General features: G+C 38.1%; 2 protein-coding genes across 2 annotated transcripts; one reads left to right on the forward strand and one right to left on the reverse strand.

The window, feature by feature from the left end:
- The first annotated feature begins 32,542 nt into the window (after positions 1-32,542).
- On the forward strand, positions 32,543-38,181 carry LOC148040646 (uncharacterized). The gene is made up of 3 exons (XM_087664513.1): positions 32,543-33,468; positions 36,017-36,082; positions 38,139-38,181. The coding sequence occupies exons 1-3, from the start codon at positions 32,543-32,545 to the stop codon at positions 38,179-38,181; spliced, it is 1,035 nt and encodes a 344-aa protein (XP_087520639.1).
- LOC148040647 (uncharacterized) lies at positions 36,941-38,024 on the reverse strand. The gene has a single exon (XM_087701630.1). It carries the CDS (start codon positions 37,862-37,864, stop codon positions 37,142-37,144), a length of 723 nt encoding a protein of 240 aa, XP_087557756.1. The 5' UTR covers positions 37,865-38,024; the 3' UTR covers positions 36,941-37,141.
- Positions 38,182-66,917: the final 28,736 nt, after the last annotated feature.

A 66,917-nucleotide genomic window follows, 5' to 3' on the forward strand; every position in this document is an offset into this window, starting at 1 on the left:
TGATTTTAAAAAAACAAATGAGTGTATTGTCTATAGGATTGAGTGCAAGATGGCAAGCAACATCAAGCATTTTCAAGGTCTCACAAATTTATATTGGTAGCACTAGGACATGAAATGCAAGAGTTACACTTGAAGATTTCGCGACTTCAAGAAAAAGCCTAGAAAATAGAAAATATGTAGGATAAGCCTCGAGAGCTCTTGCACATGTTTCATGAGTTGTAGTGGAAGATTACATACCTTGAAGAAGAGGTTCAATTTGTAGATGGTATAGATACCTTACGTGATGAGTTACCTAGTACTATCCATGTGCTACTAGTAGATGATGTGACATAGTGTCAGACTAAAACATTAAAAAAAGAGTGATGTATTGCAAATGGATGGCCTAGATGTGTACCTCTACTAATGTAGGCATCTATTGCAACTTTGTTTAGAAAGGTGATTAATGGTGCAGATCTTGATGTGATGCAAGAGGGTATTGATGATGTAAAGATACTAACTAGGAATGCTATTGTGTTGTCTGATAAGTAGGATGGAGCTAATGATACACATGAATTGGTTGCATATGCACTATTAGCAATGGTGCATATGATACATGCTACAATTGATGATGTGGATCAATTAACGATTGAAAGGATCTATTGGATGATGTTTTGTTCAATGCATATATTTGATACGGAAGGGAATGTATATAGTGATGCAAGTTACTAAATCACTTAATTCTGTGAGAGATGTGGTTGTGTTGGCAAAGTGCAAGCGAGGGCCGCTTCCAATGTATTGGGTACAACATAAAGAATGATGTTTTTATATTTATTCATTTGGTTATATTCAATGTATGCATATGGAGGTTACTGGACAGAATTAAATATCTTAAAAGCTATTCTGATTTAGTAAGGATTTGTGCTAGCTAAAACTTTTAGGATGGGATTTTATACATAGGAAAGAGGCATACCAAGTTTAATTGTCATTGAGGCTACTATGCAAAAGTTATAGGGACTCTTGAATGTCAATGTTTGGTGAGCACTACAAGAAATAAAAGATAGTTGTAGATTGCCCATAAAATTGTAGGGGGCTGAAATATTTGGAATTTGGTTATGCATTCTTCAGAAGACTTGTAGACCTGAAGCAACATTACAACCTTTCAAGAGAAGTGCTTGGTGATCCAGGTTATGGATTGAAAGATCTGGGTCAATTTCTACAAGGTGGTCGTATAGGATAATTTTTCAAGTAGTGAGAAATTGAATCTAAAGGATGTAAAGTATTATATGTGACTAAAGGATGTAAAGTATTGTATGTGACATATGCTTCAATAAAGGTAGATAGGACTCACTTGTGAATACCAGGTCACAGAATAGGTCCATGATATTCAAGGAAAGAGATCATGATGCATAAATTGTGAGAGATGAAAAGTAGGATGACATGGTAGATGAAGAAGGCATTGCAAAATAAGAAGGAGAAATTGAAGTTGAGGATGATGAATTTGAGTAAAATTTTAATCTTTGGGATGAGGATGGGTAGTTCTCATCCATTTAGAGCATGAGCATGTTTGGAGGGCTAGATGTCATGATGCATTATATCCATCCAAAAACTTATAGGCTATATAAAAATACTATGATTTCATTCATGTGTCATGACTAGTGTTGGGCAAGAAAAATGAGAGGTGACTATGATTTGAAGAACTATATGGGAGTATGGAAGACAATTGGAGATATATCAAAGGCTTTCCAAGTGTAAGATGAAGCTTACATATGTAAGAGGGAAGTTGTTATATCTATCAAGTTAGTGACCATGTAGTTTGCAAGGATTATAGGTGGTTCAAATGAAGGGTTACAAGAGTAAGTGAGTACCAAAGATGATGTCCAATGCTCATGGGACTCAAAGTGGTGAAAAGTAGGGCTAATGCAATAAATAATAGAGAGAAAAGTGGCACGTCGGGTACGGGAAAAACTGGACAAAAAAGGGCCTAAATTTTGTGTTATTTTTATTAAATTTTGATGCATGTTGAACATTTCTCTCTCTCTCAAGGGGCAAGATCTCCAATAAAATTCTCTATTGAAGGGAGACTAATGGGGGAGAAAGCACTGAAGAGGAGGAGGTGCAAAGCAAGAGAAAAGAGGAAGTTTTGTGGGGTGAAACAAAGCCTCTTTATTAAAACATAGAATTTTAGCATTAGAACTTCTTCTTCATATCTTTTATCATGATTCATGAAACTTTGGGCTTGAAGATACTCCTAGATATATTCCTATTCATAGCAAGTAGTTGAGGCTTGAGGGGAATTTCTTCATAGATGTTTTTGGGTTGGAGTTGACTATCAAAATAGGTTATGTAGCATGATATATAGTTCTATAATTTTAAAAAATAGTCTACAACTTATAGATGGTTGCAATAGGGGAAGTCTAATGCTTTTTTATAGGAGACAATGGGATTATTTATATGAAGGTTTTGCTTTATATGCACTTGGGCAACAAGAATTGAGTCTCTAGTGTCATTTATGGGTTAAATTTGACAAGGAATAACATTTAAAAAAAAGGTAGCATATTGTTCATGATTATTAAGAGCTTCAAACTTGCTTATGAATATATTTGTTTATGGAATCTCACTCTACATTAGAAAATATTTGAATACCATAAAAGCTCAAGTTTAGAAAGAATTTGGAGTAGTGAAGAGGTTTTTCTATGCTGTTGTAATAAACTATCATAACAAGGCCAAAATGATATTTAGTGGCCCACATAGGGTTTTGTGATGATTTTATGCTTGCTATCCCTTGGTACTATGCCAAGATGTTGATGCTACCTTCTACCATATAGTTACATGATCAAAACATGGATTTTGGAGCCTATCTACAATAGTGGATTGAAAAATGTTAGGTTGTCCATTGAGCTATCGAATTAAAATGTTTTACTAGGGAAAAAAACACTTTAGAAAATGCACTTTTGTTAATCACAAGATTGAGATAAAGGTCAACGAGAGTTTGCCATGTGTACAAGAATATGGTATACTTGCCTCCTCTTTTTTGGAGATAGTAGAGTTCATTTTGTGATTCTCTCCTTCTTTTACTTTACAAGATCTCAAAATAGATATGACAAAAATAGTATAAAGTTAATAATAACTTTTTTGAACATCAAGAGATCTTTCAATATTCTTTTTGGCATCTAATATATTTTCATTAGTCTTTTTTATGTTCCTTTTTGGTTTATCAACCTTTCTCCTTAAGCTTCTTTCTTTCTGCATTCATTCCTTTCATGGCATCCACAAGCTACCTTTCTTATTTAGTAAGCCTTTGCACCATGTCTATAGCCAAGGAGCATATGAAAATTGAGAGCCCAAAACCTTTAGCATAAACAAATGGGTTACCATGCTACCGTCTGACAAGGGCTCTCACAAGGTGAAAAAAAGGCAATAAGAAGATATGAAATATCATTGTGATGAGGGCTCTCACAAGGTGAAAAGAAGAAAATAACAAAATAACTAGATATGAAATATCACTGGAAGGGATATATCACTGCCTTCAAAATTATTCTTGAAGGGTGGTTTGTCAAAGGGTGACATTTTTACATAGCCACGAATATACACTTACCTCCAAATGAATGTGTTTCCCAAAAAATGCATGATTCTAAGTCTTTAGTTGAATAACATACATAATATTTTTTTCATTTAAGTAAGTACCAATAATAGATTCTTGGTTATGGATGTATTTCTTTCAACCAGTATTAAGTGGTAACCTATGGAAAGCATAAGTAAAACTTTCCATACCATTTATAAGGTATTCATAAACATTATCTATATTGATAAAAAAATGGAGTTTTTTAGTGAAGATAGGGTTTTTTATATATTTTACATAGTATATGGTTCCCTTTAAAGCAAGTACATATGGACATATCAAATATTTGCTATTGCCAATTCTTTCATCCCTAAATTGGGAGATTTTTGACAAGCCAATCATGCAAAGTTTTAAATTCAAAATATCTTAGGATATTCAAAAATCCATTGCAGGTTAAAGGATCTCAAGAAGAATATGCCTATTATGGTTTATACACTTACATATCTTTGTGGCTTGCTTTAGAATATCACATTTACAAAGCACAGAGGTATCTTGGCACAAGCAAAAAATTTTGAAAGAGGATTTGGACAATATTATATGAACTCTTTGAAAATCTAGAGAATGCGACCATAAGGGTGATACCAAGAGGTGTAGTGGCTGCCCCTAATCCTTGGCTTTATCTTACAACATCTATTGAGAAAATATTGCTCTGGGCTTTGATTATGGAGATACATACTTAGATTGGGTGTTTGGGTTCCCTTGGATTTGATATAGATTACATGCCTTTTAAACTTAAGGTGCAAGTTATACCACATGAAGAAGCAAAGGAGGTAAATGTTACTTCCAATTGGAGTCCAAAGGATGTAAGGGATACCTTAGAGTTTCTAGACAATACATCCCTTGGATATAAGTTCAAAGCCAATGGTACAAAAATTGAAAAATAAGCCAAATGCTCTTTCTCTTGTATGAGTTGTTTACCTCCCACAATTGTAAGTTTCGAGTCATCAATATGAAAACTTTGCATACAAACTTATAAGCCATTGTGAAGCAAGTTACCTTTAGAATGTATAGAAAAGACTTTATTTCATTTCAAAGAGGATAGAAATCATTTCATTACATCATGAGTTACAAAATTGTAGTACAAATGTATAAAGAGAAAAAATAATAAGGCATCCTCAAGAAATCTTCAAATTCCTTAATCTTTCGCTTCTCCCACTAATATGTGCTAATCTCCTCTTAATCTTGTAGAAAATTCCTCTCACTACACTCAAGAATGCTAACCAAGAATGGTATGAGAATGAAAGAGATGGAAGAGAGGATCAAAATGCAACGAAATGATGCTGATTTCATGGCCAAAGTCTGTAGCAATATCTCACAAACACTCAAGAATGATGGCATTTGTTTTCTTGTTGTCTTCATCTGTTCCTTCAACTCTCCTTCACATGACATGCCCCCCTTGCCCTCAATTTGTTGGTTAACCCCTTTTTAAAATTGAGAGTTTTCCCACTTGAACCGGTTTCCCTGACACTGTTCCACATCTCTGGACCTACTTTTGTCCCCGCCCATGGCTTCTTGACCCGAATTCTATGTATGCATACTAAATTATATCAGTCTCTAAAATGTCTACGCCTTTCATTAAAAATTTTCCCAGACAAAATTTTTAGTACTATTATTTTTTCCACTCCCTAAATTCTTCGTCTAAAATATCTTAACTCTCTACTTCTAATTCCACCTTAGCACAACCCCAATACGCCTTTATGATCTTATTTTTATTAAATTTTTACGAAAAAAAGTGCATAATACAAAGCCAAAGCTCTTCAATTTGCATAAAAAATAGTGTAAAAATGGTTCAAAATAAGCAGTTATTAGGATCGCCTAGCTAGATATATTCGCTCATCTACACTTAGCACACTGGTGATCATTATGATCCTCACATTGCCATTGACTTATCACTTACTATATTTAGTTTATTGCACCTACCTACAACTAGCATACTTATAGTGCTACTCAATTAGTATGGTCAGTTATACACTGTTTGACTTATAGTAAGCCACTTTCCTTTATGTTGTATAAGTTATATATACTTTGTGTGCATTGTATTGTGTGTGGAAGAAGAAGAAAAAAACCAACAAGAAAACGTTTTGACCACCATCTCTCTTCTTGTGTTCTTGAGTGAGCTTTCTCTTGTGTATATGGTGTGTGTTTGGCATAGTAGCTCAAGCAAGTCCCCTCACCACACAATTCTTGATATATGTAATTCTTCCTTAGTTTTTGAGCAATTGAGTGAGAGGAGATGTTATCAAGGAGTAATCATTGATAAAAGTCATGTATAATCTAGTCAAGCCTAGAAATCCTTGGATTTCCTTAGCACTCTAGGGTGATGTCCAATCTTGGATATCTTTGACCTTAGTAAGATTCACTAATATGTCTTCCTTTGAGATGATGAATCCTAGACATCTAATATTTCTCTTTAAAAATGTACACTTTTTGCAAATAGCTTATCCTTGCAAATAAATTTTGGGAAAATTTGTAGATGGCTTAGATGCTCTTCATTTTCCTTGGATTAGGTAAGAATATCATTAAAAAATGTGAAGAAAAATTCATTAAGATATAGTTTGAAGATAACTTGAACTAGCTTGTTGGAAGTAAGAGGGGCATTAGTAAGCCCAAAAGACATCAAAATGAATTTGTAAAGGCCATACCTAGTATGAAAACTGATCTTTGGGGTACCCTCTTCCTTTATTTAGATTCGATAATATCTGGACCTTAGATCGATCCTTGAAAAGATAAAAGATTCTTGTAATCAATCTAGCAACTCGTCAATTTAGGGATTGTAATACTTATTCTTGATAGTCATTTAATCCCCTCTAATCAATACAAAGAGTGAGGGTTGCAACCTTCTTCTTTTGGAATAGAATAAGAGCACCCCAAGGAGAGTTGGTAGGATGTATGAATCCTTGATCTAGGAATTGTTTTAACTACTTCTTAAGTTTGATTGTCCTTCTATGAAGACATTTGCATATTCACTCAGCCATGAAGGCTCATCCTCATCCTTATTTTCTTCTACCTTATTAAGTAATCAAATAAATTGGTAGTCATTTTCTCATTCCCTTTGCCGGTTTTGAGCTAACTAGATCCTTGATTTGTCTAACTTTTATTGTAATTGGAACATTTTTCCAATTTTTTTTCATTTTCTCATTCCCTTTGCCGGTTTTGAGCTAACTAGATCCTTGATTTGTCTAACTTTTATTGTAATTGGAACATTTTTCCATTTTTTTAAAAAATATGACCCATCCTTCCCCACAGTGTATATTTACATGATTGGGCAACTAACATGTCTATTCTTAACAAGCAATCATAAATTCCTAAAGGCATGACTTGAATATTACCAAGTTGAAATTGTTTATTATGTATTGCCTATGTTGACATGGTTTTATTTCCATTTGCTAGTTCTACCAAGAGTTTCTTATAGGGTTCTGTGTTTAACTTTAGTTTTCTTGCATGCTTAGGGAAAATAGATGAATGTGTAGCTCCATAATTGATGAGGATCTAGAAAGGAATACCTTGGTGTTCTATTGCAATTTGGATGATAGAGAACTATCACCCAATACCATGGATGTTTACTGATGCATGAATAAGTATCTGGCAACCTCCTCTTCTAGGAAAGGATCCACTTCATAAATTGTAACAACACATGCACATGATCTAGCTCCATGTCCTACTCCATGTCTAGCTCCACATCTTGCCTTATGCCCTCATCCTCTGTTATTGAAGTTTTCTTCTCTCGTAGGATTATGAGGAGCATTAGCATTGATATTTATTCCCCACTTGTGACATTGAACTTGAAAATGGCTTGGTTGATTGCACTTAAAATAACATGGTTCAATGATATTATTCTTATTGTTATTGTGAATTTATGGAGTATTAGCAAGATTTGTACGTCTTAGATTATTCTTTCTTTGCTGATAATTTACTCGAGCCCTTTTGGGATAGGGAAATTAGTTGAACATGTTATATTGCTAGGTAAGGGTGGTCCATCAATGGCTGTGCTCTCATCAAGGTGTCTTCAAAACGAGTGGGCATCACTGCCTCTAGTTGACCATTGAGAGGGTGGATTTAAACCCTAATAGAAGTGTGCCACTTGGGTTCATGGAAATGTGGGGAGCGTACTTCTGTAGCATCATAAAACAAGAATAGTAATTTTCCAAGGTAAATCCAAGCTGCTTCAAGCTAAAGAACTCATTTATCTTTAGGGTTTGATATGCAGGTGACAAATACTAGCTTTAAATTGCTTCCTTGATCCGACTCCAAGTAATTAAGGCTTCGGTAATCGCCTTATCACAATACCATAGCTTTGACTATACCTGTGCTTCACTTGTCAACCTTAGGCATGTTATCATTGCTTGATCTTCCATTCGAGTACCTAGTGCAGAGAAATAGTATTCTATCTTCTCAATACAAATTTTGACATTAACTTTGACTTGTGTCCCTTCTTCATTAAATTCTAGTTGCTTGACTTGTTTGAGAAGAAAATTTCTCTGCTCAATTGGGTCAATAGCAATAGGAGATGAAGGCACACTTGTTGAGGGGGCTTGAAAGATGTTTATTTCTTATCATTAGACCAATAAAGTTCACAAACTTTTTCCATTTTTTAAAACCCTTCAAATCACTTAACTCGATTTGGTAATTACTTTAACAAGGTTGTACACCTAAGGTGTTCCCATATCATTTTAGGATTTACCAATACTATCATAAGTTTGTTTCTAGATAACACATTGGGTTAAAAAACAACATCACACTAATCTCCTTGACAAGATCTATACTAAAAATTAGAGCTATATGATTATATTACTGAATGATGAGCCATAGGTTGTGCAAAAACTTTTTCATAAGGCTCTTCATACAAGTCCAAAGGTTTCATATATAGAGGGTGTAATATCTCCATAGTCTTTCTTCCCCACCCATGCAACTCGGGGATTGGGAAGGGGGTGATGCTTAAAGGTTAATAAACATTTAGATTTAAAAAAAAACAATTCATTGCAATCTTCCCAACCATTGATTGGGGCATTGGGTCGTTGCCATCCTTGCCACCATCACACTTGGACTCATCACCAACTGCCTCAAATACATCCAAATGAGAGAGAGAGAGAGTGAGAGTGAGTGAGAGAGAGAGAGAGTGAGTGAAGGAGAGAATGGAAGAAGAAGAAAAAGCCGAGAGAGGAGGGAGAATAGGATTCAATCAAAGGAATCATGGAATGAAGCTTGGTCATTCACAAAGATTGTAGAGGAACCTAAAGCTTAAAGCCTCACATGAGTGCACATTGTAGCACAAAAGAGGAGTAGGTCTTGAATAGGACATAAAGTTACACGAACAAAAGGAAATCTTCTTCTTTCAAGCAATCACAATAGCACAATAGAAGCATAATGAGCCCATAACCCACATATGCCATGATGCAAATTCTCTTGGAAACAAAAACCCCTAAGTTTTTATCAAGATGAGAACATCTCAAGTCCTATAAGGGGGAGAGTGTGTAAAATCTCCACAATCTTACCCCTCTACCTATGTTACTTGGGGCTTGGGAAAGGGGGGAAGCTTAAAGGTTTATAAACCTTTCTAAAGTCTTTTCTAAAAAACAAAAGAAAACAATTAGTCACTCAATGTCAATCATCGCTCGATTGACATTGGGTTGCTATCATCCTTTGCCACCATCAACCTTTGGCTCATCACCAATTGCTTGGAATCCATCCACATGATTATTGATCATTTGCCTCAAATGCATGATTTAGAGGGAGAGAGATCTCCACTAGACGGTGAAATTGAGAGAAATAGAAGGCCAATAGCCTTTACTAAGCTATTTAACACACAGTAATCAACCTTAATAAGCTATCCACAGTACATTTTTAAATAGATGGGATGCTACTAAGAGAAAGAGAAGAAGTAAGAGATCGAGAGTTAGAGAGAGAGATACAAGAGAGAGGAGAATATAGAAGAAAGGGAGAGAGTAGCGGAACATGAGGAGAAGAAGGAAAGAATACTGGGAAAAATAGGAGGAGAAGAAGGGAAGAGGAGGAGGAGAAAAAGGGATAAGGAATGGGAGAAGATGTAAAGAATAAGAGAAGAGAAGGAGAGAAGCTAGTGGGGGAGAGGCAAAAAAATAAGAGGAGATAGTGGGAAAGAGGAGAAAGAAGGATATAGATGGAAGGAGAAGAGGGAGAGAGGGAGAGAGGGAGAGAGGGAGAGAGAGAAGAGAGACAAAGAGAAGAATATAGGCTGATCGAGAGAGGTAGAGGGATAGCGAGATAGCTAAAGGGAGAGAAAGGTAGAAAGAAAGTGAGGGAGGGAAAGAGGATAGAATAGAGAGAGAATAGGCTAATAGAGAGAGAGAGAGAGAGAGAGAGAGGGAGAGAGATAAAAAGAGGAGGTAGAGAGAGGAGAGATTAAAGGAGAAGAAGAAAATAAGAGAGGAGGGAGATGAGGATTCCATTGAAGGATTAAATGAATAAAGCTTGGTCATCACAAAGATTGCATAAGAACTTGAATCTTGAAGCCTTGGAGGAGTGGATATCATAGCACCAAAGAGGACTACATCTAGAATAGGAAATGAAGTTACATGACCAAAATGAAATCTTTAATGTTCAAGCAATAATGAGGTGCCCTTGTATTACGTTGAGTAAGATAATATATGAGTAAGGGATATAGCTTAAAATTTATCATTTCCTAAAAATGTTTATCACTCATTATAAACTAAGTCAATATATCCTTGCATAGAAATGTTGGGGGAGGGGGAACAAGCTTAGAAGTAGAGCCTCAATAAAGCACACCACATCAGGCACATCGTCCTGTAGATGATTCTACTCCACTTGAACCACAACAGTCATAATCTTTACATTATCAAGAAGGCAACTCAACAACCTCTCATGTTGATCCTCTAAACTATATATCCACATCATATGCTTAGAAAGGAGGGCTTCAAAGGCAGTTAATCTCCCAAGAACTTGCTCTAATTGAGAGTGATTCTTGATATTGGTTTTGTCCTAAGGGCTCTTTTGCAAAACCCCATCCTTCTATTCATATTTAGACATAACATATTACTACCAAGTGTCCTTTTATCCTTGTTGAGCTTTCCCAAACTCCTTTCAGGAAGTTTTAACCTAGTAAATAACTCGATCTTTGATCGTAAGTGTTGGCATTAGGCTAGACAAATCCAACGTAGGAAGGGCCAATGGAGCTTGCTACATTTGAGTCGCTTACTTTTCCTAGACCCACTTCAATTTTTGAGAAGATATTCCATTAAAAAATATGAAGATTGTTTGTGTTGACTCAATAGCTTATAATGTTTCTATGGTATAGAAACTTGTGGTGTGTTAGAGCATCAAAGTAACCATGTGATTTCTAAAAGAACCATAAAATACATCTTTATAATAGGTTGTTAACAACACACACACACACACACACACACACACACACACACACACAGAGCACGTTGTTAGATGTCTATGATCTTTGACATTGTGGCAATCTCATAGTTTAAGGCTAATGGGCTACACGAAGGAGAAAGACTACAACTTGTAAAAGGTAGAAAATTTTGAGGATACCCTTTCTAGAACAATAAGTTGTTGAATTTGTGGAGTGGATGGCATGAAGTCCATACAAATTATATAAACTATGAAAACTTCAAGTGTAGTTTTAGAAGGAATTTTAATCAAGATTTTTTTCTTAAAGGTGGAGTCATTACCTTTCTAGCTTATCCAAAGTTATTATCACAAGGAACTAAGGCCCTAAGTGTAGCTTTAGAAGGAATTTTAATTAAGAATTTTTTAAAAAGGTGGAGTCATTACCTTTCTAGCTTATCCAAAGTCATTATCACAAGGAACAAAGGCCCTAAGTATAAATGAGAAGCATGTTTGTGGACTGACAAGTAAATTCATAGTATCTTTTATTATCAAATAGATTTTAATGTTTTCTTACCTTTTTATATCCCATATAACTAAAGATTCTTTGCTTTTGTTTGTGTGTGTAACATTTTTCCTTCAAAACTCGAAACATATAGAACTATTTAAAAAATAATAAATTATATTGAGTCTAATAATTAAAGTTAAAAATGTATTAAAGTATACATTTTAAGTTATAAAATGAAGAAATATTTCAAATAAAACATAATTTGATCAAAATATTTTTAAAATACATAAATAAATAAAGTATAATTTATACTTTGATAGTGTATACTAATCAAGTTTTCATGAAATATATAAAAAAGACGAGATAAAAGAAAGTTGATTTTGTTGAAAGTAGTTTGTGGGCATTGTCTTCCAAGATTGACTAAGAAAAGTATTTAAGTATTATCTACATTTGTACAAAAGTATATGGTCAATGCCATCCATGCTAATATATATTACAAGTGTACCATCCATGCTAATGTGTTTTATAAGTATCATCATGGGACCTAATTGTTATTTTGCTTGCACCAACAAAGTCACTAGAAAAGATCAAACCCTAAAGACTTATATAAATACAATTGGTTTACCGAATCAAAAAACTTTTAGGAAGATATAAAACTAAGAGGTGTTAGTAGCTTATAATAGTGGACAAGCAAGGCAAGACACTTATACTTTCTCATAGGGAGAAAAAATAGCTATTTCAATGGAGGATGTAATCGGGTCTGAGCATCACCACCACAATGCAGAGCGTGGTCATACTCAGAGTGAACACAGGTGGACACCAACATCCTAACCTACAAATCAACATTCGAGGTGAGAAGATAGGCATAGCCAAAATAACAGAGACAAAGATGATATACGTAGACAAAACTTCCAAATGCATTGATATCCATTTCCAATAAAACAGTATCATCAGAGATAGGAATCACAGTATGCAAATACACAGAGGCCAACTTTGGAGAAGTAAAATAGTCCTTTGCTTGGAAGGGCCTCGTCCTTCTTTAGCTTACTACTAGCTATAATACTATCTTTGACCATGTGCCATGCCAATGGCCATAACTACCACTATAGCTATTTGTTCATCAATGCGCCACTAGCTATCTTGCTTTTAACGCTACTAATTGACAACACCCTTAACACTAGCACGTATGGTGGACTAAAACCCACAAGTTATTCACCGATGTTGCCTTCATCCTTAGTGGAGGATGCATCGTCTTGTTGGATTTTGACTTGGTGCTAATACAAGGCAATGGGAGCCTAACATAGAAGAGGGACAAGAGGAAGTAAGGGGTGAGGTGAGTTGGGTTTTGATGGAGGCCAGAGGTGGGGTACTAGACCAAGTGGTTGGGGTTTCATCACATGAGTGAGTTTCATAGGTGAAGGTCATGTCACTTTGACTCATGACTACTAGATCCAACTCAATTTGAAGGCATGAATCTAGTGGGGTGAAATGTCTAGAATCCGATAGTAAAGGAGTAGTGAAGACAATAGGAAAACCAGTTTAATGGGGAATGAGTACAAGAAGCCATTGGCATGATAATGGTGTAGTCAGAATTCATTTACAAGCTTTGGTGACTAAAATTTTATATAAGTTAGTCATGTAGAAAGAGTTAGTATCAAAATCATGGAACACCCAAAAGGGATTGCTCCATTGAAATTTTAGCTTGGCTAGAAGCTTGCCCATTTGAGTCTTGAAGACCAACCAGGATGCATTGGATCTTCTAGAAGAGTTGTTTCTTGGAAAGACGGTCAACTTAATGCTTATTCCAGGCTTGGACTTCGGATAAGATATAAGCACTACGAATTTGATCTTCTTCCAACTTTCTTAGGGCTTCCATTCGAAAGGGAAGAGATTCCTCCGGACCTTGTAACATGACCTATATATAACTATATACTCCAAAGGTGTGATGGCTTCTAAGTCAAATGCCAATTTGTAAGTTGTGATTGTGGTAGCTCTCATCCGTAGTTGTCTTGAAGAAAGTGTAGTAGGCCCATAGTACTACCAAAAGTTTGGTATCCCAATATTTTTAGTTTTGATCTATGAATTTGTTTAAAATTTTACAAAGCACTTTGTTTGTGAATTTTTCTGAGCCATTGGCTTGTAGATAATATGTTGATGACTTCTTATGCACAATGAGGAAGAATGAAGTAAGTTTCTTGATGGTCTTGTTAATAAAATGCGTACCTCGGTGAATGACCAATTCTATGGGAGTACCATACTAGGTGATGATATCTTTGACCAAGCATTTAGCAACATGTTTGGTAGTTTTGTTCGGGAGAGTCCATGCTTCCACCCATTTTATACAGTAGTCAATTGCTATCAAGATGCACTTGTTTTTAGTGTATTCTACTATTGATAATATTGGACCAATAAATTCTGGACCCCATTTTTGAAAGGACTCCAAGGGTAAGATTGGCTAAAGTAACAAGCCATCTCGGCACAAAGTTGACCCATCAACCTTTGGCAAGAATTGCATTGCTAGATCCACTTATGCACATTGCATGTATGGTTGGCCACTACAATCTAGTATGCTAGATTTTTTTGATGGTCACACTAGCAGTAAAATGGCTATCAAAAACTTTGTGGTGAGCCTTCTCCAGAATTGCAAACTGATCCATTGATAAAACCACTCTTTGTGCAATTCTGATAGGGTGTGATCATATAATTGGCCCATGATGGCCTCAAAATGCCAACTCTGAAACTCCAAGAAGGTCAACATTTTCTCATATTAAGTCTATAGTGGATTAGGCAGTTCAACTCTCGTCATTCACTTCTATTAGAAATAAAAGGGCATTTGAGAAATCATCATTGACACCTGTTGGTGCTTCTCCAAAATCTAGTCGAGAAAGAAAGTCAGCAATCACATGTTGAGCTTCTGGTCGATGTATCACTTTGTGTTTAATAAATTCTTGTAGCAATAGAATCCAACTTCTTGATGTTCCTATCACATCTGTTGCTTAACCAAGTAAACTAAGATTGAGTGATCCACATGGAAAATAAAAGCATGCCCTAGAAAATTATACCAAAATTTCTTTATGGAATAAATCAGTCCAAGGCACTCCCTTTTAGTGATAGAGTAATTCTTCTTTGCATTGGATAATCTCCAGCTTACATAGAAGACTTCGAAACTACCCATTAGAATCCTCCTATATAAGAACACTCTCAATAGCCACATTAGATGCATCAAGAAAGACATGAAACATTTTTTTCCAATCTAGTGGGATTAGGATTAGGGATCGAGACAATAATAGCCTAAGGCACTGGAATGCTAGGTCTACCTCCTCATTCTACTTTAAAAAATATTTTTCCACATGTGCCAAAAGATTCAAGGGAACAAGTGAATGCACTAAGAGTCACAAGTGACACCCATGCCATTGGATTTCCCCTAAGAATAAGAGAACTTTGGACGATAAATCTAGCACTATGGCTTGCATTATGAATATAACCTTCATGGGTTTGATAGCAACGCCATCTTTGGAAATAATAAGGCCAAGAAAAATACCTCCTTGAACAAAAAATATACTTTTTAAAGGATTCAGATTCAAACTTACCTCTTGACATCATGTTAGACATAACCAGAGGTGCATTAGGTGGAGCAATACTTTCTCAAACATATTGAAGTCATCTTAAAAAAATATCATGAAATTGGTTAGATATGGGCCAACTATATCTTCTATATCCCTTTGAAAAGAAGCCAAAGAATTCTTAAGAGCAACCCAAACTGATCCACTGGAGAAAGCCAAACATGGTTCCATTGAATCCATCCAAAAAAGAATGCATCTCATGACTAGCCACTACATCTAGAATATTATCTAGCTAAGGAATAGTGAATGGATCTGGAATGGTGGTGGCATTAAGCTTCCTGTAGTCAACACAAATCCTCAACTTCTTGTTCCTCATGTGGGGACAATGACAATTGGTGAGATCTAGTAAGCTTAACTTGCTTAACCTACTGGGTCTATGAAGCCAATTCGCAGTAGTTAGCCCACTTCTTCTTTGACTTGTTTGGCTATATGCAGATTCATTTGGTATCTCTACATCCATACTAGAACAACATCCAGCTTCAAGGGAATTCGATGTTGATAGAATTGCAGATTCAATCATTTCATTTTTGAATAATCCCAAGTAAACACATCCTTGAACTCTTTCAATAAATATATCAATTTCTCCCAGAATCTTGGCTTAAGGTGAGCACTACTTTTTACCGGTTTGGTCTCCTCTGAGGATCAAGAACTACTATAGCTAATTCATCCTCTTTTATTCTTGTGACTTTCTATATCAGAGTTTCAAACTCTCTCTTTTGTCTCAATACTTCTATTATCTCAACTTTTGCAATGTCTTCAGTGTCTTCATCTTCTGTTTTAAATTCTGAGTTCTGGATTCTGGAAATCTTCAAAGTCAAGCCTTCCTTCTTCTTTGAGGATTTATTTGCAAACTCTGCAACTGCACATATTGTTCAATGATTTGTAAAACATCAATTGGGTACCATGGCTGTAAATCTACATTAAAACTGCTCTTCCTCACTCATCATTTTTCAATCCTTCCACCATGTTGACTATTTTTGTCATGGCCAATCTACATTGTGGTGTGGGAGGGAATTTTTTTTGCATTAAAACAATAAATTTGTGTTGATTTTGACAAATAGTGAGTTTTCTTGATCCCAAGTGTGAGTTATGTTTAGTAGAGCCAAGGCCTTCCGAACAAGAGTCAGTAATCCTCACTTGCACGTTTCATATTCAAAACAACTAAAGAAACCAAGAAGGGAATGGTAGCAATTTTCAGAAGCATAGAGTTGTAGTGCTAAATGGTCTCACCCTTTTTTGATTTTCCATTCTTACATGAAATGAGGTTGGTTTCCAATTAGTCAATCCAATTTTCTTTTAGGTTACCAAGATGATGCTATTGATATCAGATTCGCTATATCAAGTAGGATGTTTTGGATGATTCTATCCTTGCAATAGATAAGGAGTGCTAGAAATATTGTATCAGACAATGGGACGGGTGGTACTGGCTCTTCCTTGACCCTTTGGATTGTCTCCTAAGAGTTGTCACAATCATAGTTGTTACTTGGGGCTCTAGTAACATTGGTCGATTTGGCAGAATTTAATAGGTGGTCCTTGAAAGTCGGTATAAGATTTAAAAGATCTCCTAATAAATCTCTATTAGGGAATTTGGGAATTTTCATACACTTTGGGAATTTTCAATATAATTAATATTTAACCACATGGTCAGATCTTGTTCACTTTCTTGTAGGTGGAGTCTACCCCAAGTACTATATAGGTTGCCTTCCCAAGTCCCAATTTCAAACAAGGGTTTAGATTTAACAACATGGTCAAATCTTTACCCCTTATTTGAAAGTGGGACTTGGAAATTTTTCAAATATACTAATATGGTGTTTAATGGAAGAGTGATATTAATTGGTCACCATCTGATTGATTCTTAGAATGAATTCGGAATAGCCACAACTCATGGCCTATCCCCTTTCACTTTTGCACAATCAAAATTGGACTTTTGGCTCTTACTTCCTTTGGGATTAGCTTCGGGGTATTACCCTACTTTTGTCTAGGATGATCTTCTAAATTTTGTCATTACTCTTTATCGGAGATAAACTTATGGTGTATTACTCTTTTGTTTACCAGGATAAACCTCTGGATGCTTAGCTTTCTCAATTTGAGGATAAACATCTAGATGCTTGTTCAGTGCTATTCTAGGAGAGACTTTTAGATTTTTAAAGTGCGGACTAATCCTCGCAGTGTGTGGGGTTTCTACCTTCGGGGATAGAACTTCGTAGATCTCACTAGATTATGGATCCACCTTCATAACTTGCTTGGTTTTATCTTGCTTTGGGATTGGTACTTCTTGGACATTATCCTATTGTGACTTAGACATTGCAAACTTCGATCCCAACGCCATTCTTTAGGTTTGCTAATCCCATCCTAAACTCGAGTACACATTTATCTTCACACTTGGTTTTTTTCCTTGAATGAGTAGGATTTGTGTATCTTATTGCTAACTATACTATGAATAGTTAATCATTGTTTGAATTTCATTCATAGCTCTTTGGATTTTATCATCCTAACCATCATTGGAGGATTCTTTGCTGCCCATGAATTTCCAGGCCATCTTTTGGGTTAAACATTTGGATCAAAACTTAGAGTGGGATATTTCATTGCTATCAATTTTTCTGGTGAGAGTTGGTTTTAAAGCCAAAATTCAAGTGCAAAAGATGCCCGAGATGACTTAAAAAAGAGGCCGTTTTGGTGCAAAATGAAACAGTTTTACAAATAAAGGAACTAGAGTTTTCCTAGATGCATTTCGATGCCAGGAATCCAAAACAAGTGTGCATTTGTCGATTGAAGTCTATTTGACCCCTATTTAATGGCTACAAGGTTTGGCATTATGAAGTAGCTACTAGATTTGAAAGACAAAAAGAATGTGACAAAGGCCAAGGTGATAGATTTCAATGCCACAAAGATGTCTGCCCAGTCGAAAAGTGATTGTGAGACTGTTTGCCCTTCCAACCGAGTCAAAACCACTTATGAGCAAGTGTGAATATAAAAAATGGGAACTATTTACTTTTGGTGGTTATGTACTAACCATGATTAAGGCCAACAAACTCAAAATTACTCACAAGATGGGGGGTGTGTTTTTTTGCGCCCCTTTCTCCCATTAAGAAATCCATTTTTTTGTGACTATCATGATTTCCCTCACTCTCTTGGGCATTGGATCCACCATTTTTTTGCTCTCTCTATCACTCTGATTCTCGTGTAAAATGATAGAGTAATTGAGGAGATTAAAATTCAGTATTTCTCTCTCCTCTTTGTTCCTTGTTCATATGGCTATTTATGGGGGAGAGAGTGTGAGTTGATTCGCGAATGGGAGATGGACAATGACTCAAAAGTGTAATGGCAAGTAGATCAAGTGATTTGGATGCATTAGCAAACTGGAAAATAGTGTCAACATCTCCACTTTCTCGAAATACAATATGCACGTATGTGGATTTTAGAGTAAGTGACTTTTATTTAGTATTTACGATGAATCTTTTCTACATATGATGGAAAGATGATTGAAAATGGTTGAAATATGTTTCTTGATGTCTCCAATTACAGAAAATCATTTATTTTCTTTCTTGTATATTAAAAATAATAAAATGGTAAAATTCAAAACATAAGATTTAATGAAAAATGGTAGTTTTCTTAGGATTTGGGAAACAAATGATGTTCACATGACATGAAAATGAGTATGTTCATGGATCACACTTCATTTAAATCATAAAAATAAAAAAAATCAGAGAAATTGATAATTTATATTGAAATAAATGGGAAAATTCACAAAAATAAGTCAAATAAAGATAAAAAATAAAAAATAGGTTTTGTGCATTAACAATTAAGAGAAATTGGGAGAATGTTTGTGATATAATGAAGATCAAGCATGAGGTTCCCTCAATTTTTATTTGTTTATATATTAAAGTGCATATTTAGAACTGGTTTCTATGGAAAATTATCACAAAATATCCCTACATTTGTGCAAGGAATCTAAATGTAAATGGTAGAAGGTGTGAGATTGAAATGAAAGATATTTGATTAAGTTGCTATTTTCTTTGCATATCTTAGTATATAGATCATTGTTTATATAAGTTTTAAGAGGTTTAGTAGCAAGGGTTAGCTCGGTGCTATTTCATAGCAACGGATCATGATACTAGTAGAAAGAAATTATGAAAAGATTGTTTGTGCACTTCATGTTGGCTTGTTTTTAGTTAAGTTGTTTGAGCACGAAGTGCCATATACTTTGCATATGCAATCTAAATATGATATCAGAATATAAATTCCTAAATGCATTGTAATTGTATGTCTAGATGATGGCATTGAGAGTGTGAGACTCCCTTTGCTATAGAATAGTGCGATACCTTGGGAAAACCAATTAAGTGAGGAATACATAAAGTCTCTTGGATTGTTGCGTTTAATTGTGAGAGGACTTTTTTACGCTTGTGTTGTGTGTGTAAGATGGGGCATCTTGGGGCCAATCCCTGGGTGTAGGAGAGTTGTGAAAGAGCCACAACATTCTATTGGGGGGGAGCTCTTTATTTATGTGAATCGAGGTGCTAGTGGCCACTTGTATGTCTGGATACTTCCTCTATTGGAGTTGGGATGGGAAAATCATTGGACTAAAAATTGATACAAATGCGTGATTTATTTAAACTAGTGTATGACCTCCAAATGCTCCTAGCCACAAGGCCGTGAGAGTGGTTTGTGAGCATAAGAGGCTCGTTTAGAGCCCTATAGCTAATGTCGGACCTGTTTTATGTCTTGAAAGGTTGTGCATTTGTCGAGAGTCTCTAATAAGTGGTAGCTTTTGAATCTTTTTTAATAGGGACCAATCGGTTAGTTTTTGCAAAAGAGCATTGAAATAGATTCCTTATTTCTTGATAAACAATGCCAAGCTGAGATTCAATGGCATGAAAGAGCTGAAAGGGCTAGACAATGAGTTGAGATCTTTAGGAGATTTTGTGCTAAGCATAATAGTTTTCTATCCTTGAGAAAGAGAGGTCTTGTTGATCCAATTAATATCCTAGTCAGTCCATTAGGGGGAGGAGGAAGCTCTAGCATTCCCCTTTCCTTGAAAAGTCAATCTACTTCAAGTGGAAGTGTAACCCCTTTGGTACAACCCCCTAAAGAAAACCCGATCGTCATGATGGCATAACCTATTGAATACCTACAGGAACACCAAATTTTCCTCTACCTATTATAGGAGCACTAGACTATGCTCGAGAGACTATACTAGATGCAAGATTTGTTATAAGAATTGTGATTACAAGATAATCCTATGTAGGGTCATAAGTTACAATGCTAACTTAACAAGATATAGAAAATCCATAACTCAGCACCATAGATAGAGACAACACGAATCGATAAGATATGAAGGATCCCACAACCCAGGGCCATAGGTATGGATACAAGATATCAGAATTATAAGATCTTCCTTGACAAGGATGAACAAGATATAAGATAGTACTAGATAAGATCTCGTACTATGAGATTACAAGGTGACAAGACAACGAGAGTATAATGGAAGACAAGACAAGACTAGATGCCATGACTAGACATGAATTAGAATTGGGACTCGAAGTTACTTACTTGGAGGTCTCGACTTGATTGGAGATGCACATCCATCCTTGGATATTGGCCATAGTTTGCAAAGAAAGGAGTTTTCTTGGTAGATGCATGGATACTATTATTATAAGCAAACTCTACAAAGGGAAAGAGCTCAAACCAATCATTATGATAGTAGTTGATGGTGCAACAACGATATTGTTCCAAGGCTTGATTTACCCATTCCATTTGACCATTAGTCTCTATGGATGATTGGATGTGGATAACTTAGCTTAGACTCCAAGGAGGTTGCAAAGGCTCTTCCAAAAACTAGATATGAATTGGGGACCTCGATCATGGCTGATGATGTCATTTGGGAGTCCATATAATTTGAAAATGTATATGAGGAAAAGTCTAGTAGTAGCTACACCTATGATGGTCTTGGTGGTAGGGATGAAATGTGCCATTTTTGTGAGCCTATCTACCATAACAAAAATAGAGTCATATTTGTCTAATTTGGAAAATCTGTTATGAAATCCATAGATAGAGAAAACCATGGTCATGCTGGAATGGGCAAGGGTTGTAAGAGGCCATGTGATTTGTGATGAGGTACCTTGGTCTTGTTTCAAGTATCATATGATTTTATATATTCATTAATTTCTTTCCATATCTGGGGACACTAAAAATCTCTTGAAATAAGCTCTAAGGTCCTATTAACTCCAAAGTGTCATGCTGTTGGGTATCATAGCATTGTTGGAGTACCTAGAGTCTCGACTTTCTTGGAGGGATGTAAAGTGGATCATTATAGTATAACAATCCATTAGTTTCTTGAAAGTCACAAACTTCATTTCCTTTTCCATCTTGATTTTTTCTCTTGACATTGTTGGCCAAATCATCATGCAGCAAGGCTTCATGGATTAATCAAATCAAGGTAGGGTTGTATTGGTGACAAACGAGAGATTCTTACTAGTTGTTGGAGGTGCTTTGGCTTGAGTAGTATTGCTCGTTGTTGATCAAAAGCTTATTCTCCCTTCTTAGGTACCAAGTAGGATCTTCTTGATAAAGTATCTGATTAGCATTGTTGGTGTCATGGGCACTAGGTGATGACAAAGTTAAACCTAGATAAGAAGTTACTCTAGCAAGATTGTCTTCGATTGAGGATGCAGGTTGTCATAAAGTATTCTAGATTTTTGTGATCTGTGTAGACGATAACTTTATAGGCTGCACCCTCTAGATGATGATGCCAAGTATCAAAGGCATCTAGAATGGCAATGAGTTCTTTGCCATGGATCTCATAGTTAATCTCTAGAGGGGAGAACTTCTTTAAATGGAATGCCACTGGATGCATATGACCATCATCCCTATGGTGGGGCAAGATGGCTCCTAAGGTATAGTTTGATGCATCGATGTCCAAGAGAAATGGCTTGGTAGGATTTGGGTGGACTAGGATTGGGATAGTGAGATGGAAGTGATCCTCAGGGTTTGGAAGGCCTTCTCGACTCTCTAGGATCCATGAGAACTTTGAGTTTCTTGTGAGTTTGGTGAGTGATGTGACTATCTTTGAGTAATCCTTGATAAATATCCTATAGAAGCTGGCAAAGCCAAGGAAACATTAGACATCGTGGACACATGTGGGTGTCTACCAGTTAAAAATAGTATCGATCTTCTTGGGGTCCATGAAGATTCCTCTCTAGGAGACATTGTACCCCAAGAATTCCACTTCAGTTTGATGGAAGAAAGACTTCTCAAGCTTTGCATATAGTCATTTTTCTCTGAGCTTTTCCAAAACTAATTTTACATGGTGTTTATTCTCCTTTGGATCTTTTGCAAATATCTTTTGAGAATATCAAGATATTATCCAAGTGTATAACTACAAAATCATCTAGGTGTTCTTAGAAGATATCATTTATCATATGTTGAAAGATTGTTGCAGGAGCATTGGTGAGACCAAATGGCATAACAACATACTCGAAGTGACCATACCTTGTGCATAAGGTTGTCTTCCATTCGTCTTCTTCTCTGATCCGTACAAGATTGTAAGACCCTCATAGATCAATCTTTGTGAAGATCTTGGCTTTTCCAAGGCGTTCCAAGAGCTCTAGTATCAATGGCGAAGGGTATATTGATTCATTCTTAACTGTTATCCTGTTGAGTCCTCAATAATCCACACACATTTGAAGTGACCTATCTTTCTTCTTCACAAACACAATCGGGGCTAATAAACCCCTTGGCTAAGTTCTCATCAATGTTCTTGCATAACTCAACTACTTCATCACATGATAGCTTGTAGATGGGTCCAAAAGGTGGTTGAACCCCCTCATGGAGTTCTATAGCACAATTATCTGGTTTGTGTTTGGGCAAGAGATCTGTATTATTTTTTCCAAATACATCTTGGAATTCCTAATAATGACTTAGTAGCTTGATTGACTCATCCTTACTAGATTCTTGAGCTAGTATATGATATATCATGTAGGTCGGTTCTTGCCTTGTTGTGTGCATAAAGGCTTTGGCTCCCCAACCTTCCCTGATTTTCATGACGTGTAATCTTTTTCTTAACCAATCAATTTTTGGGTTGTGTTTTTTTAGCCAAGACATCCCAAGGATGAATGGATTTGTGGGTCTGGATATGAGATTAACACATACACAAGATTTGTGATTGCGAAGAGTTACCACCATGAGTGGTCAGATTTCCTTAGTAAAATCTCTAAATGTTAGAGGTCTTACATCCACAACTTCAGCTATTGCAAGTTTGGTATTTTGGTGTACTGGAATCTAGAATGTATTCACAAAGCATCATCAAGGAAACATGAAAAGACCCTAGAGTTGAACATGGCTTTGAGAGAAAGGGTCTTTCTCAGAAGGATCGTCTAGACTATGACAATGAAAGTTTCCATGGGTGCGGTTAGGATCAAGAGGTCCTTTCTTATATCAAGGTCCGATTGTACGGTCTCATTTACAACTGGACATCCTTATTTTCTTGCTCAAGGATGGTTGCGGTGACTCTTGGGGTTCTTGTCCTCTTATTTGGAAAATTTAGGGTGATGTGTCTTGGGTTTCCACAATATAGGAATAGATGATTCTCTCTTCGTCTTTGATTTTCTTGTGGGATCAAGGATTGGAATTTGATATTATCGATTTGCATTAGTTTGGGATTGGTTTCTTCTTCGATTGGGTCTTTGATTGGAGATGGGTTCCATTGGTGAGGCCTTAGTTCTTCTCACTTTTCTTGCTTCCTTTGGAAAAATCTATTACCACACTAGATGGCTTGCATGATATAATTGTTGAGTGTTTTTTCATAAGGCATAGTGAGCGTGAGACCCATGATGTCATCTCGAAGACCCTATCTGAATTGGCTGATAGAATACTCCTCATGCCAAGTGAGGTCATAGATTAATTGTCTAAATTCAGATGCATAAGCAAAGGTGGGCTGGTTACTTTGTCATAGCTTTCAAAGTTTTATTTTTGCTACACTCAACTAGCATCTACATCTCCAAATATGGAAGTGAGCTTGCAAAGAAATGCCTCATAGTTATGAAGTACTGGCATATTGTCTTCTAAGATTGGGGTGAACCATGATAAATCTTGACCACAAAGCAAAGATCATGGATCCCACATTGGAAACATCATCTGGATACCTATCTGGTTGCATATATAGATACCGAGATTTACTCGTTCCAAGAATCCCATGAACTTTGAATAGTCACCATTAAACTTCTCTAGCATGTTGATCTTGGGTTCTCTTGTTGGGGATTGATAAGCACAGAGAATCGTTTGATCACTTTCTCTATTGTTCTGCAAGTCTCAGATCTAGTCTTGAATCTCTTGTAGCATGGGCCCAAATGCATAGAGTTTTCTATTTGAAGTTGCACTTGTCATTCATTCAAGTCTTGAATTTGTTGTTGGAGGTTTTGAAGGCAGGCTCTTTCAAGGGTTTGCCTCCATGGTGCTCAGTAGGGCTAGAAAGTAGTCTTGCCAAATTGTTATGGGAGCACTAGACTGTGCTCGAGAGACTAGACTAGAAGCAAGATTTGTTACAAGAATTATGATTACAAGATAATCCCATGTAGGGGCACAAGGTACAATGATAACTTAACAAGATACGGAAAATTCCACAACTCGGGACCACCATAGGTATAGATAACATGGCTTGATAGGATATGAAGGATCCCATAATCTGAGATTGTAGGTATGGATAGAAGATGTGAGAATTATAAGATCTCCCTTGACGGGGATGAACAAGATACAAGACACTATTAGACAAGATCTCGTACTATGAGATTACAAGCGGATAAGATAACAAGAGTATAATGAAAGACAAGACAAGACTAGATACCATGACTAGACAAAAACTAGAACTGGGACTCGAAGTTACTTACTTGGAGGTCTCGACTCCTTGAGCTCCCAAGACTGGCATTGGCAAGACTAAGGAGCTCTAAGGCGAGCCCCTCATTTTATATGTGTTACATAAGTGAGTTCTAGAAATTAATATTGAATTGCCAAGTTCAAGACAAAGGATATCTCATGATGTTTTTCAACATGACTTTGAAAGGACAAACTACAATGGGGTATCATGGCTTGAAAGCTAGAATCATAACTATGATCGATTTATTCTTTGTAGTCTTTCAAAGAGAGTTTTCCCTTGAGAGAGGTGGTTAGTATTGGCTATACCTGCATCGTGTTAAGGGTCCACACACTCCTCTATATCCTTCTCATCTACCAGCTCATCTAGCAAAAAAGAAGCTAAACTTGGCTTCCTCCAATTATTGTTCATAAACTTTTATAGGTTATTCAACAAGAGTATACACAACAAATGTAGTAAACTTTGACATAAGCCTACATTTCCTGGAATGAGTAGAAAAAAACATACCTCTCGCATAAAACCTATCAGGAGAATGAGTTCCATACTTCCTTGTGAATAGGGACTTCTCTATAGGTGAGGTCCCAATAGGTATATGAACATATTCCTTTACAACTACAAGTAATGCTAGACTTTCAAACTCAGCAAAGTCCTCTAGACAAAAGTTTTTGCAAAATTTAACACATGATGGAGATCCCAATAAATATTGAAAATATCCTTTACAATTCCATAATAAGACAACTCCATGCCATTCTGAAGAAGAAATTCCAAGAGCCTTTTTGAGAAAGTACTCTCTGTGGTTTGAGACAAACTAAAAATCCTCAATGGGGTGACTTGCCTTTGCTAGAGGTTTCTTAGGTATTCCAACACTTGTTGTTGAGCATGGAGAAGAAGCAGAAGGAATTTCAATAGCCAAAGATGCTAGAGCACTAATTGAACCCCTTGACCCAATAGAAGACCTTCTTCTTTTCCTCTTCTATGTTTGCACATTTAGGAAACCTTGAAATCTTATGGAATTTGATATCCCGAGAGTGGAGATTATGCATAGTGAATAGATAAGTCAAGACTAGACTAGAAATCCCTCCTTGCTTTGTATCTTGAGAGCATAGATATGGCAAATGGAAGATACTATGGCAAATAGAGATATGGTGAGAAAAGATATAGTGTAAAAAGACGAATCTGCACTAGACCGAGGTCCCTAGACAGTGGTCCCTAGATCGAGGTTCCCTCCTTACTTCATATCTTGAGAGGAAGAGAAATGGCAAGCATGAGATATGGTACAAAATTAGGAGAAAAGGCCCCAAAGTGACACCCAAAGGGAAGGACAAACAAGGTACAAAATCAAGAAAAAAATTGTGTGATGGGCTGCCCATGCATTTTTTGTTAGGCCAATGGCAAGGACAAAGCAAATAAAAAGGAATGTTTATATAGATAGGAAAAACAATGGAGATGGCCTAGAGCCTATGGACCATTAGAGGTTCTAGACAATGTTGCCCTTGAGATCCCTCTTACACGTAGTTTTTCTCAATCTGGAGCTATGTAGTCTAAGCAATCTAGTGCAAATATTGTGTCTTCTACTATTGGTCAAGGGCATATCACACAATAATCTCCTTTAGCTGATGATCAACTAGCGAGCCTTCCAAGGTAGCAAAGAGAAAGAGGAGATCGAGGAACTATTATACACAATAGAAGTATTTCAGTGAGATAGGAAGGCTGAGAGAGCTACATAGCATGTAATTCCAAAGGTAGCTTTCATTATAATTGTGAAAGATATTTTTGATAGATTGTCAAGAGTATACACTAAGTCTGGCCTCCTTCATAAAAGAAATGGTAGCTTACAACAAGGATTCTTTGTCTATAGGAGGCAACTGAAGATTTTGTCATTCACTTTATGAATTGTGCTTAAATTTCCACTACTCTTGTTCATATGATTTGAGTATGGTTAGTAAAATCAAGTACACGTTTTGACAAGCTATTGAGTCTCTTGCCTAATATTGATTAGAAATCCTTTGAGATCCTTAACATTCCCTTAAAATTGTTGAGTAAAGTCAAAGATCCAAAGGTCAAGGATGTGACTAATTTATACTCTACAAGGGGTGTAGCTCATCATCAAGAAGAAAAAAATGCAAAAGTGATAGAAACTGAGGATGAGATTTACAAGAAAAAAATTTCTTTCCTTGGCCTTGTCAATTATGAGAGGATGGGTAAAGTGTATGTCCAAATAGTTGTCAATGTCTGTTGCACTTGTGAAAAAGAGGAGTACCTTAGTATATCTCCTGAGGGTAAATCCATGTGCTAGAGACAAAAGATATTTAATTGTCTCTAACTTTGTAGCTTATTCTCGCATAAGGTAACACATTTTGATTCTCAAAATTTTAAAATATTGAGTTTGTAATGATTGTGTTGTTGATTTCAAATAACTTTTTTTTTTGCTATTGGCTATAGGGTATTCATTGCTTCTCTTAGCCAAGATATCTCTTAAAGTATCTTTTTTATTGATCCACTAATATCAATGGATTTTTTTTCAAGATCTTATTTAATTATAGTAAAGCTTTTAAAGTCTTTTGATTTCATCACAAACAACCATATCTTTTGTCCTTATGTCAAAAGATATGCAATTTTCTAGAAGGGTTAACTTACACTCATTTGTTATCACATTATTTTCATACTATTGTTTGCTTTGTAGAGGGCATTGGGGGAGTCATACATATCAATGCCCTTTCTAGAGAAATTATCCTTAGTAACTCTCCAAGTGGTATCTATGGGGCCAAGCAAAAATGTACATTGAATGGAAAGCTGCTTGCTTTCTATTAATGGTTTATTTTGGTTGCTTTTCTTTTTTAGTTATAAGTTCTCATTTGCATTACTAGTAGGCTTGTGACTACCTTCTTGGACACCACATATGAGGATGTTACCAATTTTGGAAAACCCTACAACTTTTTACTACAAGAAGTATCATTGCAAAGTGATGTATATACTTGCAGATGGAGAGTGATTTCAAATGTCTACAAGATAATAGATTCAAAGTTACTGAAGATAGATGGACTCAATGTAAGTCTCCTTGATATTATTTGTTTTTTTAGGGACCCTTATCAATCCACTAACTTATTACATTTATTTCTACATTTCCAAGATTACCCTCATTCATATGTGTGGTGGATAAGGGAGCGATGCACTGAGTTGATTTTTGATAGGACAATCACACCAATGAATCCCCACTCCCCTCTTCTACAAAAACCTTCAAAGGCTAAGGTAGTGGAAACAAACAAGGGTAAGGGTACATGCAAGGGAAATGGCAATGTAAAGTCAACCACAAAGACCACTTCACAAATTCCAAAAAGAAAGGAATACCAATGCTTTCTCACATGAAGTTTGATCCATCTCCTCTTAATCTTGAAGATAAGACAGTACATACTATCAAAGTCGAATTCATCTAGTTGCCAAAGAAAAAAGCGCATGTGAGAAGACTAAATATATTTGATAAAACTAACGAAGAAGCTACAATATCAAAGAATGAGACAATATTTGAGATAGAAGAAATAGAGAAGCAAATAGAAACTTAGGAGGTAGAGAAATGATCGAAAATAGACTAAATTTTGTATTTTTAGACCATAATTAATAGAAATTAAGAGTTCTTGATAATATTAATAAAAAATAAATCCAAAAAAGTTAGAATACATGAAAATGAATCTAGAAATAAAGTTTATAACTTGGAGATGAGTTTAGTAAAATATTTATGCATTTTAATACAAAAATGATAGTTTTGATTGTAATTAGTGAAAATTAATGGCATTAATGAAATATTAAGGTTGAGACCTAAAAATAGAGTTGAATTAAGTTAAGATTGATTTAGTTATCAAATTTTAGCTCAAATGAACCTCTGGAGTTAAAGTTATTAAATGTTCAAGGGTAAAAATAGTAGATTTTAAGTGTTTTTAAAGAATAATTAGTGAATATTAAGAATAAATGAAAGCATTTATGAACACAAACTTGTATATAAACTACATTCATCATGATTAATGTCTGATTAATAAGGTTTGATGCGTTATGATTTGATGTAATTATTATAAATATTTTTATTTTTCTAAGTAGTAATAAAAAATTAATAACTTTTGATAATGAAGGAATTAGATGGAAAATTGAAAAGTGACTATAGTTTATTTTTTGTTTAGAATATACTTCTAAATTTTAATGGATAATTATTTTCATTTACATATACTTTCTTTGTAAAACACCATTTAAGACTAAAATAGTAATTAGTGAGTATTAGTGATTGTATTAAAATATTAATAAAAGTTAAGAATAAATTTAAAAAATTTAAGTGACTTCTTTCTCTGATGAAAGTTTTGAGAACATTGAAGTTTGTATACTATGGGTTGTAGTTCAAATTGGGAAGGCTAAATAATAATGTTTAAGGAATTGTAAGTAAAAAATGTTATTAAATAGTTTATGGTTGGACTAGTGAGAGAAATGATAATGTGACTTTTATGTTGATAATTTAAGGATAAAGAAGATATAAATATCCACCCCAAATCCTTAATTAATACAATGGATTTACATATAGTCATTTTGTCCACTTATCTGGGGACTTCCTAGGGAGCCGTCATTTTTTTGTACGTTTGTGGAGAGAGACAAGCATGTTAATTGAGAAAAAGAGAGGGTGGTTCTCGCTATTTTACTGATTTAAGCATTAACTAAAAAATAAATAAATTTTAAGCTGGAGATGACACACTTAAAAAGGAATTAAACATGAAGAAAAGATTTGTAAGATCTTTCAATTACTTGAAACCAAACTCTTCCAAAGTTCAATATCTCGAAAAGAGGTTACATAATAAACCACTATAAGTATGGTAGGAGAAACATATAAAGAGTCTTCCCTGAGAGATGGGGAGAAGCTATAGAGCTTAGGTCTAGAACTTTACACCTATTTGACCAAGTCGAATGACTTAATTAGTCATTTTGAGATTAAGCAACAGAATTATCAACCTAAGTAAATGAGACTCTGATGAGTCCTTACAACACAGTTTTCTTATGAGCCTTCTTCCCTAAATTGCCACAAGATATTTAACATATAACCATAGATAAGGCAAGGGATACTAAGTTAGTGGATGGAGGCAAACACTTTGGTCCCCAACTGTGGGTTTTTGTCGAGCAATTATGCACTTGCAATTGGATGTTTCAGGATGAAGCAAAGGGAATGTCTTGTAAGCATCACATTTTAAGCTAGTCAATGAAATTCAACTTAATACTATTAGTGTGAACCACCATTATACAATTGGTTTTCTAGAGAGTCGTATAAGACTTTTAGGAAAATAGACTAGGCTCAAGTGTCTTAGTGGGTAGTAATAACGAAGGGAGTCAATGTAAGATTTGATAAAGTGGATGAAATTTTAGGTTTAGCTAAAAAGCTTAGTGCTAATATACCCTATGGAACTGAGGATAAGGAACTACCTGACATTCTTCGAAAGTTGAGTTTACACAAACAATGTCTCTTACAATAAAGAGTGATAGGAGGATATGCATAATAGAGAAAGCTATCATGCATCATAGTGAATGAGTGAAAGCCAAAAGTTAGCACGGGAAGAGAGAGCCAAAAGAAGATTGGAAAAGAAAATTGAGCGAATAGTCCAGTAGCTAGAACAATTGAATGCCAATCTACAAAATACCCTACAAGGTGGGCTGGATTTGTCATTAGAAATTGGAAAAGTCACTGTAGAAACGTCTTCTGTTGGAACTGAGTCAAATTACAATTGGGAGAGCCAAGCAAGAAGCTCTAAGGGAACGAGTGGTACCCAAAAGGATAGCTTTTGAAGAAGGGGTCAACTACTAGTGAGAAGAAAGAAAAAGATACAAAAGAACAGGTCAAAACAATGATGATTTTGTGGTCATAAGCCTGACATTTCACACTTTAAGGTATCTGGCAGCATTGCATATGTGCACCGTAGCAAAATGGTGTAGCAGAAAGGAAAAATAGGGTACTAATGGAATCGACAAGAGCTATACTGAATGAGAAGAGTTTGCCAAATGGTTATTGGGCTAAAGCAGTAGTGACTATTGTCTATGTGTTGAATAGAACCCCTACAGCAGGGATTCATGATGTAACTCCATATAAGAGATTGTATGGTCATAAGCCTGACATTTCACACTTGAAGGTATTTGGCAGCATTGCATATATGCATGTTCCTGATGAAAAGAGGAAGAAATTAGATCCTAAAGTTGTCAAGAGTGTGTTCCTTAATTATGCACAATACCGGAAAGCTTACAAGTGTTATGCACCATCTACAGATGAAACATTGATTAGCAAAGATATTGTTTTTTATGAGCTGGCATCGTGGTATAGTAATCCTATTGCAGTGGCTACTAATGGATCAACCAGCACTAGTAATGTTGAAAATACACCTACAATGAGTACATCTATGAGTGGTCCTACAGGTGATGGGTCACCTACAGTAAGTCCTTGGTCAAGACGCTTACGGAGTCGTACTCCTACGTCCACTGACACGGATGTCAGTGACTGAAATGATAGGACATAGAACAAACGACACTCCCATCGATCATACGATAGAAGACCATAGTATATATAATCTTTCAAAATATCGGAGTCTTAGTAGGTTATTTGCTAACCCAAAAGAACAAGTTCCAATCTCTTCGAGGATCTAGAAGAAATGCTAAGAGTGTTATATACAGCTGTTAGAGCGCTTGTGTGACTTTCAGATTTCACATGATATTCTAGTCCTTGGGATGACAATCTTGACATGCAAAAATGTTAAAATGATGTGGAAAACAGCCGAATAAGGTTTTAAAGGAGGGCCTGATTGTAGTAATCAACATGACGACCCACTTTTGGCGACATGGGAGATCTCGTGAGAGCTGTTATATGCATACAGAAATGGTGGAACAGACACCGAGTTCTCGTCAAAAGCAAAAGCCAAAAGATCTCTATGGAGCAGACTTCAATTGCTGCAAGAGGGAAATCTCAGCCATTAGAAAGAAACAGTATATGGCACCGATCAAATTTAGGCCTACTAGTAGAGCTACTTCCCACATCTGAAAGTCCCCGACTCCCCAGTCTCAGCAACACTAAATATAAAGAAGGCCAATCTCAGACGCGTCAAAAAGAAGCCTCTGCCTGGTACCAAACAAAAAGGACTGTGAAAGGGTCATGCCTATGAGACTAGATCTCCTCCATACTCTGATAGAGCAATTCGTCCAAGCCATGGGCTCCGCATTTGAGAAACCGTGAATGTTTCTGGTTGTGTCCTAACTTTTTAGCGAGTAAGATGGACGTCCATCCTATTGGTGTATTAAACAAATACGTACTTTTATGTACTTATGTAATAACCAATGATTAAAAAGAAATAACTGAACAGATGCGATGGCCGAAAGGTCATCACCTTCTATAACCGAATCAATGCAATGAAAAAACATAACTGTTCATTCCTGTTGTTTGTGCTCCTGCGTACCATCTCTCTCTCTCTATATATATATACACAGTTCTGTATGTAGTTGTCTACATGGTATCACTCGCTGACGACTACTAATTCTTTGGTGTTTTAGTGCTCTCACGCTTCCTGCTGCAGGCGCTGCTTCCTGATCTAATATGGACTCTTCAAGAAGCCATGGCTGCAACATCATCATCTTCATCCCTATCAAAGTTTTATCAAATCGAAAAGCTGCAAGGTAGCAATTACCTTCCATGGAGCCTGCGTATAAAGATGCTCCTTGAAAAAGCTGGTAATTGGGGCGTTACTGATGGTTCTGAACCTGATCCCGCCAAGCAACCTGTTGCGCCTGGTGCCCAAGCGCCCACTGATGCTGAGAAAGCTACTTGGAAGAAGAAAGATTTGGAAGCCCGAACTGAAATCATCTTGCATCTTGGTGATCGTCAACCACAGCTCGTTCGAACGTTAGAAACCGCTCAAGAAATGTGGGACCTCTTAAAAACTAAGTATCAACTAACCAATGTTGTTTCACGTGTCCTCCTTCACAAGCAACTAAACGAGATTCAGATGATGAATTACCCTACAACTGAAGCATTCCTGGAAGCTTGGCAATCTGCAAACGAGAACCAACTAATTGCAGGCCTACACCTCCCCGAGGAGGTTCAAGTAAACATACTTCTTGCAGCTTTACGTGATGCATGGCAATCATTTGTCTCACAACATTCTAACACACCTAATTTAAAACTCACAACTTTGTTGGCTAACATAAGACAGGAAGATCAAATCCGCAATCGAGGAAGAACTCCACCCGCCTCCTCAACCACCTCTCCCACTATACCTTTAGCCATGCTTGCTAGTGGTTCTCGTCCACTCTCTCGATTTTGCCCTAGACAATTTAACTCCCGCCAATCTCAATTGCTTTCCCAACCTAGTTCACCTTTACGACCCTTCTCCTCTAAACAATCACGCCAGCCATTCATGCACTTCTCTTCAACTTCTCGCTTTCGTAATAATCAAGGTGCTTCTGCCTCCACTCACACTGTCCCTATCTGTAACTTCTGTCATCGTAGAGGTCATACTGAGCACCAATGCCGCACAAAGAGGCGTCAACTTCGCCCTTCCAACTCTCGAATGAATGCAAACCTAGCCTATGGGGTTGATGACTTGAGTGATGAAGTAACCACTATGCATCTTTATGCTGCCATTGCTACCTCCAACTCTCATGTTGATGATTGGTATCTTGATACTGGAGCTACGCATCATATGACGGGAACCCAATCTTGGCTCCATGATTGCCACCCTGTATCCTCTTCATTTGAGGTTCGATTTGGTGATGACTCTCTCTATAAGGCTGCTAATAAAGGATCTCTACACTTGCAGCTACCCAATGGCACCACTACTATAGTCCCTGACATTTATTATGTCCCTGTCCTAACAAAGAACCTTCTCTCGGTTGATGAGCTAACCAAACATGGCACTAGTGTGGAATTCCAACACAATTACTGTGTCATCAAGACGCCTGGTACTTCTGGTGTTCCTACCCACTTAATCTGTTCTAAACAAGGCAAGTTGTACCCTCTTGGACTTGAGGTGACACACCTCAGCATGGAGCTTTATTCTGCCCATGGCTCAAATGACGAGGAGACCTTATTGTGGCATTACCGCTTGGGACATCCTCATGTCCAAGCGATGCGTACTATCCAGACTCATAGGATGGCTACAGGATTTACACCTAACTTAAGCCGCATTTCCTTATGCGAAGCGTGTATCTTTGGCAAGATAACACGCACCAAATTCCCTAGGTCCAAGAGCAAAACCAAAGATCTCTTAGAGTTGATCCACTCAAACCTTTGTGGCCCAATGCCTACTGTCTCTCTTACAGGTTCCTCTTACATACTCACCTTTATTGATGATTGGTCCAAGTACACAGTGTTGTACTTTCTCAAGCACAAATCTGAGGTGCTTACTCATTTTCAGCACTAGAAGACATTTGTGGAGCGCCAATTGAACAAGCCCCTTCGTTGCCTCCGCACGGATAATGGTGGTGAGTATATTTCCAATGCCTTCAAGGTATATTGCAATCACGAGGGCATTTTACATCAGCTCACAGTTCCCTACTCTCCCCAACAAAATGGGGTGGCTGAAAGAAAAAATCACACCCTATTGAATGATGTGCGTGCCATGCTCCTTACTGCTAGTGTCTCCCAATCCTTTTGGGAAGAAGCTGCTGCTACAGCTTGCTATGTACAAAATCGACTCCCTACACGCACTCTTCCAAATAAAACTCCCTATGAACTATGGACTGGTGAGAAACCAAACATCTATCATTTACGCATCTTTGGGTCACCTTGCTACACTCTTATTCCAGCAAATAAGCGCGACAAACTCTCATCTCATGCTGAGTGCGGCATTCTCGTTGGTTATGGTGATCAATTTGGTATCAAAGGATATCGAGTCTACCATCCTACAACTCATACCTTCTCCTTTAGTCGTGACCTCTTCTTTCAAGAGCATTTGCTAATTGTGACCCCTTCCACTACTGACCCTTCATCAAGCTCCACTCCTCTAATCTTTCCGCCATCATCCACCACTACCATGGATCCTGGTCCTTCTTTAGGAGTCCTTGAGATGTCCACTATATCTGTACCAGATGTACTTGCTCTTCCTCCACCTCCTCCACCACCTGTGATTCCTCCTCTTAGTCCTCAACCTATAACACCAACTCCTCGAGAAGTGATTTCCCCTATTCTCTTGTCCCCCACAGCAAGCCTCTCCACACCAAATATTCCTTTGCATCATAACTCTAGTCCTATTGAACACACCACTACCTCAAGAGTTCCTCGCAACCCACCTTCATTATGAGAGCCCTGTGTTCCAACCTTCTAATCAACCAAGCTCTTCACGAGCTCCTAACTCTACTCGAGGAGGTTCTTCTTCTTTTCGACCTACACGTGTACCTCCAAACTCGCAATCTACTTCTCCCACCTCAACCGAGTCTCCTCCAACAAAGACTCGAAGTCTAGCTGATATACTTGGTCGCCTTAATCATTGCTTTGGCACAGACCTCTCATGCCTCTATAGCACTTGATGATTATGCTCTTTCTCCTGATGGCACTATTAGTGTTGCTGCTGCTCTTGGCTCACCTGAGGCTCACCTTTGGTGTGCTGCAATGGAGGCTGAAATGGCCTCTTTAATTCATAATAACACATGGGTTCTAGTACCTCTTCCCTCACATAGCAAACCCATTACATGTAAATCAAGGCATTCTATTGGTGGTTTTGCCTTCACTCTTTCAGGAGGCGCCATGTCATGGAGGAGTAAACGTCAAGAAACTGTCTCTCTCTCAAGCACTGAATCAGAGTATAAGGCAGCATCTGAAGCTACAAAAGAAGCTTTATGGATCAACAACCTTCTAACTGAACTCGGTTTTCATATTCATCTTCCTATTGTTTTATACTCAGATTCTATGTATGCTATAGAGTCATCTCAAAAGGCAAGACAATCAGACCAAACTTAAACACATTGCCATAGCTAACCATTTTGTGAGAGAACAGGTTGAAGCTCGAAAGATAGTGCTACTTTACAAGCCTTCCAAAGACAATGCTGCTAATGTGTTTACAAAAAGCTTGAGCTCTGCACCACACTTCAAGTGTGCAGAGACAATTGGAATGGAGTTTCCAAATTGTTAACATATTTGTTTATGGGGGGGTATTGGTGTATTAAACAAATACGTACTTTTATGTACTTACGTAATAACCAATGATTAAAAAGAAATAACTGAACAGACGCGATGGCCGAGAGGTCATCGCCTTGTATAACCGAATCAAGGCAATGAAAAAACATAACTGTTCATTCCTGCTGTTCGTGCTCCTGCGTACCATCTCTCTCTCTCTCTCTATTATACACAGTTCTGTATGTAGTTGTCTACACATCCTGTATTCAAAATACTCATTCGATTCCACATGTCGATGAAGGACTCACCAGAACATCCTTTCAACATTTGGTAATCAGGAGTATGCAACCCTTCCCTTTCCCAAGAGCACTGTCAGCCCTCGACCTTGAAAAGCAATTCGGCCAATAGCTGCTGCGTTCACATCATAGACCATGCATCTATTCTGCTGAATAACATCACCCCTGCCCACCCATGGTCTTTTCCGACCACTTGCTCTGAGAAATAGTCCGACAGCGTCTAAAGCTGCTTAGAACTGATAGCAACTCCACAGGACAGCCCAGCCCACGTAGTAGACTAAAGGGATAGTCATCATTCCCATGTCCTGCCTCAGCGCCGGTGGTGGATCCTTCCCTAGAGAACATAAGTACCCCAGCTCTCTCTTCAGACGTTTTCAACAAACTGCAGTTGGCACAGAAGAGACAGAGCCTCTTCTCGATCAACGCGAGAGCAAACATTATCTAGATAGGCAATGAATCCTTGTTTGTATGGAAGAGGAAGGAGCTGAGTATCAACGCATACCTTCACTTCCCCCCTTTAAGAAAACCAGCCACAGGGGTTTTTAGTTGGTCAAGCTACGAGAACCTACAAATTGAGATTGGTAATTTCGTTCATTAAACCAATGTACATACTCATAAAAATAGCGCTAATTCAGTATTGTATCTTTACAGTTACCCTAGGCCACAGGAATATTCAGTGATAACGAAGGTTACAAGCTGCACCAGGAGGGAAGCAGTTATAATGACTCAGTGAGATAAATATCCCTAGCAACGGTGGCATGGAGATTATGTACATGGGCTTCCAATTAGGCCTCCTTTAGGGGACCCTACTGGTCCTTGGAAGCCTTCTGGTCCTCGAAGTAGGACTTGAAGCAAATGGGGATAAACATGGGGACGAGGAAGCCGAAGAGGTTGTAGGTCCACAGAATGAGGTTAGTGACGGCAAGGGAGCGGCCAAGGAACAGCGGCCAAGTCGCGGTACTGGAAACAGTCGAACAATAGAAAACAGCCTCGATCCACTCCCAGATGGAGACGAGGCGGATGCTGTTGTAGAGGACGGGGACGAGGGCACGGACGGGGAGGGAGATAGAGTCCGATTGAAAGGTGAGGCGCTCTGTGACAACCTGGCAGCAGAGCAGGAAGATATGGGGGACGGCAGCGATGGCCAGCTCCTTCTCTTCAATAAGCTCCTGCAGCAGCCCCGAGGCGGCGACTGCAGTACCCTTTAGCCTCGATAACACTATTGGAGCTGCCGCGTACGCGAGGGGTAGGTAGATGCCCACCCAGGCAGCCACCGTGACATAGACCTTGAGCAGCTTGCTGCCTGCGAAGGCGCTCCTCGGGGCGGACGCGGTGACGGGCGGGAACACGAACCTCGCCATGAGCGCGATGTAGAGGCTCGCCAGCCCCGCGCACACCATGTTCTCCCGCGCCACCGTGCCGCTCCATATCAGCAGCACTGCCATGGCCGCGAACTGCACTAGCGGGAGCGTGATACGGAAGCGCTGCTTCTTGCCCGCTACAGCACCTGCCTCGTCTTGGCCTGCCATCGCCACCACCTCCGACCGCACCGCGCCACCTACTGATGTCTGTGCTCTGTGCGCGCGCGCGCGCGAGAGGGATATAGAAAGGGATGAGGTTTCCTTTCGCTCTCTGTGTGAATCAAATGGCTCTCTTTTTAATCTTCAATAAGCTTTAACAATCCCCACACACTTCGCTCTCCTTGTTTTCCAATGTGTCCACACGCTTTCCATCACACTTGATTCACAAGAAAATTTTGCCTAAACCTTCACCTAACGCGCACATCAAGTACGGCCTTCGAAGAAATAAAATACATATACTATGTGCTATTTTTTATTGTCGCTAAGGTGATCCTCGGGACGTCCATCTTTCTTCCAAACGTCCTGTGGTCTCCCGAAGCTCTCTTTTCTCTTCTTCTAAAAAGTTGTTATCCAACTAATCATGGGAGGGAAAAATAAATGTTTGTTAATATACATCAATACTCTGCACTAGGACCTGGAACAGTCATTAGGGTGCATGTAAAGCAATGGTGTTTACCCCCTCCCCTACCCCTCTCACTATCTCTCTTATTCTATCTTTTTGTCCCTTCTCTCTCTAAATGTGTGCCATATTAAGCACACCCTAGACCTTGAATGAACTTCTCACTTCCTTCTTGTAATATACTAGCATCTCACTTCCTTCTAGTAATATACTAGCATTCCGCGCATGCTTTGCGCGCAGGGAACACTTCGAAGCGAAAAGTGAAGTAGCTCTGCTATTGCACAGCAACTTCGCTCAACAATCTATTTCTCATCTTTCTCTTTCCTCTTTTTCCTCTCTCTCTCTCTCTCCCCCTCCAAATTCCCTATGTCTAATTCTCTCTCTCTCTCTCTCTCTACCTTCTATTTTAATTTATTTTTTCTCCTCTCCTGGTTCTCTCTCTCTCCCTTTTTTCTCTCCCCGCTTTTCTTCTCTCTCTCTCTCTCCTCTCTTTTCCTTCTCTCTCCCTCTCCTCTTTTTTCATTTTTTTTGTCTTCTTCTCTCTCTCTATCTCTTCATTCTCTTTTTAAATTTTTTCTTTTCTCTCTCTCTCTCCTTTTCTTCTCTTTGCGCTTTACTTCACTCTCTCTCCTCTCTTTCTCCTCTATTTTATATTTTCTCTCTCTATAATTCTCTCTACATGTTCTCTCTCTCTCTCTCTCTCTCTCTCTCTCTCTCTCTTTTCTTATTTTTCTTCTTCTTTCACTTTCTCCCCGCCCCTTAGTCTCTCTTAAAGTATGTAAATTTTATCTTTTCCCTATATAGAATTCTCTCTTTATGTTTATATTCTCTCTCTTCTTCTCCTCTCTCTCTCTCTCTCTTTCTCTCTCTCTCCCTCTCTTCTTCTTCTCCCTTTTCTCTTAATTTTCCGTTTTTTCTTCTCTCCCTCTCTCCCTCTCTCTTAGATTTTATATTTTTCTTCTCTCTTTCTCTCTTTTTTAAATTATATCTTCTCTCCCTCTCTCTTTCCCCTCTCTCCTTTCTTCCTTCCTCTTTCTCAAAAAATATTTAAATTTTAAAAAAACTTTTCTCTTCTCTTTTCTCTTTTTCCCCATCTCTCTTCCTCTTTCTTCTTCTCTCTCTTTATTTCTTTCTCTCTCTCTCCCCTCTCTCCTCTCTTTTCCTTCTCTCTCCTCTTTTCTTTCTTTCTCTCTCTTTCTCCCCTCTCTCCTCTCTTTTCCTTCTCTCTCCTCTTTTTTCATTTTTTGCTCTTTAAATTTTTTTATTTTCTCTTTCTTTTAAATTTTATATTTCCTCTCTTTATAATTCTCTCTTTGTGTTCAAATTCTCTCTCTTCTTCTTCTTATTTTCTCTCTCTCATTTTCTTCTCTATGTCTATCTCTCTCTCTCTCCTCTCTTTTCCTTTTTTCTTTTCCTCTCTCTCTTTCTCTCTTAAATTTTATATTTCCTCTCTCTATAATTCTCTTTCTCTTTGCTCCCCCTCTCTCTCTCTCTCCCTCTCATCTTCTTTTCTTTTGCTCTTTGTATATATATATCTCTCTCTTTCTCTTTATTTTAATTAAAAAGAAAGTTTCTCTTTTTTATTTTTCTTTTTTCTCTTTAAATTTTTTATTTTTCTCTTTCTTTTAAATTTTATCTTTCCTCTCTCTGTAATTCTCTCTGTGTGTTCAAATTCTTTCTCTTCTTCTTCTTGTTTTCTCTCATATTTTCTTCTCTCTATCTCTCTCCGCCCCTCTCTCCTCTCTTTTCCTTTTTTCTTTTCCTCTCTCTCTCTCTTTCTTAAATTTTATATTTCATCTCTCTATAATTCTCTTTCTTTCTTCTAAATTTTATATTTCCTCTCACTATAATTCTCTCACTGTGTTCAAATTCTTTATCTTCTTCTTCTTTTTTCTCTCTCTCTCTCTCTCCTCTCTTTTTTATTTTCTTTTCCTCTCTCTCTCTTAAATTTATATTTCCTCTCTCTGTTCCCCTTCTCTATCTCTCCCTCTCTCTTCTCTTCTTTCTTTTTTATTCTTTTTGTGTGTGTGTGTGTATATATCAGATTAAACTTTTAAATGTAAACTTTTTCTTTAAATAAAATAAGGAGAGAGAGAGAGAGAGAGAACCTAAGCCCTGCACATGAGAGAGAGAGAGAGAGGGGGGGAGGGGAGAGGAATTTAATTAAAAAGGAGAGGGGGAAAAGAAAGAGAGAGATTATAAGTGAAAGAGAGGGGAGGGGGTTTTAATTAAAAAAAGGAAGGGGGGAGGGGGGGAGGGGGGGAAAGGGAGGGGAAGAGAAAATGAGATATTACACGTGAAAAAGAAGGGAGGGGAAGGGGAGAGAGGTTTGGAAAAGGGGGTAGGTTTGAAAAGCCCGTTGGAAATTCGGGGCTTTCCGAACCTATAGCTAAAATAATATAGTAGTAAGATTTATTTAAATAAAATAGAGAAAGAAAGAGAGAGAGAAAACCTAAGCCCTACACATGAGAGAGAGAGAGGGGGGGGAGGGGGGAGGAATTTAATTAAAAATGGGAGGGGGAAAAGAAAGAGAGAGAATATAAATGAAAGAGAAGGGAGGGGGTTTTAATTAAAAAAAGGAAGGTGGAGGGGGGGGAGGGGAGGCTTTAATAAAAAAAGGGAGGGGAAGAGAAAATGAGATATTACACGTGAGAAAGAAGGGAGGGGAAGGGGAGGGAGGTTTGGAAAAGGGGGTAGGTTCAGGAAGCCCTCTGGAAGTTCGAGGCTTTCCAAACCTATAGCTAAAATAATATAGTAGTAAGATAAGAAATAAGATATAGTAGTAAGATATTTTCTCTCTCACATTTTCTTCTCTCTATCTCTCTCTGCCCCTCTCTCCTCTCTTTTCCTTTTTTCTTTTCCTCTCACTCTCTCTTAAATTTTATATTTCATCTCTCTATAATTCTCTTTCATTCTTTTAAATTTTATCTTTCTTCTCTCTATAATTCTCTCACTGTGTTCAAATTCTTTCTCTTCTTTTTATTTTCTCTCTCTCTCCCCCTCTTTCCTCTCTTTTTTATTTTCTTTTCCTCTCTCTCTCTCTCTTAAATTTTATATTTCCTCTCGATGTTTCCCTTCTCTATCTCTCCCTCCCTCTTCTCTTCTTTCTTTTTAACTCTTTGTGTGTGTGTGTGTATATATATATATATATATATATATATATAAACTTTTAAATGTAAACTTTTTGTTTAAATAAAATAAGGAGAGAGAGAGAGAGAGAGAGAGAGAGAGAGAGAGAGAGAACCTAAGCCCTATGCATGAGAGAGAGAGAGAGGGGGGGAGAGGAGAGGAATCTAATTAAAAAGGGGAGGGGGCCGAAAAGAAAGAGAGAGATTATAAGTGAAAGAGAGGGGAGGGGGTTTTAATTTTAAAAATGAAGGTGGGGGGAGGGGAGGCTTTAATGAAAAAAGGGAGGGGAAGAGATAATGAGATATTACACCTGAGAAAGAAGGGAGGGGAAGGGGAGGGAGGTTCGAAAAAGGGGGTAGGTTCGAGAAGCCCTCTGGACGTTCGAGGCTTTTCGAACCTATAGCTAAAATAATATAGTAATAAGATAATACCCCACCTTCTCTCATTATTTTCTCATGACCACTTAATGAATCTCAACTTATGTTAAAAACTATCATATCTTATAATTGAAAGATCACCCAAGCTTGAACCCAAACCTACATGATGGCAACCATACAATGCTCCCAAAGTAGGTTTATTGAGGATTTTTGAAAAAAAATTAACTCTCAAATTTCATATTTCAAGGAATTTTTTGAAAATTAAAAATATATTCTAAGCTTTAAAAAAACCAACTTGCAATGTCCAGAGCAACTCCCTCTCCATAAATAGCAATCAACACATCTTCTATATCTTATAATTGAAAGATCCCCAAGGCTGAACTCAATCATACATGACAACTATAGAATGCTCCCAAACCTTCAAAGATTTATTAGGGATTTTTGAAGAAAAGTTAATTCTACGATTTCTTATTTTGTGGAAAACTTTGAAAATTGAAAATACATCTGAGGCGTAAAAAAGAGTAATCAACACATAGAGAGAGAAATTTGAAAATCAATGCAAGGCTTACAAAAGACACCAACTTGCAATGTCGAGAGAGACTCCCTCTCTCTGAATAGCAATTAGCACATAGATAGAGTCCTCTTTCTATTGCGAGGATAAGAGACACATAAACGCATGTGGGAAACCTTTAATGGCTTCTATCTCCCTTTCACTAGTGATGCATGTTATATGTTGGCTCATCAAAAGACAATGCTAAGTAACATGTATACTTACTTGTATTTTGGCTACAATTAGGATCATTGAAGCTTTAGGTCATGCTACTAGTATGGATTTGCAAGTGCCATTCCTTCTCTACTAATCTTCCCACTACCACCATGGTTTGTTGGTTGAAGGAGAGGGGAGATTCGCATTTTAGTAGGGTTGAGAAAAGGGTAATCTCTCTCTCTCTCTCTCTCTCTCTCTCTCTCACACACACATCATTAATCTCCTCTTCACCATCACATCTGACTAACGGATCTTGACTTCTATTGTTACAAATGATAGAACAAGGCTAAACGAATGCAACCTATGTAGAGTGCCTATGAGAAAGATATGACTAACTAATGGGAGAAAGATGGATCAAGGAATGCCCTAGATTATGTGATAGATAGGTTGAGATAGAGAGCGAGATATAGAACAGGGTTATGACATGTGTGCTGAGGCCTCAGAACAACAAATTGGCAAATTGCATTTGTGATGTGAGGGTGAAAGCAACCATATTATTAGAAGACTTGAAGGCCCACTATTCTACAAGTCCATGTGAAAACTCTTGGGTGAAGAATGCACTCACTACTTGGGGATTTCAGACTAATGATAGTTGGATGTTCAATAGGCCCATAAGGTTGCCGTCAACTTGTTGTCCTAATCGCTATGAGAAGCAGAGACTACCTTGGTTAGGACATTTAGTAAGGTCTTATTTGTGGATTCAGCCTAGCCATTAGCTTGAGGGTAGTAGAGTAAAGATTTTCTATGGATGATCAAGAAGGTAGATAGGAGGTGGAAAATCACTTCGTTGAAGAATTGTGTGTCTTGATCACTGACTAGTTCAATGGGGCAGCCAAATCGTGAGATTACTTGCTCCTAAAGGAACTTGGCCATAGTTTGAGCATTGTTTTTTCTAGTGACTCATGCTTTTGCCCACTTTGTGAGGTAGTCTCTTGGCGAATAAACACCAAAGTCAAAAGAGTGCTTGGGGCACTTGCCCACTTGAGGTTTAGCTCATTTAGTTGCCCTTGCTCGTGCTTATGAAGGTACTTTCAATAGACAATGATAATTTGCTTGATCCTATTTTTGACTTGAATTGAAATAATTTTTGCCTTTCTTTTAGAATATGTCTTTGATGAAGGACATGGGAAAGATCTCTTTATGGAGATTGAATCAATAGCAAAGAAAAGAGTTGTAATGATTTATTGACTTCACTATAATTATTTCACTGTTGTATTTCTACACTATTGTTGAAGCATGTAGGGTTGAAGGTCTACTACCACAAGGGTAAGAGATAGAAGGGTGTAGGGAGATTGAGAGATGAAACAATATGAAAGAAAGAGAATTTAGAATTTGGAAGATTTAATGGAGACATATAGAGGTAAAATCGAGTGACTTTATTTCATACGGCTCACCAGAGCAATCAATCTGCGATACATCTGACACATGTGATAGATTTGATAAACATGCACACACTTGGGATGATAGCCCAACATAAAGTAAGACTATGGCCTAGTGTATGCACTAATCCATGAATAATCTCTACTAAACATCATCCAAAAGCTATAGGTAACACCTTAAAATCTCATGTATACATCAATCTGCTAATGGAAGATGATAGGTGACACCACTGTAAACAAGACACGTGAATATGAATGCATAAATCTTATAAATACCCTCTACAAACCTTTAGAAGCACTTCAACCCTATAATTGTAGTTTCATTAGAGTAGCAAAACATGGTATAGATGCTGCCCCAAATCCAAGAGAAACTCTATCTTTCTTGTCTATACTATGTCTACTAAAGGTAAAGGTCAAGATTCAAGCAGCATAACTCAAGAGAAGCCATGTTTGAGCATCAAAACTCCATTTTCAACTTATTGCCATATTCTTGATTGTTATTCACAACCTAAAACAATGCACATGAAGAGCATAAATCCATCAAAACTCCTCTTTGATGATCAAGGAAGGTTCCCGTGATATTTGGGACCAACAATCAAGTGAGAGATCATCTCAAAGACCTTATAAGAGATGAAGATCATCTAGTAGAGCTTGTGCCCCTTTCCTCCTCTATTTTCCCATGTTCTATGCTCTCTCTTCTCCACTACATGAGCCTCTAATTTCATTTCTTTCTTTGGCTCTTCCCCCCACCTTTCCCTTATATCCTTTCCTTCACCTTTGTGGCCACATTGGATAGCAGACACCCAATTAGTCCTATTGGTGCCCCTAAATTTGCACTAAATTGTCTTGTTGAACTCATGCTTCATTCTCCACAACCGAGCCCACAAAACAAGTCACTTAAATGACTACTAATCACTACTCAAAGCACATAGTCATTAACTTCCAACACTCCACTTGACTAACTCCTATTATCATTACAATGAGCAAGTTAGAGAACTCCACTAACTAAGAAGTATGTCACTTACCATTCTGGAGACAAAGCATAAAATCTTCCACAAGATAGAGCATACCTCGTTTTTATACTTTATGTCAAAAATCCCATGACATCTACCCCCTCTCAACATGCATATCCTCTGGAGAGGTGCCACACAGGTAGCCCATTGAGATAAAAAACCGAAACACTTATCATCTTCGTGTTGCGAGTCTAACTACTCCTACCCATATCATAAGGCATTAAGAACTTAGACATCTCATCCTACATGTATCCATTGGCATCCATTTGTGGCAATGATAGTGCTTGTACCACTCCAATCCCTATAAATCCACATGGCATCCCAAGTTCATATCTCAACTCATCTTCAACTACATCTTTAATATCTGCCACTTCCTCTTCCTCATCTATGTCAATCTATTCATATTTTACCAACAGGCTCACTAGTGGAGAGACCTCTTCTACATTTCTCTTTTTGCATATCTTGATCCTCTTCCCTTTTTTGCGTATCCATATGCTTGCCTTATGCAACTCTATTGAAGTGTATGTCACACACAGTAGATTACATCCATCAGTCTCTTCACGACTAGAAAACTATCCTATAGGACCAACTTGCATAAAAATGCTTGTATCCAAATGGTAACCTAGATCACCAAGCTTTAAAAAACAAAAAATGTAGCCTTCCTCATGATCTACAAATTTGTTGAAGACACTAGAACCAAAATTTGAAGGTAGCATCTCCTAAAATTTTATGTGCAGCCTATAATTGTTATTTATAGTATGTAGTCTTGGCCGGACATCACCCTTTTCGACCCTATAACTTCTGCATATAAACCTTGCATGTCAACTAGACTTCGTAACGACCTTCCCTAGGTATAAAAGGCCATTCTAGTTGCATTTGTCACCATTAATCCACTTCCAATTAAAACAATTTTCAACATCTTGAAATCTAGTCTCTTACAGCCATCTTGTTCACTTGGGTCTTCAAACTTGCATATCCTCTAGCATATACCAAAGTATTAGTCTTCAAAAAATATAGAATCTTATTTATCCATATCCATGTCATCCTCTTCCTCCACTTCCACACTATCATGGATGATACTAATATCCAGCTCATCTAGCTTATATGTTGTAAACTCTCTTCTCTTAAAGAGTTTGATCCCTTTACTTGCAATTAGAATGCTCATTGTTGCCCTATCGATCTCACTGAGTGAATAGGTAGCATTGCATTTTCATGTATCTTCCTTACAACATATAGAACAAACCATTGCTTAGAGACGTTCCAACTAGCATTATGTTGATTATTGAAGATGTTGTCATAAATTAGCACCCATTCCCCTTTCTATATGGCTCTTGGTCAGAATCTATGTCTCTTATCAAAGCGCTTCTTGTTTTGAAGCTTGGCTACCTTCCACTTTTCCACCACTGCTTTAATGTCTTCTGGCCTTTGTTTTAGTTGTCTTATGTATAAAACTAGCAATTCCTTTCTTTTTAGGTCCTCTTCCCAAGGCAATACACTCCAAGTAGTAGCCATCTCCTTTATGGGCATGATGGGATTCTAACCATATATCAATTCAGTTGGCATATATCCTATCATAGCACTATGAGTTATTCTATTAGTCCACTCTTTTATCTTCCCTCCACATGACTTGGCCAAGGCCTTAATGATAGGCAAATGATCACATTCACTTTTGCCATTGCCTTCCAGATTGTAGGCTGAAGTAAGAGCTAGCTTTATCCCTAATTGAGAGAAGAACTCTTGTGCTTCATCTGAATCAGATTCTTCCCTATCTGCTGAAATTTTTCCCCCACATCAATATCTACAAAAGATCTCTTCCAGAGGAATGTACACTGCTTGTGTGAACTTCACCCTTAATGCCCTTCCGTCCACTTGATTTTTTAGGTTCTCTCGTGCAAGCATAAGGTACCACATATGCCAGAGATCGATAGGCATAATCACCAAATCCACTATCCACTTCAAATGAAGAGACAATGAATAAGTTGGTTGCAACCATCTCAATGCCCCATTTCCGAATACATGTGACAAGCAGTACAAGTCTCCACAAAGTGTGCAATGTCTTTATAAATCCCCCATCACTAGTATCTCTCCTTTATCTTCTTGAACGTGCCCCACACATCCCTGACTAGCCCACAAACTCTCATGAAACTCCCGCATAACCTGTATCTATGTGGCTCTATCTCCAAGAACTTGTAGTGGAGCTTCTTGTTTCTTCTTAGCATGCCTCCATATATAGCCCTCTTTCAGGAAGAATCCATAGGCCATCCTCTTTATCCTTTTGAACTCCTCTTTTATCCAATCTTCCCTCTTGGATAGAGTGTTGAGACATTGTCTTATTCTCAACCATTCATCTGCATGTTCATCTTCTAGAAACACCACCATAGCTAAAACATGGCATCTATGATGTTTTCTTGCTGCTATATATGATTTTCCCATGGTTGAATACTCCTGTATTGTTGTTAAATTCCCTTCAACATTAGCATTCCAAGATAGTGCACATGTTGTACTTGCTAAATTACCTGTTGTCCTAGCATTTATGATAGTTGTACCAGCATTTAAGACACTCTTGTACCATCATATATAGCAATACCAAGTCATTCCTTGCTATGAAATAAGCATTTCTAGGCAAGAAAGTCATCCTCTTCATCCTCATCCATGATGTCATCCTCATTTTTATAGCATGCTCATGATTTTCCTTGCCTATTATATGCCATAAATTAGGGTTCAAAGACTTGATATAAGCTATCCAATGTAACATCACTATGTTTAGTGTAGCACAACTAGCAATCATGCCCAATAATGGTAGACAATCTATTTTCACAACTACATGAGCTCCCACAAAATACTCTCTACCACATTTAAGAGATGTAACAACTCCCCAAAGCTCTCTTTTGAATTGTGGATACTACCATTGTCTCTCATTCAACCTTTTTGTTCCAAATCTAATAGCATACCTATTACCTTTAGCATCATCTTGCCCAACTGACCATGTAAGACCGATAGGGATTGTATCAATTGTGAGGATAATAGGCCTTCTATTCAAATAATTTTCCTTCTTCAATGTTAGTACTAAATTCAACAAATTCTTTAGCTCCTGAATAACCTTTGTATGCTTTCTCTCCCAATGAAACCTTTTCCCCTTCCTCAGTACTACTAATAAATCCTTTCAACCACGTGTGAACTGAGAAATCCATATTAGATAGAAGAAACATGTACCAAAAATCCTTATGACTTTTGATACATTGGAGCATACCTCTTGTAGCTTATTTATCCCATCAATCTTAATTGGTGAGGGCTTTCCACCATAAGGGCCACACATATGCCCTACAATTAGCACTTCCTCAATAGAAGAGACAGACTTTGCATGTGATAGAGTGAGATGCACTTCCTCCAGCTGAGTCAAAATCTTTTCATAGTAATTTATGTGATCATCAACAAACATCCTACAACCCTTCTCATAGGATCTTCTCATTTAAGATCTCCATCAACTTAGGCAAGTACACTCAAGTCGTAGAAATTAGTTTATGATTCCACGGAACATGTGGAATTGTAAAGATCACTATAGGAGCTACAACTGTCAGGTCCACATAGCCAAAATTCAATAGGCTAAAAAGCAAATGCCTTCCCATTCTTAGCTAACATTTATGTAAGCCACCCAGTTGGCAAGAGGAACCCATCACATCCAACCTTCAATTCGTTCAATGATTCTGTAGTGAACTTATGTCCCACACCCTATGGATCATGTAGACTTCTCTATCTAGAAATTGTCACATTTAGTCTCCATTACTATCAAAGGGTAAAGGCAAAGCCATATGATTAACCTTTTTGTCAACTATTTTAAGTTTTGTTTCCACTACCACTTCAGCCCAGTTTTACAGGCCTTTACATTCATGTTTTGTGAATTCACTCATGACATCAAACATAGCCAAAGTACATACATGAATGATATGATTTTTAGCCTTGTTTTCATCATTAATGATTGTTGTAAATTTAGCCAATGAATCATTAAAATTCAGCCTTGAAAACAACCTTGAAATATTGTCATTTGCAGGTAAAATACCATATTTTATAAGCTCATTTTTAGCCTAATGTACATATCCCTTTTTATCCCTATGCATGGCTTTAATACTCTTAAATCTTCTTGCACTACTTGTTCTCCATTCCCAAAAACCAACAACACATACAATTTCTCCTTTTCTTGGAGACAAAAACATCTTCCAGATAGCACTACCATAGCCTCCATTTACAAGGTGTTGTCTAAAAAGCCTTGAATTCTCTAGCATTAGATAGAACCGGATGATCTTTGGGAGTATCCCTATTATGGGGATGATTTATACACCATTAAGAATTGAACTGGTATTTTGCCATCTCTACTTCACACATGCACGTATGACAAATACTTTAATCTCCATTCTTATTGCCACAATGTAGGACTGCCCCAAGATAATAGGATAACTGCAAGACTCTTGCACAAAGAAGTGCTAATCATCATGGGCATCACCAATAGTCACTAGAGCATTTAGGCATGTAGTAAAGAGATCCCCTAATGAGTTGTTTGTAGCCTGCATATGCTAGCTAGGATCCATATCCATAGACCAACCACCATTCTCATACAGATTGCATGCCATAACATTAATTTCAAACCATGGTCCAAGAGAGCAATACATAGCATCTCCCGCTCACCTATCTTCACAACAGTTTTAGTTCTAACTCTTGCCTAGTGCATGGGTGAATGATGGCTACTAGGGATAAACTGTATTCTTCTTTCTCACGAGACGGATACTACAAAACATCTCTATGTCTAGCCAAGACATCACTCTTTCCATTCTTAATCACTCCATTTTTTAGTTCAGCCCTCTTTATGAAAGTAATGAAAGCATTAGCAGATTCCAATTGAATCCCTTGTGAATCCATGTTTTCAGCAACCTGCAATAGTGCTTGACTAGGCTCTCCCACAAACTATCATTTTCTCTTGATAATATTGATTGTTTCATCATGGAATTCACACTTAGCAATGCCAAGAACCTTGCCAAGTGTAAAATCGAATATGTCACTCAAGCACTTTCTTAATGTCTATAGCAATGTCAATATCCGATTGTAACTTATAGCTAGGCTATTTTCCTCTCTTCTTCTCTTCGTGCTTCTTCTCATGATGCATCTTCCATGACATGTTTCAAAATGGCATTTTTACCAACCTTCTACTGCTCCACTTTACTTCATGTCATGCGCTTTTAATGACCTATAGCCTCACCATCTATTCTTCTCTTCACCACTCCAATAGCATCCATATTATGCACCTTAGCCAAGTATGCATAGGTTGTAAATGAATCAGACTAGAGCATCCCATCTAATCATACCCCACACTCTCTAATTAGCAACTGTCAAATTATCCATTGTTGTCTTTCCCTTCTGTGCACAGTCTAAAGCATGTGGCCATACTTCAGATTTAGAATCATCCTTACATGCATTAAGAGAACTATAAGATTTTTCAATCTGCAACTCATATGTGGCAAAATATATGGTTGCGAATGCATTCCTTTCTGCCTGCTTCTACATACCTCCTCTGCCAAAGTTTGGCTCAAGAGGTAGTCTTGTTTCAATTGCATGAATTTTGCCATCTTTTCAAAACACTTTACATTTGCATCACAATAAGAAGCTAGACAATCCTCCTTTTCATGCTGCAAACTATCACACCATATACAATGTCTCTTAATCATTTTCAACTTTTTCATCTAATTTTACAACCTTTGAGTAAAGATCTACAACATTCAAGTGAAGGTCATGCAAGTCCTTCACTATCTCATCCAAAGCATCTCCCTCTTATGTTGGAGCAGTAGGCATAACACGTTGATCATCCAATGAAACTGATGGCTTTGCTACTATTTTAGGTGCCTTCATAGAATTTGCAGGCATAGACCCTATTCCCAACCTCAGTTTCATCCTTTCCCGCTTCACAATCATATTTATAGCATCAGTGACATATGCCCAATTAGTTTTCAACCCCGCTTCTAAAGCCTCATCTTCTAAATAGTCAGTCAATTTCAACTACAACACATGATTTGCAGCTTTCAAGAATAACTTAACCTTTTGAATTTCCAATAATTGCTAGTTATCTACATTCAATTGTGCATACACCGGCTTTCAAATTCATGCAACAAGGTTGTAGCTACAAGACCCTTGTTAGGTCTCTCTACCCATTTTACTACAACAGCAAAACATGGTATGTATGCTAATCCAAATACAAGAGAAACTTTATATTTCTTGTCTATACTATGTCTACCAAAGGTAAAGATGAAGAATCAAGTAACATAACTCAAGAAGAGAAGCCCTATTTGAGCATCAAAACTCCATTTCTAGCTTGTTTCCCTATTCTTGACTATTATTCATAGCCCATAGTCCACATAAAGAGCGTAAGTCCATCAAAACTCTTCTTTGATGATCAAGGAAGGTTCCCTTTATGTTTGAGACTAAGAATCAAGTGAGAAATAGCCTCAAAGACCCTAGAAGAGATGAAGATCTTCTAGGATAGTTGGACCCCCTAGGAAAGATGAGTATAATTGAATTGCTTACAGTTTTAGATTATGTCAATTGCAATATTTTTAAGTGGAGTTTTTATTCCTAGAATTTGCTTTAGTTTGATGGCAATAGCATGACAAACTCTTTGAGCATATGTGAGCACTATTTTGTAATCTTCACATTTTGTATCATTGTTGTTGAAGTACCCATGTAACATGTGCATTACTAAGTGCATGCATGAAACCTAGCCACCTTTCAATAGAGTAGAAAGGTTGCATTTTTAGTAGAAAGGGTAAGTAAAATGCCTAAGAAGAGTGCAAAATCCATCACTCATAAAACATATAATCAATTAGTTTGCATTTAAGGGTGAATGCCCATAAAACATATGTCATGCCAAAAGATGTTACTCAAGAAGAAACTAGCTTAAATTGAAGCTCAAAAAAACATGTTTGTGATAATATGATTATGGACTGCAAATATAGAGGTACTTTGTTGAAAATATCCACAACAATATTACAACAACATGTTGTGCCATGCAAGGTTTAGGATAAATAGGAATCCCTTTGTAGTCTACCCTATCTTCATTTAGGATGTTAGTTACACATTCCCATGTCTCATCCATAAATCATCTCATGACAAAATTTTACATTATTAGTTGGAGATCCTACCTACACATATGATGATTAGCTAGATTGTTCCAAAAGAGTTTTGAAAGTTAATCACTGTGCTTAAACTTAAAATATACTTTTGCAGGCCTAAAGCAAGATGAATTTGCAAGATGCATTATGCTTGCTTTTTGAAACTTCCTAGGACAGTTACTACCTCCCTCATCAGTAGGGAGAATAAATAATTTGATAAAAATTTGCAAAAATGAAAAATTGGAACCAGTGGCAATTACATGAATTGAAGATGTTTCATGCTATTTAGAATTTAGAACCTCAACAACATATTAAAGCATATGTCATCTCAGGTAAGAGCCGAAAGAAAAGACAAAGTATGTGAAGTTGAATTAAAGATTGTTTGCATTCCATTGAGTTATTTCAATCCATAGAAGATTAACTTGAATTGTTAGGCATATCATCTCAAATGATAGCCATTGGAAAGCCAAAACTATGAACATGAGTACGAACACACATGTATACTGAAAGAGATAGAGTTCAAGGAGGGTTATAGATAAATATATCCATAAATTTGAGAAGCAAAGAAAACCACATACTTCATTGCATAGAGGTTGCCTCTTTAAATAGGGTCATGTGTACTTGGATACATTGCATTGTGTCAAGTTTGACTTGCCACCTTAGATCCTTATCCTTCAAAGTCATCATCATTACCTCTCCACACTCTAAAGACTAGTTCATATTGCATTTGCATACAAAGAAGGCCCCATCTGTAATGGATGCTCAAGCAAGGACAACCCTTGGTTCACATGCAAGTTGGGAAAACCCCTAAATCCATGAAGTTTCTAGAATATTCTAGAACTTTTTAAAAGTATGTGTATAATTCCTTATGTCATTGCTAATATCAACATGCCATGTGGCATCCTCTTCTAATGACATGTGTCCACCTTAATCTCCCTAGGCTATAGTATAAATAGGAGTCATGTGCTACAAGCCCTATAGTCTTACCAACACCATTTGTGAGGCTTCTACGAGATAAGTCCTCTTCCAATTCTTATCTTGTTCTAGTCTTGTCTTATAATGAGTCTTATCTTGTAATCAAGCATGCTTTTGTGGGCATTCTCTTGTAATTGAGTAATCTCTCAATCAAGTTTGAGTTCAATTTCTCTTTCAAGTTTTTCTCTTGTAAGTTGTGAGAGAAATCTCCTCACTCTCAAAAGAGCACTTGACATGCCCAAAACTGTTTGGCAAGTCTCTCCTATCACGATCTTACCTAGTCATGATGGAGTCTGTGGTGGAAGGTATTATTGCTTCTTTACAAAGTAGGAAAATCCAAGAGCTTTAAGAAAGTAATGCAAGGCTACAAGAGACCACAAGCTTTGGGCTTAGCTATGCAAGACCTACAGGGACAACTTCAAGAAATCAAGAGACAAGCCAAAGGTCTGTTAGCTATACTTGCAATATTCATGATCAACATAGAAAGAACCAAATGTTAGTCTTTGAGAGAAATTTGATGGCACAAGGTCAAAATTCAAAGGTTTCTTCTAGTAGGCACAATTGTTTATATGCATTCAACTAGATTGTTATCCAAATGATTTATAGAGCAACAAGGTATACATCCTCTAAGGAAAGCAAATTCAGTAAATTATGCAAAAGTAATTGATGGTCGACCTCTTGCTTTGTAGGTATGAGACTCAACCCATAAAAGTTATCTTAAGGAGTCTTCTATTAGATATTGCCTTCAACATCTTCCATTATTGGAATAGTCCCATTGTTATTAGGCTACCCTAGCTAGAATTACATAGCCTTGACATTAATTGGAGGTCTACAAAGATCAAACCAAGGCTAGTGCAAAATAATGAAAGGAAGAATTCTTGACCAATAGACATTGGGGCAAAGGTGTTCATGCATCCACCAAAGAGGAATCCATCCTTTTTTATTTATGCAATTCCAATGGAGAAGCCAAAGCAACAAAGCCTCACTAGCTCAATATGTAGAGTTAAAGGATGTGTTTAAAAAAAAGAATATGAATATGCTATCGAAAAACCGACCTTTTGATTGTGAAATAGACTTATAAGAAAGAGCTCAACCTCCTTTTGGCCCCATCAATAAGTTATCCTAAGGTGAATTAGTAGAGCTCATGAAATATGATGATGAGCATATTGCCATGGAGTTTCTACATCATTCAAAATCTCAAGCAATAGGTGCTTCAATTCTATTCATTAAGAAAAAATATGTATCCCTTTGTATGTGTGCGGATTATAGAGGGCTCAATAAGATCACTATCAAGAATCACTTACCTCTTCCCTTGATTCCTGAACTCCTCAAATGACTTGGAAAAGCCAAAGTCTTCACCAAGATAGATCTTAGTGGCACTTATAATCTTGTTAGGATAAATGAAGGTGATGAATGGAAAACAACTTTTTGCACAAGGTATGGGCATTTTGAATATGTTATGCCATTTGTCCTCACAAATGCTCCATTAGTTTTCCAACATATGATGAATAATATCTTTTGGGAATACTTGGATGACTTTATTTTGATCTATTTGGATGATCTCTTAATCTTTCCAAGAACCAAGAGGAGCATGAGCATCATGCCAAAATAGTCTTAAATGAATTGCAAGAAGTAGGCTTATATGCAAAGTTGGAAAAGTGTTATTTTTCATCAAATTGAAGTTGAGTTTTTGGGGTATGTCATTTCTAAGAAGGGAATTCCGATGGACCTTAAGAAGGTACAAACTATTCTAGAATGGGAGACTCTTTCATTTATGCAAGATGCTCAATGATTTTTGGGATTTGCAAATTTTTATTGAATCTTTATCAAGGATTGCTCTGATATTGCTGCCCCTCTAACCAACCAAACTAGAAAGGAAAAGTTATATGGGATCAGAAGGCTGAACAAGCTTTTCAAAGATTAAAGCAATTCTTCACTTCAACAAACATTCTCATCCATATAGATCCACTGAAGCCCTTCATCATGGAGGTAGATGCCTCTAATTTTGGCATTGGAGTTGTTCTATCCTAGACTGATGATGACAATTGAGTTCATCCAATAGCTTTCCACTCGAGAAATTGATATGTTGTAGAAATCAACTATGAAATTCATAATAAAAATCTTCTAGCTATCGTGTACTCCTTGGAAACCTAGAAACATGTAATATTCCCACCACAACACTTCATATCAAGAAACAAATTCGGGCTTGAGACATTTTAAAAATTACTTGTCGAGCTGTCACAAAAGTGACCACACGTAATTTTCTTGATATCAAGTCTCACATTAAATCAATTTCGCAATCTGACACGAGAAGATGCCTTAATGTTCCCAACCAACAAAAAGCAAAGACGCCTCATAAATAATATTACGAGGGCTTAATCATAAAATTTCTCGCATTATATTTGATTTAGCATACCGTGGGGACAATGTTGTGCCAACTTGGAAAACATAACCTAGACTATCCAATGAGCTTTGCTAGCAGACAACTCACTAAGCCAAAAATGAACTACTCCACAACTAAGAGGGAAGGTTTAGCCATGGTGTTTGCCGTAAAGAAGTTTAGACACTATCTTCTAGCAACACCCTTTACCCTCTTTGTGGATTATCAAGCATTGCTTTATCTTGTCAACAAACGCTATGCAATAGGATGCATTGCTCAATGCTTACTATTGCTTTTGGAATTTGTTTTCTTTGTGGTCATACGCAAGGGAAAATATCATTATATAGCAAATCATATGTTCCACACATACCCATAGGAGAATCCACAAAGAAATTATATGGCAGATCATATGTCCTATTGGTATATTTTCCTGTGTATGTGTGGGAAATATTTTCCTATGAGAATGCACATATTTTAAGAATTTTTAGCGACAAACAAGATTTGTTTCGAGCAGGCCTCAGATCATATTGGGTGGATGACATAGTTCACATCCTCAAGAACGGACTGTCGAAAATGACCCATAGAAAAAGCTAGGGGCTAAAAAGACTAATCTTGAAGGTCCAACCCTATCAATTGATTGGAGGTTTATTGTATTGGTTAGGACAAGATGGACTCTTAAGGAGATGTGTTTGCAAACACAAAATGTATGATGTGCTCAAGGAAGCACAGGAGGATACTTCAGTGGAGATACCACAACATGCAAGGTGCCCCAATCTCTTGTGATGGCCAACGCTATTCCATGATGTAGCTTAGTTTGTGAAGCATTGCAATGAGTGCCAATGGACTAAAGTCCCTACTTTTAAGGACAAAATGGAGTTGACCCCGATGATCACATGCCAACCATTCAAGAAGTGGGGAATCAACTTCACTAGTCCAATCAGCCCTGCAACACAATACTCCCAAGCCAAGTATATCATTGTTTTCACATACTACCTCACCAAGTGGGCGAAAGCTTGAGAAACTTGTAAAAATGACATTAGTATCATGACCAAGTTCCTTTGGAAGCAAGTAATCTCATGGTTTGGTTGTCTCATAGAGTTGGTTAGTGACTAAGGCACACACTTCATCAATAAAGTGATTGCTTACTCTTATCCACCTTCTTAATAATCCATAGAAAGACTTCACCATATTATCCTCAAGCCAACAATCAAGCCAAATCCATGAACAAGATCTTAGTGAGTGTTTTAATAAAAGTAGTATCTGCTTCACACAAGGACTGGGACAACAAGCTCATGGCACCTTTCTGGGCATGTAAGAGAGCTTGCAAACTCTATTCAGATTGATCTATGGAATCAAAGCTATTCTACTAGTAGAGTTCTTTGTTCCAATCTTGAGAATAGTAGCCCAAGAGAAATGGAAGGGCCAAGAAGCATGGAAAAATCAATTGGTAGAGCTGCAACACCTATCTCAGACTCGTCTCATTGTAACCCATGCTCTAATTTATGAAAAAGGCATGATGTAAGAGTTGGCTTGACAAACACAACAAAGGCTACCAGAATCACACCAAGGGCGGAAGGTACCCCATTTGGAAGTGTCAACTACTTCGGTACCTTCACCCATGCACAATTAAGAAGATCATGATGAATTGGTAAAATAGCTTCAAAGCCAACTCAAAAAGATGACAGAGGAGAAAAAAGGCCACGCTTGTAGAGCTAGAAGAAGAGAAGATCACCTTTGTAACCTACAAGGTGGAAAAAATGAGGGTGATGACAATCATCAATAGGGAGATGATTTCATTGAAAGAGGCCTTAAAGGCAAGACAAGGAGAAAAAATCTTGAAGGACCTATTTGATGAAGAAAGAGATAACTGCATTGCCCTAGAAAATGTGTTGGGATATGAGGCTCAACCTAGGTGGCACACGAACATTTGGGGCTCTAACTTAGAGGGTTGGATGGCTTTAGTGTCATACCGCATGAACGGGATGATCCTACATATCTGCCCTACCCGAGGAGGATTTGAGTTAACTTAGCCAGGAGAGGCATGGTAGGTATGACTTCCCTCTGATCTATAGTATAAATGCCTCAACCCTTTAAGAAAGCCCAATCTTCACCAAAAGGGACCTCCAACCATCCATAACAGGCCTCCTTAAAGACTCCTACTCATGCCGCGATCCCTCCTTTATCACCACATGTAACTATCTCCTTCTATTGTGAATATTATTAAAACAAAAACCTATTGCAAAGGAAGAGTGGTTGTTGCCCCTCCTTTTTTATATCAATGGCAAAATGGATAGCTGCGCAATGGTGCACCTCATGATAGGAGCCATTCTCTTGCCAGAATTTTGTATAAACCTCTTAGAAGACATGAGTGACAGTAGATTCACCAAGTGTAATCACGTATTTTTATCATCTCCTTCACTCAATGTAAGATCTAACTTGGAGGGGTATTTGTAGAGCAAGGCCTTCCTAAGTGAGTGCATGCGAGAAGAGAGATTTTTGCGCGAGCTTCTCTAGGCAAGCTCCATTTCTTGTTCCACATAGTCCACTTATTCAACCCCTTGATTTTTTTGACCTCCACCACCACTACCACAATAACTTCCTCCACCACCACTACCACCACCATTGCTGCCACTACTGCCATTGCTGCCAGCACCACCACACTACCTTCACCACCAGTGCCACCATCTTTATGGCTGCCGCCAATATTGTTGCCACCTCCACCACCATACCATTATCCCCACCACCTCCATGATTGCCACGACTATCTTCACTCACACACACACACACACACACTCTCTCTCTCTCTCTCTCTCAGTTTCTCCCTCTATGTGTATATTCTCTTTTTCTCTTTCTAGCATACTCGATCAAATAGCACTCCATCTCATGTAAATGATTTCTCTCTCTCTAGCATGTAATGTTGATTCATTCATGCAATCACCCCGGAACAATGGAACACCATGGCCCATACCTCTCTCTCTCTCTCTCTCTCCCCTCTGTCTCTCTCTCACGAATTACTCCATGTCTTTACTCTCTCTCATTTTAGGGTTATACATGCAATTTCTCCCTCTCACTCTATATTCTGTCTCTCTCTCTCCCTCTCACCTACACACACACACACACGCACACATACACGTATATATATACGTATATAAATCTTAGTCACTCAATCTTCGTGTTTATCACCCTTCCTCTCTCACTTTCTCTCTCTCATTCATGCGAGCAGTCCACATTGTATCATAATGCCTCACATCAGATTATGGCATGTGTTGTAATGAACACTTCTCTTAAATCCTAAATATCACACACACACACACACACACACACACACACACACACACACACACACACACACACACACACACACACAAAATGTGAATCCTTGGGTAGCCAATCGATGCTTTTATAACTTTAATTTCAATGCATTGATAGCTCCGTCCCCTCCTCTCTCTCCCTTTCCCTCCTCTCCCCAACAAATATGATACAAGACAATTCATACAAGCAATCCAAATGTACATTTATATTATGTTAACTCTAGGAAACATGCTTTTGCTTGTCAAATTAAGAGAGACAAGTTCACCAAAGGCTTGCCATCCAAATGGATTCTATAACAGTGACTTGTCAACAAAATAAAATGCAGTTGTGCTAAGAGGTAGTGTTGGCATTGCATTGCTGGTCATTATATAGGTGGTGTTGGAAAAGTTCTTCTGCTTCCAAATACAATGTGTAAGTTTTCTTCAGTGAGTGTGGGTTGGTGTATAAACATGTTGGCATTTGCATCCATCCCAAACACTCAGAGGTACACATAGTATAGGTGTTTGCATGCCAAATACGCTTTTCCTTATGCGGCACGGTCCATAAAATCCTATCAATTACATGTTGGATTCTTTGCAATGTGCACATCATAACACTCATGCATGACACTTGAGTTAGCTATCTCTAGTTTGAAAACCTCATGCTTCAAGGCCTTCACCACTGTGTGGCCCTTCACAATTGCATCTAGAGCCAACATTGAGTCTATGCTTTTCCCTCTAGCCTATGAAACACCTCTTCAATATCTACACGAGCCCTCGTTAACATTCGCCTCTTGTGCCGCCTTTTGTAAAACAAACCCACCACTCTCCAATATGTGGATTTATTCTATGGTCAAATTAGTGCCTTGTGCCACTCGCCATGCTTCTCAAACCTTGGGCGGTGCATGTTGAATGGAAGAATAAATGTTCCATGTATGGTCCACACTATCATTACAAAACCACATGAATTGGCACTGCATTCCATGTTAATTGCTAGCTTCTCCTCTGGAGCCAGACCACTCCATGGTGCCCCACAATGAAGGCACGTGCACCCCATGTGACGTATTTTTTATAGGTTTTTTGCATTTTCCCTCTCTAGCAACCATCCTTGACATTATACACGACTCCAAGCTCAAATCTTTCTTACAGCCGAAATAGTGTCATGAAGGATTGTCTCCACCACCATTTCCTCCAAAAATTTTGGTGATACTGTCCTTGATTGGTCGGAAGGCAAAGGGTCCTCAAAGTTTAGTTTTCTTGTACCCTTTCTTCTAGGTATGTTTTCGGTCACATACTCGGGCCTGTGAGAGGCGTTCGCTTCCTCAGACCCCACTTTCCCATAAACCTTGCATTTTCTTACTACAGTCACATTGTCCCCTCAAAAATCAGGACATTTATGCAATTTAGTTCCTCTTGCCACATCCTCAACCATCCTTACCGTTGCTCGAGGTGTGGGGCTAATTCGTTATTGTAGTCGACTCAAAAGCTTCTTTGCACTAGGTTCTGCACCATGGAGCTTTCTAGCAATAAATGCATGTTGTTTTGTGGTATGTAGTATGCATCGTACAAGCTGATAGATCCCTTGAATCCCTCCCCTACCAAAAAACTTGCATGCATTGACTTTGCCAAGTTCCTGGTTAGCATATGAGCAATGTCCTCCACAACCTAGACAAAAATATAGCACGAGAAGGTATGGAGCATGATAAAACAAATGCACCACACGTCACATCCTCCTATTACGAACTAGTCTTACCCCGACAAAGTGCCACCTCCAACGTGGATATCTAATATTCAACCAACTAAGCCAAGAATCCATTGCCGGTATATTGCAATCCGCAACTTTCCCTGAGGCTCACCAAGCCTGAATGAATCGATATTGCATTGTTGCATCATCTTCCATGATTGCACACCTCCACATGTTGCACAAGCGCTTATTCTTATCCTGAAAACTCTTGTGCACATACTGTGATTTGTGTATTTGAAGACTTTGTTTCCAATGAAATAAGAAAGATTTCTCCCTTCCTTGCATTACATTGTCTGGATCACCATTGAACACTGTGTGGATGGCCCTCCAATTGGCAATTGCCTTGTGTGCCATGAATCCTCGAAAATCAACGCCCACACTTCTCCATCACCTCATTCATCTTTGTCCAAAAAAAAGCTTGTGCATCTTTATCCTCTTCTTTCATCTCACATATTGCCAGAGTCATCAACTCTTGTACACTACAAAAACACAAGAAAGGAATGGGAGAGTAAGGAGAACTATGTTGTTTAAGTTTGTGTTGTGACGGTAGAATTAGGTAAGAGAAACTACCTTGGGTCATACACATGTGATGCCATGGTGGTCCAATCATTAATACGATGCACATGGTCAAAGCATACCTAGCTATTGCGTAGGTCCCTAGTGCCATTCCTTCACATACGATTCACTAAGTCAACCCCTAAGGCTAGCCCAGTTGTTGAAATTTTGAATATAAAGCACCTACTATCATTGTCAACAGCTTGCCCAAGAAATAGACTACCATGGAAAAATTTGTATGCACAACATTGCTTTAACTTTAGAAGACGAGATTCCATTCCTTAATCACTCTCAGCACGTGCTACATGGACCATGTGTTTGAACCTGCATGCACAAAATGTTGATCTTCATATGCATGGCTTTTTAAAGATATTTTGAAATGTGTTGTGAATGGAATAATATGCTACATGTTGCTCTGAATGAGTAGTTGGAGTTCCGCCAGCATCGTCGAGAGTTTCAGTGTCGGACATGGGGACGCCTTGCTCACGAACTAAGGCATCCATCACTAGCCTTCTAGCCAAAGTCATTTGCAGGTGTCGAGATCTAGCTATACTAAAGTCTCTTACCATTTCCTCTACGGTCTTTCACATTTCTTTAACATTAGCTCTACATGTGCCTCTTTGCACCTCATGATTATGTGTGCCTTGATGAATAAATAGTCTTGACATTGGCCTTGCTAACATCACTTGGAGAGCAGGATGGGGGTTCTTACAATAGAAGTATCCAAGGCTTCCGAGACCAACAACTTACATTCCAACAGTTGGTATGGTGGTACTCATTTTACCTACATGGCATGCATTTGGACTTAATTGGTGTGATTTACTTGCGATAGGGTACTAGAACCATCTCATGCGACTTTGCAATCACTTTAATGATAGTGGAGTGAATGAAGAATATTGCACCTGTCTCCATGCCACCTTTTTTGGGGAGCTAAAAATTGACCTACCAGTACAATCTCTATTGGGACACTCTAGCTCTCCGATACATTTGCTTTGGTGAACAATACTGAGGAATGCCATCAACGTTGACGTGGGCTTTGTCCAGCAATGCCCATCCTAATTTTGCTCCATACCCCCTCCATTGGATGCATATTGTCTGCTATTGGTAGAATCTCGTACGCCACATTGCCATCATAGAAAATTGGGATCTCATCCACTCTCTCTATAGTGCTCGTATTCTAAAGAAAAATGACGTAAGACTCGGTGTCGGTCCCCCCGAAGACATTATGTACTCAACCACACTTACAACATAAGAGGATTGTCGCATCGCCTCCTCTTCCACATCAAGCGTGATAGGGATGGTTTTGTTTTTCTCAATGTCCAAGGGGGGTGGTGAGGCTTCCACGGTGATTGTTGTTTTCTTAATGCTACAAGGGTTCTGGGTGAGGTCTATGGTAGGGGAAGGCTGCAATGTAGGCCCATTTCCTTGTTTGAAAAGATAGTCTTACAAGACCAAGATATCCAGAACACATACCTGGACAGCCTCATGGTCATTGTTACAATGGATTGGCATGCTTTGTATTCAATCATTTGCATGGGTGATAGCAAGAACACTGTAGCCATTGCCATTGCAAATGTCTTTCTTCTTCAATATCAGGAACTGACTACTTGTGTAGTGCATAATAGGTTTGGCAGAGAGGGATGATAGGTATATGCGGACCTCAGTATTTGGTGTAGCACTAGATGTTGGATCTATTTTCAAAGCTATGTACACATGTACAAATACTCATGTCAGATATGGGTTTCATTGAAAGACTTAGTATGGGGGTGTATGTCATATACAAGAGAGGGAGAGAGAGAGGAGGATATTAAAGTGTGTGTATGAGAGAGAGAGAGAGAGAGAGAGAGAGAGAGAGAGAGAGAGAGAGAGAGAGAGAGAGAGGGAGGGAGGGAGGGAGGGAGGGAGGGAGAGAGAGAGTGTACATGCATGTGTGTACATGTGAGTGCTATATATATAAATTATTTGGCATGAGAGAGAGAGAGAGAGAGAGAGAGAGAGAGAGAGAGAGAGAGAGAGAGAGAGAGAGAGAGAGAGTGTGTGTGTGTGTGTAAGTGTGTGTGTATGGATATGGGTGCTAGAATGAGAGAGAGAGAGAGAGAGAGTGTGTGTGTGTGTGTGTGAGTGAGTGAGTGAGTGAGTGAGTGAGTGAGTGAGTGAGTGAGAGAGGGAGAGGATATAAAGATTTGTATGGGAGGGAGAGAGAAAAAGAGGGAGATAGAGAGAGAGAGAGTGTGTGTGAGTGGATGTGGATGTGGATGCCATGGAGAGAGAGAGAGAGAGAGAGAGAGAGAGAGAGAGAGAGAGAGAGAGAGAGAGAGTGGGGTTAGAGAGCACCAAGAGGGAGCCTGGGAGAGAGACTGGGGGTGATTGATAGAGTGAGGGGAAGGAGGAGGAGGGGAGAGAGAGAGAGAGACATAGAGACATAGAGGGAGGGAGGGAGAGGTGTACATACCTGCGAGATAAAGAAAATAATCCACAACTTGAGGGAGGGGGAGGCATTGTGTCATAGGGGTTGTGTGGTCTAATATAACCACTTTGATATAGTGGGGCATTAAATGCATGTCAGAGAGAGAAAGAGAGAGAGAGAGAGAGAGAGAGAGAGAGAGAGAGAGAGAGAGAGAGATGGAGAAGAGAGATGTACATTAATACGTTAGTTGTATGGGAATTTTTTTGAGGGAATGCAGAGAGTGCAAGTGCATATCGATTAGGATCATTTTGCCCCACCGAGAAAGGGGTCGTCAATGCACCTACATCATCTATCTTAGTTATTTGGGTTTAGGGTCCAAGGTATGTGCAACAACAACGAAGACAAGAAGAAGAGTGGATTGATACTGCTGCCATTAAAGCCTTAGAAGCAATTGGACAAGAGCTCAAGCAATTTAATGGGAAAAATGTATCCTCTTTTATCCGCCTTTATACTGACAAGATGGTCTTCTTTAGAGTCCCTCAACATGCCTGGAGCCGTTATTTTGCCCGCCTGGTTGTGCATGGTCTCCAGGATCGAATTCATAGTCTTTTCCAAAAAGATGCAGGATGGACTGTGTTCAAGAAGGCTCTTCGAGAAGAATTTTTCCTTGAAGATTCTGGCCTTATGATAAAGAAAGTCTTCACCGAATGGGTCGAAAGGCCCAATAAGGGTCTAACCGCCACTGCTCTTCATCGAGAATTTGAAAGCAAATTTGCCCAACTAGATCCTGACGACCAACAAGGTATGGAAAGTCAAAAGATTGAATTATTTCTAAAGGCTGCAGATTCTTCTCTTTAGGAGAAATTAACTGATCGACTTGAAGACCCTGACTCTGAGACGGGATTGAAGACTGCTTGGAGTGATGTCACTGAAGCAGTTAATATGATTGCTCGAAGAGAGCGATTGCGCCTAAGATGGGGATCAACCCCTGCAACAACTGAATCTATGAAGGAGCCTGTTCCAATTTCTCGATCTCCTGTCTCTATGGTCGAGCAACCAAGAAATTCTGCTGTTCCATCTCCAAAGAAGGATGTCATGGACGAGCTAATTAAAAGCATGCGGGATCTCCATCTTAATCTAATGGAGATTAATTCTAAAGTGGAAAGGCTTGATGTAAAAATTAAAGAAAGGGGTCGGTCAATTGCCCAAAGGCCTGTACGAGAAGGCTTCAAAAGACACTGTATTTGGTGTGATAGCCTTCAGCATGATAAGAGGGAGTGCGGTGCATTCCGTGAAGCTGAAGCACAAAAATTAGTCTTTTGGAAGGATGGTAAAATTCATGCAACCGAAACCGGGCTTCCTCTTGAGCCAAACTTTGACAACGGTAGCATGAAGAAAAGATTGGAGGATTTGGTAATAAGAACGGCCTATGCAGCTATTGATGCTGCAACCTATGGGCTGCAAATTGAGCCAACTAATGAAATTGCTAAAGCATGTAAAACTAATGCAAAATCTAAAGTGTGGACGCAGGCCTTGGAATGCACGGAGCAAGGCAAGGCAACTAAAGATGATTTAACCACTGCCAGTCAATGTATTCGAGGAAGAACCAGTTGGTCCGAGCCTGTGGATTCATTTTCAGCTTTTGCTCGGTTAGCTGAAATTAATAATCAAGAAGCCATGATAGAAGAAAAGAGAAGAAGATGTTGCTGGTCCTTCTTCTTCAGGACCGACTAAATGCATAACAAGAAGTAAACCAGATCAACAGAAGGCTGCTGAAAATCCACCGCAGCCAGAGTTTGACACGGGAGATGCCCCTTAAGCAAAGAAGACAGAAGGAAAAAGAAAAAGCAAACATCCCAGTTACAAGTTGCAGTCTGACATAGAGACCGCAACGGATCTTAAACGGATCCTAGAAGAAAGGATTCTTGGAAGTAGAATTGAATTTACATTAGGAGAAATTCTCGGTATTGCAAAACGAGGATTTCATGATGTAATAATTAATGTAATTAAACGAAAAAGACAATATGTTGGTGAGGAAATTGAAGAATCTGTACATACTTTTTTCCAAGTATTTCAAGTGTATTTGCAGGATGAAGAGAAGCTGAAAACTCAAGGGATTCAATTGGAGGCAATCAAAGAATTGATTGCAGCCATAGAAGCCAAAGATGAAGACATTTATGAAGCAGAAACTGAAGAAGCCATTATGGTGGGGACTTCTCAATCTAAAGTGCAGCCCATGCGTAAGAAAGAGACTCTTCTTCACAACATGCAAGAAGAAAGTGAAGCTCACTTTATTCCTAGTAGTCACTACTCCCGTACCCATTGGGCAAGGGCGACTACTGAAACTGTTGTTAAAATCGGTGAAAAAGAAACTCCATGCATTGCCCTTATAGACCATGGCTATGAGAATGGCGGATGGTCCATTGATGTGGACCCAGGATGGCGCATGAAGGCAGCCAATAACTCTTCTGGCTATCTTGATGCAGCATGTCCTTATGTACAAGTTACTATTGGTAATGTAAAAGATGAATTTCATTTCTTTGTTCAAGATTCGTTCAGCTATCCTATCATTCTTGGACAACCATTTATTTCCGAGTCTCGTTTAGAGACAAAGGCTCTCGACAATGGTTCATCATATGCTCGGATAAGAAGTAAGGATAATGACAAAGCTGTCCAATCCCTGACCGTCTGTGTTAATCACCACCGGAATAGGGATCGATTGAGAGATCATCCTGTTCCTCCTAATGCTTGAGAATTTAGGGGTTTTCGGGTAGTGCTGCTATAAGTGGAGGCTATGACAGTGCATCATGTTACAAAAAATTGCCTCCACTTATAAAGGAGGCAAGGGCAAAAGCTGATTTGCAGGTTTTAACAGCCAATAGTGTGGGCTGGTATAAACAGTTTTCAGCCATGAACAGGGCTGAAAGAAAGTATTTGAGTCATATGGAGCAAGAGTTGAAGCAAATTGATGTTTTACCTAAAGATGAAGAAATTTCAGGACTATTTTATGGGCTGAATTATAATGATACAATGGCTGAAATTTATACAGCCGTTCATGCAGAAAATCAAGCTGAAAATCAGTCCATATAGGTATGTACATTGGATATGTATGACATAATTCAAGAATTTGCAGATTATGAAGCTTTTAGACAGCCAAACAAGGATGAAGTAAGAGTAGAAACAAAGTATAAAACAGTTGATAAAAAGGTCAAGCCGGTAGCTACTCCTCTACCGCCTGAAAGCGAAGGACTGGCAGAAAGGGTATCCAAACAGCCAAGCCTTCGTGATCCTAAAGATATTGGTCACCAATTTACAGCAGAAAGTCTACAAAAGCTGAAAATTGGTGAAGACTCTTTCCTCTTGCCGGTTGAAAAGCAAATCTTCATGCAGATGTTAAAGAATCATGGTAAGGCCTTTTCATTTCAGCCACATGAAA

The sequence above is a fragment of the Lygodium microphyllum genome, chromosome 2 (assembly GCF_053477565.2).
Source record: "Lygodium microphyllum isolate KBCC chromosome 2, Lygodium_microphyllum_v1.1.10, whole genome shotgun sequence".
In the NCBI taxonomy this organism is placed as follows: domain Eukaryota; kingdom Viridiplantae; phylum Streptophyta; class Polypodiopsida; order Schizaeales; family Lygodiaceae; genus Lygodium; species Lygodium microphyllum.

Coding starts and splice junctions, on each gene's coding strand:
- LOC148040647 (XM_087701630.1), bottom strand. CDS start 37,864: ATGGCAGGCCAAGACGAGGCAGGTGCTGTAGCGGGCAAGAAGCAGCGC.
- LOC148040646 (XM_087664513.1), top strand. CDS start 32,543: ATGGCTGCAACATCATCATCTTCATCCCTATCAAAGTTTTATCAAATC. Junction 33,469..36,016: donor CACCAATGCCGCACAAAGAG/GCGTCAACTTCG, acceptor CCACACTTCAAG/TGTGCAGAGACAATTGGAAT. Junction 36,083..38,138: donor GTTTATGGGGGGGTATTGGT/GTATTAAACAAA, acceptor CGGCCTTCGAAG/AAATAAAATACATATACTAT.